This window comes from Chenopodium album, chromosome 25 (assembly GCF_948465745.1).
Source record: "Chenopodium album chromosome 25, dcCheAlbu1.1, whole genome shotgun sequence".
NCBI lineage: Eukaryota > Viridiplantae > Streptophyta > Magnoliopsida > Caryophyllales > Amaranthaceae > Chenopodium > Chenopodium album.
Window position 1 is genome coordinate 7,995,968 of NC_137858.1, and position 72,089 is coordinate 8,068,056.

The 72,089-nt window shown below is 33.1% G+C and overlaps 2 protein-coding genes and 1 long non-coding RNA gene across 5 annotated transcripts in view; 1 reads left to right on the forward strand and 2 right to left on the reverse strand.

Moving 5' to 3' along the window:
- The first annotated feature begins 8,405 nt into the window (after positions 1–8,405).
- LOC145615352 (uncharacterized) lies at positions 8,406–45,867 on the forward strand. Its single transcript, XR_014107262.1, has 7 exons — positions 8,406–8,472; positions 8,575–8,640; positions 26,588–26,655; positions 34,333–34,398; positions 37,397–37,723; positions 43,041–43,084; positions 45,617–45,867. It is a non-coding gene; the product is annotated as an uncharacterized LOC145615352 (long non-coding RNA).
- On the reverse strand, positions 32,264–52,401 carry LOC145615351 (MADS-box transcription factor 23-like). Of its 3 annotated transcripts, none has more exons than XM_081670423.1 (10): positions 52,190–52,401; positions 51,857–52,066; positions 41,538–41,616; positions 35,803–35,864; positions 34,420–34,519; positions 34,297–34,338; positions 34,107–34,190; positions 33,863–34,011; positions 33,700–33,764; positions 32,264–32,550 (listed from the first exon to the last, which is right to left on the reverse strand). In XM_081670423.1, the coding sequence occupies exons 2-9, from the start codon at positions 52,036–52,038 to the stop codon at positions 33,749–33,751; spliced, it is 714 nt and encodes a 237-aa protein (XP_081526549.1). In that variant the 5' UTR covers positions 52,039–52,066; positions 52,190–52,401; the 3' UTR covers positions 32,264–32,550; positions 33,700–33,748. The 3 variants fall into 3 exon arrangements, with proteins under 3 accessions (XP_081526549.1, XP_081526546.1, XP_081526548.1); XM_081670420.1 differs by having other exon boundaries at positions 33,700–33,767; XM_081670422.1 differs by having other exon boundaries at positions 33,700–33,767; positions 52,276–52,394.
- Positions 52,402–69,206: 16,805 nt separating this feature from the next.
- LOC145613374 (agamous-like MADS-box protein AGL16) overlaps positions 69,207–72,089 on the reverse strand; it is a 10,097-nt gene continuing 7,214 nt past the window's right edge. Inside the window, exons 3-6 of the mRNA XM_081668473.1 lie at positions 70,101–70,200; positions 69,977–70,018; positions 69,806–69,889; positions 69,207–69,689 (exon numbers count right to left, since the gene is read on the reverse strand). Coding sequence (XP_081524599.1) covers positions 69,510–69,689; positions 69,806–69,889; positions 69,977–70,018; positions 70,101–70,200 — 406 coding nt within the window. The 3' untranslated portion in view covers positions 69,207–69,509. The remainder of the gene's footprint in view (positions 69,690–69,805; positions 69,890–69,976; positions 70,019–70,100; positions 70,201–72,089) is intronic.

Here is a 72,089-nt window from a genome sequence, read left to right on the forward strand (position 1 = left end):
TTTTTCGAATAGCCTAGGATGTTTCGAAAAAACTAGGCGTTTCAGCCTAGGGTATTCTAAAAAACTAGGCATTTCCTGGGTTTCAAATTTTTTTAAAAAAAAATTATAGCAACGTATCGATTCAGTACGGTTTGACGAGCCTTCACGAACGTCTAAGGTTGTGATTCTGGTATTTCGTCGTCGTCCATAAGATATAACGAATTTGTTTTTGAAAAAATTAAAAAATTTGTTTGATTTTGAAACTTGGGGTGGTTGTTCGATGAGCGTTGGCGGCCGTTGACCACCAGAGAGAACGGTAAAAAGTTTTGTGTACAATTAACTTGTGAAATTGAGGTAAAATTAATTATTTTTTATAATCGTTATTTTAAGGATAAATACGTAATTTAATTTTATTTTGCGGGCGTAAGTTATGTATTCGAGGACGATATTTAACAACCCTTTTTGTATGAAATTTCTAGATTGGGTGAGAAATTTTGAAAATTAGAATTAAAACTATTCTCTTGAAATAATGTATGAAATTAATGCTCCCTCCGTATTTTATTACTTGCTCCGTATTTTATTGGAATCTTTTTAATCAATAGATTTTTAATTATTATAAATTATACTTATTGATAAGTAAATATATTACCAATTAAAAATTTGCATCGATATATGTACTCAGGAGAGCAAGCAATAAAATACGGAGTGAATATCATGATATGAAAAATTATTATACACATATCCATGTATAACTAGATGAGATAATCATCAAATTGAGTAAACAATACATCAATACAGTGCACTGTGCACCTGGTCTATATATATATATATATATATTGGAATGATATTATCACAGTTTTGATCCAATTTGGCATGAGTGAGGTGGGATGTGAAGGCTTTAAGATGTGTGTGTGTTACTTTTACAAGGGTTTTTTTTTTTTTGAAATAAAGATTGATTAATAAATAAAAAGTCATAAGAGATCTGCATATAGATTTAAATCTAATAAAAACGTGAAAATTGAATCAAATAAAAACACCATTTCAATAAAGCTTATATCGCTTTGATTTACACTATTCTTCGACAAGTGGGTCTATCGATATGTTGTAGTCGTGAAGAATATTTTCATCTAATTCATTTGATTGTGAAACAACTTGTATCATACTAAATTAAACTTTTTTTTTAAAAAAAAAAAAACACACACACACACACAAACACACAAATAAAGTTATAAAACTGAAACAAAGCCCACCATATGGGCACTTACTACACTCAAACCCACTATAGGGGTACTTACAACCTTCAAAGGGCACCTTTATTGAATTCAATAACAAAAACATAAAGACACTAGAAGGAAAAGGGTCGGAAATAGCCAAATTTTCCGAAAATTTAGCTATTTTCGGCCTATTAAACACTTACTTTGAAGTACCTTAGAGAGAAAAAATAGAGAAGAGACAGCTAGGGTGTTTGAAGAATCCTCAAGTATTTTTGTTTTTTTTTTTCATTACAAGGTGATCACTCTTAAAATTGGAGTTAACTGTAATTATTTACTGAACAAGTGAGGTTATTTGGAAAATAATAACTATATGCTTCCTTTTTAAAAAAAAAAAATGAAAAAAAAAACTTGCAGCATTGCTACAATGTATGATATCCATGTTTCAAAAAAAAAAAAAAAACAATGTACGATATCCAATAATTCAATTATTCACATAAGATTACACTTCAATTACATCTTGTGATTCGGTAAGAGAGGAAGTCAGTCACTTATAAATATACTTCGTAATAACAATGTAGGAATCTAAAAAACGGGGTACGACTTACAAAGTTTTTTTTTTCGGCAATGGGGTACTAACAAAGTTATAAGAATGTAATTACTCCCTCAATCTCTATTTCCTGGTTTGATAAATTTTCAGTTCTTTTTATATGAGATAAATAACCATTTAAAAATGGTTTAAAGACAAATATACTATGTATTATTTTGTGTATAGTTCAATTTAAAAGACAGTTCTAGAAGGGTTTTTTTTTTCCTTTGTTTCTTTTTTAAAGTGAATTAAAATTCATTCTAATACGGCTCCTTGAAATACCATAGGCGGAACCAGAAACAGTTTAGCACACAATGACACAATTTCAAAAAAATAAAAATAAAAAATGAAATGGTAGAACACTACCTGTCTACCTCGAAAACGATTCTCAATGAAAAAGAGAATAAAAAGAGATTAGCAATCCACTTGACAAGCTTAAATATTCTACCACACGTCGGCAGTAGAGCTAATTGGCTAAACTAATTGTTGAATCTTGGGTTAACCAATATCTAATTAGTCAATCATAGGTTTCTTCCCCCACTTTTTTCTTCTGCACCATTCCATAATTATTATTAGTGTCACACACTTGATAAACGACCTCCCAAAAAGAAGCATCTTGCTATTACCCTATTATAAAATTCTATAATCAACCAAAAATATCTTCTTAATGAATCATATAAATATCTACTACTATAGATTACTAGATTAGTGATTATATTAGTATAGTTGTCGTACTTAATTCACTGAACGAGAACACGTGCCGCTTTAGACGTCGGCAAGTGTACAAATTGCAATGTATGCTACTTCGTATTAATAAAATAGAGATCTTAGTACGGAGTTTAAGAATGGTTTTCAGTAAAAATTTCTCTGTCTCTTAAAATTTGTCCTATAGGTTTTTTAGATCGTTTTACATAGTAGTAATTGATTGTCCCGTTTTCATTTTAACTAGCACGATTATACAATTTATCTCTACTTTATCTACTATGCTTATTAAAGCGAAAATAGGAGACAAACAATCTTTATGAGACGGAGGGAGTAATAAGGTTTGATTACTTCAATTGATTAGGTATTAATCATAGGTAATAGATCTAATTACGTGTTCAATCCTGGTTAGCTAATTTGCTTTGGCTTTATAATATGATTTATTAAGTCAAAAAGCCAAATTAAATCATAGTTAGAAGGGAATTCATTAACGTTGTCTAGCTGATCTGGTTGTACGGTTCAAGAAGATGTTTGGTTTGTTTGACATATGGTTTATTTTAGAGTTGCCACTTGTATCCAGCTATGTTCATCATTGTTTGCTTACCAAAGTGGATCATGCAGTATTCTAACACTCATCAATAACTATATAATAAAAGACACACCAGCAATGACACGTGTCATCTCCTGGTGTGTCTTTAGCTTTTTTTTTTTTTTTTTTTTGAAAAAAATTATTTAAGAATCAAATCCTTTACATATATAAAGTATAATATAAGATTTGATGCGTCTTTCCAAAAAAAAAATATTAACAACTATGAACTTAAATTAAGCAAATAATAAAATAAAAAAAATAATATTCTTATCATATTTGTGACATATGGAGTATTTTTTTTAGGAAATACATACATTATATATGTAGGTATTATATATGTCGTACGTAGTACGTACTGCGTTTATTACAATATAAGATTATATATTTTCTTAATAGAAGCTAAACTAATCAATTAATACTATACTATTTTTTTTTTTTTTGAAACCGAATTAATACTATACTATAATCAACTATGGATACTTCAATAAACTTGCCAAAACTGGCACATGTTGATTATTATTAGTGTGATTTTTTCTTGCCAAATTTTGTTGTTCCATTCAATTGATATGAATATAACATACAAAAGTATTTTTTTTTTATAATATAGTGTTAATTTTAATAATAGTTATTGGAAATTACAATATAGTGTTAATTTTAAATATTATTTATTGGAAATTACCGTGCAGGGGCACGGGAGCTAACCTAGTAAAATAAAATTTATGAGTGCTCAAAAGAGCATATATACATATATATCGTAACATCCGAATATTTTATTATTTTATAAAATATAGTTTATTTTTTTTTATTATATAACTTTTCTAATCTCATATATTTATTTAATTTAGAGTTAGTAAAGTTTTAAAACCCTAGCCTATTTAAATAGCTCTTATATAAACTATTTTAAACCCTAAAATATTCTTAACTCTCAAAAGATATTTTATTAAAGGAGAAAAAAAAAAAAAAAAACTTGTCGTACGAATCTCTTTTGTGCGTGACTTCCATGATCCAACCCCAAAACTTGATTTTTCATTTAAGTTTTTTCTTTCATTATTATTCTCCAATCTCCATTCCATATTTAACTAGTGTGTGTCCCGAGCGATGCCCCGGATTGCTAGTTTGTACTTCTTTAATTTGATATTAATGTTCAAGTGTTATATATAGCTAGTGTGTGATTTGGGCGTTGTCTCGGATGTTACGGTTTTTTTTTACTACATATGTATTTATTTTCTAATCTTGTGAAAAATAAATAAATTAAATAACCTTAAAGGAATATATAATGTTAAATATGTGAAATTTAAAACACTAATAAAAGTTAGTTGAGATGGTAAGTATGTATAGTAGCATTTATTTGTTTGAGGTTGAGGGTTCGAATCATGTGGCATTATGACATGTTATCATATACGTTGAAGAGTGTCATGTGGCACCGTTCTTTTAAAAGGAACGCTTTTTAATATATAGATTCTCCAAACTCCAGTGGATTTGTAAAATCAAGCCCACAAATTGCAACGTCAGTGCACATTACTTTGTCTTGAATGTTTCGGTCAGTTTGTAACTAGTCGGAAGGTAATCACACGATCTTTGGAATTGTTTGTATAATTGTTTTATATAATTATTGTATGATTTGCTATTCATATGTATGATTCATGTATATAATTATATGATTTGATCAAATTTGATGTCTTGTTACTATATATTGTTGTATATTATTGATTGTGTTACTATGTTAGGGTTTTAAATGTTGTTGCTTTAGGGAGTATTATTATTGAGGTTTTAGGGTTACTAATATTATTATTTTGGGTTGAGATTTAATAAATTTTGGGTGCTAGTATTATTACCCTAAGAGTTGAGATGTTTATATATGAATCAAATTGTTATGTTATTTGGGAATCTGTAATTTGAAATATAATCAGTTAGTTTGTGAATGATTATTTGATCGATGTATGAGATCAAAAATTTGAGAATTATTATTTTATCCTTGGTTTGAGGCTCGGCGTTATATACCTTAGTCCTTGGCATGTTGTTAAGAGGATGATAATCATGAGTTAAGAATAAGGTACAATCTTTATTGTATATTTTTTTTTATAGTCCCCAACAGTGGGAATTGGCCCGTATGTGGTCTGGTTTAAGGTGTTTTCTTGTTATTAAGAGTATTCAAGTTTTTATACTTGTTGGTTTGTTATTCGAATTATTCATGTCTGATGCTAGGTATAAAACAAAGAGCATGGCACACTTATTGGTTATGCGTTAATTGAGTGAAGGATTGTATTATCATTCGGGGTTGAGTTGACAAAGGTTATTTTTCGGAGTACAATGTGTAATGTAGTTTTAAACTACATTATTTAATTGAACTAGTAATGTTGAATATTCTATTATTCTTTGTATTCTGATAAGTGGTGATTACTCATCTTTTTGCTAACGTGTGTGTGTTTGTTTGTTGTGCTACTTGTGTTTGCGGCCATGTCTTTTTCTTATGGTAGCTCTGCGACGATCTATTTTGGAATTTGTCCTTAATGGTGAGCAGTCAATTTAAGTTTGTCTAAGCAGGTTAATCAAGTGATCGTAGCTAAAGAAGCTCAAGTGTTTCGATTAGTCTGTTATAACAAGTTTGTAAAGCTGTATAAATAGCTCACTTAGATTTATTGGGTTGTAATTATTGGAATTTTGTAAGCCTTAATACTTGACAGGTTGTCGAGTGTGGCGGTAATACCTCCGATTAGGTGTATGCTTCCGCAATTTTATTTAAAGTCCGTTATTTTATTTAAAATTTTCCTTTATTTATTATTTTTTATTGGTTAGTAAATCGGGGGTGTTACATATATACTATACTAAACTACTAAAGTCCGTTAAAAAAAAAACTATTAAATTACTAGTTTAAAATCTTTGCATTATACTCCGTATGATGAATTACAAAAGTGTTTGGCTCACTTGGTATGGTTTATACCTTAGATCTGAGAAGTTTGGGGTTCGAATCCTATCAAGTGAACGTTCAGGCCCATTCCTAGCTTTTCAGTGGCCTAGGGGCGAAATGACAAATTGGGCCCTAATTATCGAGTTAAGTAAAAAATGTAAAATAAAATTTGATTTTTTTTTTTTTTTTTTTTTTTTTTGGCTTTCAAATGATCAAAGTATAAAATACCAATTTACTATAAAATAATAAACTTAAAATTAAGCAACAACACGTAAAAAAAAAATATTAACAAAATCATCATATCATACGGAGTACAAAACATTATACCCATATAAAATCAAAAAATTATTGATTTACATAATTACGTTATACCCAAGACAAAAAAAAAAAAAAAAAAAAAATTCTTATTTCTTAAGATTGAAAAAAATTTGTTGAGATGTAGAAGAGATGGAGGAATATTAATTGGTGAATACTATGAACCTAATCCCATTGAAAATCAAAGAATAAAAAGAAGAAGACCATTGGAGTTAAAGCTATTTTAGAAGATTAATGAGGTTGGAAAATTGTAAAAATAAGTTAATGGAAGAAGATAGCCAGTTAATTGCAATTGAGAAGATATTAAGACCATAACAAGGATTATTTTGGAAGGGAAATTAATTGACTATGACAATTAATAATATTAGCGTTGATTATGCTTGGAAGTTGAAATTTGGGGAAAATAATACTCATGTGATATGGAAAGTTGCTATTAATACCCATAATTAGGATAAGATAATTAGAATATTTTTCTTTTCTTTATTTTTATTTTTTATTTTTTATTTTATTTTTTGTAAAAATCTAAAGTTTTAAATAATTTGGGTCTCTTTCCCTTGGGCTCGGGGCAACGGCACCTGATGCCCTGCCTCAGCCCTCAAGGACGAGCCTGTGAAGGGTACTTGGGGTTAGGGATTCTCTTACCCTCCTCTCTACCTCCAAGTGCTTGACTTGTAATACGAAACTAAAAAAACCGTCAGGAAAGTGTGCGAACAAATCGAAAAAGTTCCTTGAACATTCCTAGCTAAGTAGCTATGGTGCGCACATTGGCCGCCCAAAACAAAATAAATATGGACTATGGCCCTGTTCACTTCACCTTATTTTTGCTGAACTGAAATTATTTTTACTGAACTGAAATTACTTTTGTTGAACTTAAATTAATTTACTAAACTAAAATTAATTTTACTGAACTTAAATTATTTTTACTAAAATAAAACTATATTTTACTGATTCCATGTTATATTTTCTTTTTAAAGGTACTAATTTTTACTGGATTAAAATTATACTCCCTCTGTTCTACAATGATGTTCCTGTTTAGAATCTTTGACTTTTTTTAAAAAAGAGAGAATTTTCTAAATTTCTTTTAATCTATACGAGCAAATATAGTCACGTGGGATCTAGTTTGATTCGTCTTGGTGAGTGGATTATTAATATCTAACTTTTATAATTTTTGCTAGTGTGAGATTAAAAATATTTGCGGTCAAAGATGGGTAAAATTTTGCATCGATTTGCGAAACAGGAACATCATTATAATACGGAGGGAGTAATTGCTGAACTGAAATTATTATTTTTGAATATTATTTTTTTTAAAGTAAAGTGAACGAGGCCTATATGTAACAAACATTAAAGGACGAATGGAGTACGATATGTGGGTAGTCGCTAGTCGGTAATCATGGATGGAGTACCAAATCACGTAATTAGGCGATAATCAAATCACCACACTACGTAAGCAGTTGAAGTATAAACGGGTCCCCAACTCCCCATATAAAAAGTTAATCACACTATGCCAGATATTTTTTCTCGCTCCTTCTTACACTTTCTCGAACCCAAGGTACGTTTCTCTCTCTATGCAGATTATGCCTCACTCAAGGAGACACATTGTTCTTTCTCTCTCTTCGTTTCAATTTTGATTCCTGCAATTTCAGTTCCATGATCGCATTTCATAGCTGTAATCTACTGTGCATTTGATCAAACATCGCTTGAATTTTTCTCAAAATTCGATTCATTTCTCAAAGAATTTTTATAATTCTTATGGTTTCAATTTTACTTGCGATTTAATCGTCAAATTAGGGCAACGATTTTGATGATCAAAGTTTTATGGTGAGATGTTAACCTAATTTTTGTAATTTCTTCAATCGCTGTTTTATCGTTGCTGAGAATTTGCATTTGTTCGTACTAATTTTGTTTATTGCAATTTGCATGTGTTCTTTTGGATTTGATTTCTGATGTTACTTCTTTTGTTAATCTGTTTTCAGCTTCTTTAATCGTTTTTTTTCCTAATTTTTCAGCAAATTGTGCTAGATTTTGCATTTAGGTGTTATTTTACCTCATAATTTTTGAAACGAGAGTTGAATGTGCGAGAATAATGAATTATGGATGTATTGTTGTGGAAACAGGACTTGTGCCGATGGATTGTATCATCTTAATTTGTCGCCGAGCTCGAAAAATCGAGTCCTTAATTGTAAGTAATGCAGCACATTGAGATTTTGTTTGTTTTTTGTGTTTATGATGTTAATTATTTATTGTCATTGTTGATTCTAATTTGTGAAATTTTTGATTGAAGGTGAATGAGAAGAATTATGAGGAATGCAATTTGAAACACACGTTGCTGTTTATTTGATGGTTACAGGTAAGTATTATTTATTTTTAAACTGTCCTTCGCTTTTTGTTCAGTAACTCAGTAAGTATATAATATGAATTACTGTAGTTCAACTTGTATATACCTTTATCGTAAAATGAAAGTTTTGACATATTAAACTCTATTAATATCTTTAATGGTTTAGATTCCATGTACTATGTGAAGAAGTTGAAATTGCTAATTGTATGTTTTGGGTGGCTACCTAGTTAAGAATTTGACGAAAACTACATAAAATATTGTTTATAACAAATGCTTTTTAGATTTTAGCATAGACGTTAATACATTTTTCACTTGATGTAGATTTGGTATGGTTTTAGCCTTGTTGTTTTACTGCCTTTTGTGAGTTTATTGGAAATTTGATCAATTACAGTTTTATTCTCCTCCAAATTCCAGACCAAAGATTATGTCTAGGCTTCCTAATTTTCTGGTTCCGTCTCTAAAGATCCTTGCGATGCTTAGCATAAAGAACATTAGAGCTTGTTTGTGATTATAGATTTATCATATGGTTTTTTGACGAGTTACTTCTCCATTTTGGTGGAGAGCATGTGGTGAGATATGGAGAAGAACGAAAAAAGTAAAGGAGCCTTTGTTAGTAAGAGGACGATGTATGTCTTTGACGAAGAGAGTTGGGGATTTCTTGGTTTTTATATAGCAATGTGACAATGAGTTCAAAGGGATGGAGCTCATAATAATGCTGCTTTCTCTGTCTATATTGGACTGTCTAACTTTTCATCATAGGATGCTTTACATTAATTGTCCTATATTTTTATGATTTTCAAATTTCTTATGCTAAATTAGTCACTTACACTCCTTAGGTTTTTATCACGGTGAAATGGACGGAGTACTTCATAGATAATTCTATTTATGTATTTATATAAAGTGGTCTTAATATTCGTAGATATTTTGATTTTTATGTGTGCATTATCAATTGAGCTTTATCTCAAAATAGGGATGTGAGCATCCACATTTAGGCATACAAATGTTACTACAATCATTGATACATGCTTACTAGTTTCCTTTAGTTTGAGAGGTCTTTCTATGAATTATATTTTATTGTTCTAAGTATTACTTGTCTAGCTAGGTTTTGGTCACTGTTAAGCTTATTATTCATCCTATCTTTAGATAATTTTCTCTTCACCATAACACCATGGGTGTGTAACATAAGTAGCATCCTTTCTTTTTATACGACTTCCCCGTTTCCAACTTATAGTCCTATGTAGAATCATTTTTTGATTCTTGTGAAATAAAACCTTATACATACGAAATTTGTAAGAAGAAACGTAATCATGTGTGATCTTATTTGAATTTGTTTTGCGTGTTTAACTAAAAACTGTGTAAATAATGAAACAAGATTTGTTTTTAGATACAAATTGTGTAATAATTGGTTATAAATTTAACGTGAAGGATAAAACTTTGTGCTTTTATTGGTTTAAAAATACCCTACATATTTTATTATCATTTCGATCTTCTAGAAACTAGTTTAGATAAATGTTAAAATGGGAATGTCTAATGTTGTCCCAAGGTTATCCAATCATCCGACTCATAACCTCATAAAGATCCTACAAACCTCTATGAGTGATAGGTTTGTTGATTCCTATGATATTCTGTGGAAACTAGGCTTTGGGAGACTTGGTGAAGTGATGAGCCTTTGTGTTTTTTCCTAAATAAGAATGTGTGAAGTTTTGAAGTTATGTGTAGTTGAACTATAATGCTCTAAAGAATTTAAAGAGCATGACCTAAAAATTGCTAAAATAACCCGTGGAAGGTGTGAAAGAGGATGGTGTTATTATGATTACCTTAACTTAGGCTGCATATGTTTCATGCTAGTTAATCGTTTTCGTTTGAATGCCTAGTGTTATAAAGAATGTCATTTAATGGGTTTATTAAAGTTTAGGCAAATGGTGTTAAGAGGCATCGTGAACTTGTGACAATAGATTAAGCGACTCATTTGCTACATGGCACTCTACCTTTTTTGACACCTCTTTACTTCTAATGAATACGTTATGTGATACATATTTCTTATAACTTAGAAATAGGGTGAAGTGTGTTAATGCTAGATGTTAATACTTCTTGGATATAAGTTGAGTTATTACAATCAACTACTACCTCCGTTTTTGTAAGTTACTTCGTGGGGCCCAATTTTATTTGATAAGGCCTATTCACTTCACCTCACCTTATTTTTACTAAACTGAAAATATTTTACTAAACGGAAATATTTTTATTGAACTGATATTATTTTTGCTAAATTTAAATTATTTTACTGAATTAAAATTAATAAATATTACTGATATTAATTCTGCTAAAGTGAAATTATTTTTACCGATTCAATATTATATTTTTTTCTGTAGACTTACTAAATTTTACTGAACATTAATTTTTTTAATGAATTGAAATTAATTTTACCGACTTGAACTTGTTTTTACGGAATTGAAATTATTTTTGCTGAACTGAAATTATTTTTGCTGAACTGAAATTATTTTTTAAGATGAAGCAGCTTAATTTCAGGTGAGCTCTTAATTTCCTTCTCTCATAAACAATTTATTTCGGCTCTATTCAATTCAGTTTAGCTCCAATCATTTCAGTTTAGCTCACCTCAGTATAGCTCCAAGTATAGCTCCAATCAGAATAGGCCCTAAACCTCTTAATCTCTATATATGGTACTCATTTTTATTTTCCCTTCATTTACATAGCTAGACTCAAACTCACAGGTAGTAGTATTTATTTGTTTTTTTTTTAAATTTTTTTAATTTAAAATTTTTTTTTTTTATTTTTTTTTATTTGGTAAAACATTATATAAGTATACACTTTGTTTTCTTTCAAATTTATATTTCTAAAATGATTATTAAGCTTTATGACAATATTTTTTTATGTAAGTTAGTGAATTTTTTTTTTTTTTGTAAATCTTGTTCATTTTATTTAAATAATATTTAAAACGTATATGAAGCAAATCCAACCGATAGTGATTTGAAGGGTAAAAGGAATAGTACAAAAAAGGGGTTAGTACAATTTCATGAAAGAAATGTAGTGAATTTGTTAAACTTGAAATAATGGAAAGACACAATGGTTTAAAAATAATTCAAGAGTGGAAAAATGTTTGTTAGTTTAATTTTTATTTTTAAAAGTAAAAAAATACATGGAAATTTAAAAGGTGTGAGGGACATGGACACCTATCATCTTTAGGAAATTTTTTTCTTATAAATATTAGTATAGAATATAGATGGAGGTTAAATTTCAAAAAGAAATTATTTATAAAGAAGACACATGATAAAGTAATGTATCGATTTTCTACCTTTTTTATATTATTTTTTAATTTTTGAAATTGACAAGTTATTCTTATATACTTGGCCCATATATATTCAATGCTAGTTCCATTCCACTTTTGTTTGCACGTTATCTTTCTAACCCTTTCATTTCTTTTTTATTCTTCCCACCTTTTGTTTTAGCGTACTTTTTTTTTTTTTTTTTTCCTTCTATTCACTATTACAATTTTTATGCTCTATTAAAATTTTGGTAAACATATTTACCATCTTACCCAACTATTTATCCATCTTGTACTCCTTTTTCCTTACATTTTCCACCGTTTGCTCCTTTTTATTTTTTATTTAAATTCAATTTAATTTCTACTTATTCACGCGCCCATTTTTTTTTTTTTAGCCTATTTATACAGCTTATTATTACATCTACCCTCTTTTATCTTACTTTCTTGGTTTTCAAATCTACGCGAGTGAGTTAAAAAAATTATGGAAGTAGCTGAATCTTTGATTTTCTTGTATTATATGTTACATCAAATCCTGTATCCAGTTAGTATGTCTTATTATACTTCTAGGGATAAATATTCTTTAAATAGTCAAATCATCTCCAATAACTATATCATCATTCTTAGGACTAAGAGTCGGATTAATACTCTTATTATCTCTCTCTCTCTCTCTTATTTTTATTGTCATTTTATTTTATTTTTAATGTTTTTCAAAAAAATATTTTTTAAAGGTTTGGAAGGAATAAATTTGGTAATGAAGTAAATTTATTTTTCGCCAATGATCATGCTTCAGAATTTTTTCTTTAAACAAAGTACAAATAACATCTAATCAATAAATCATTATTTTATGTGTAAAATGTGCTTTTGTGTATCATTAAAATGGTCGGTACATCCACTCGTTTAATTTATAGTGATAATTGAAACTTAACAATTAACAAACTTAAGAAAATCAGTCCAGTTTAAAATTATACACTATATCTTAGGAGATAAATTGTAGAGTTTCATGGACTTTGTCAACAAAACCTTGTAAATAAAGCATAATGAGGTGTCCAAACTCCAAAGGCGTGTCCTTTCTCTTTACGAGCTTAAATTTTTTATAAACCTCATTCATTTGTGCCTGAAGTGTGTTTGGCCACACTGAAACCAACATATCTGTTTTGGCTATGAATGTGATGGAGTACTGCCGCCTTAAACCTGAATTATACCGACAAACATTTACGAAACTATTGAACATGATTTAGAACATGAAGCATAGTCCATAAACAAATGAAGAATTTATCAAATAAGCCTTTCCATTTTCCATATAAGCTGCAAACAAGCTTTTAGATTCAAATTGGATGTTTAACTTTAACATAAGAGTTTTCTTTGAATCTACCAAAGATTTTTAAAGAGAAATGAAATACAAGAAAGGGCAATGTCTAAGATACACTCTTTAAAATTTTATACAATGATATAGAAGTTACACCTTGGATCCATGTGTAAGGCATTTTTCCATTTAATTAATTGGAATTTTTTTAAATATATTGTAGTGAATCATAATTTTTTATTATATGGCGACCTCCTTTAGTGTTTTTGATGCTTTCTTAGACTTTCCTCTAAGTCTTTTAGGACTTAAATTCCATTATTAATTTATTATGTTAGTGTCAATCCAACGAATTATAGGAAAATGTAATTTTAAAACTAAGTTCGCGAGGGAGCAAAGATCGATGATTGATCCAAACATCCTACCTAAATTTGTCTTGCTTTATTATTTATGTTTTAGGCGTTGCCTTTACTGTACTTGTATTAAGCCCCCTCCCCCAATTTTTAAGTGTCCTAAAATACATAATCTTCGTTGTCATACCTGCTTGTGCCCCCTTCATTTTTTTAGCCATCTTTCTCGACACTTGTCCCTGAACAGACAAAAGGGTTAATAGTGCACATTGACAGTTGCTTGCTCATTTTTGCTCGCTAACAAGTCTAGCCACAACTCGAATTTGGTGTTTTTTGGTGTAAGGGGCTAACGGCTCTTTGTGTGCTTTTGTAAGAAAGATTGAAATGCCTTGACAAGATGGAACAATGGACACAACTTGAGTATGGTATAACCTTGCCAGCAACGAAAACCAATCAACTGGATTTAGAGATTGTGATCGATAAATTATTGAACAAAAGAGAAGCGTTGTATGAGGGGGCAAGTCGATGAGGCGGTAGACAAACGTGAAACCTTCAATTACCAAAAAAAATAAACAAAAAACAAAAAAGCATTGTTGTTGTGACAACTGTGATGTGGTTCACCTCAAATGATAAGCAGTACTCGGCTTCAGCTAGCTTAGGCTTGTGTTCGATGAGCCTTGGAAAAAAATTGAGTACTCTTAAAGGCGAGCTCGGCTCGAGGCTGAATCAAGGCTTGTCAAGCTCAAAATCAACAAGGCCCAAATGGTGCCTATAGACATTGTTTTAAAGGCAATCAAATTTTGCTTTATAACTCTTATATTCTACCTTTGCTCGTATCTTTCGATGTGGGATTTTTTATTCCTTTTTCCTTTGTTGGTTTTTCTAAAAATAAAAACAACAAATGCCATGAACGAAATCTCTTAACACTCAACGAGAACGCAAACTAGAGCTTTAACTATGAACTAAGTCTATGTTAAAGATTAATTTATTACAAAAAAAATAAATATTATACAAAGCATGTACACGAGCTTTCGAGCCAAGTCCAGGTGTGGTTCATCAAGGTTTCGAGTCGAACTCGAGTTTTAGTCTAGCCCACTTGAGTCCAACCAATACCGAGCTTTAACTAAAATGAATTTTCGTACCATGCTCTTTAGTAGTATTTACCATTGTGTAAAGCTCATTAACATCAGTATGAGTTTGGTCTCTTTGGTGACCCTTTTATTTTTGACCGTTTTACAAAAATAAAAAATTCATACAAGTATTCGTTGGCTCAAAAGATGGCTTTGGGTCGGGTCATGGGCTTGGCACACGGACTTCAAGGTTATTTTAGCAAAAAGGGCCTAGGATCAAAGAAAGTTTTCTATAATAGAAAATGTAAGTATAATGGGCAAGGATTAGGTTTTACCGGTTATTGAGCTCATGGGTCACGCTAATTTGCTCACCCACGCGCCAAAATGGAGCTCCAGAGGACCTACATCACAAAAAAACCAACATTACCGTCTTGATTCATGTGCTCCATATGATCGGTTTGATCCAATCTAATATTCAGTGATCTGATTTAGATGTTAAAATTTTCGGTTTTTGAACCCAATTTGAAATTCGGATCCAAAGTTAAACAACCCTAAGTGGCCAAATGTGGCATCACGAGAACAAGTACAGTCCAAGTGGATACAAGAAAATGTCAATCCTAAGAAAAGAGAATTTTACCGTTTATAAAATAAATAAATTATTATATAAAATTAGTTATCGAATATCATATTAGTATTATATTTAAATAAGAAAAAAGTTTTATTAATAGGACTATAGTGTGAATCATAAATCTAAAATTTTTATAATTTATTAACTATGTTAACATAAACTACTTGCACAATTTATCTCTTTTGCCTTGTCTAATTCTAGATTATCAATTTTTTTTTTCATTGAACCACACACTATTACATTAACAATATCTCAATACGCAGTATTCTTTTAGTTTAGAGTCTTTACACTTAACAATGAGTGTGGTTTGGTTTGGACCGAATAATAATATGGTGCGGTGTGGTTGGAAAAAATCCCAAACCGAATTGATATGGTTTGGTTTGGTTTAGGCTCTAAACCACACCGCAAACCAACTTTCACCACTACATATTTTATTAATTGTGACCTTCTCTCTTTTACTCTAATTTTCTAAGGCTTCGTTTGTTTAGAAAACAACTTTTTGGGAAAATGATTCTCCGTGGAAAATAATTTTCGAAGTAGTTTTCCTTTGTTTTTTCCCCTACAAAAAAGTAGAAGGGATATATTCTACTCTTAACCTTTGGGAATTTGTTTTTCCATTCCTTTACCGACTAAACAATTGAAAATGAGAAAATAAAATTTTCTATGAAATTGTCTTATTTTAAAACAAACAAAGCATTGATAAAAAACGCAAAAGATGAGATGTCGTGTCAAAGATCGAAATAGGGTTCTATCATAGTAGGATTATGGTCTAAGTTGTAGTGGTTAAATACATAAAAAAGCCACATATCGACAGTATCATCGTGTATCCAACACATGGTATTGTGTGGATATGATAGTTAGGTGAAGTGTCCATGCATTATAGTATCATCTTTGACTAATTTTAGGTATGTAATTGAAACTAGGCCTTTGTGTAACAAAATGACCATTATGTAACGTTTCCAAGACCTAGTGTGCCGCGGAATTGTTATATAACGTTTTAACTAAAATGACCATTATGCAACATTTATTTCCCCCCGTACGTTTCGTAACGGTGACTGTCATATAAGAACATTTGTTTACTTTTTTTTTAAAAAAAATTAAATTTAACAAAGATATCTTATCAATTACTCTCTTTGTTTCTTATATTTAGTTATGTTTGGAGTTATTTTACGATTTTCAAGGAGAAAATAAAGTGGATAATCATTGATTGAATTATTTTTGTAAAAAAGAAAAAAGGCCAAATGATGGAACATAGGAATCAATACAATTAATCAAAGCCTTAATCGCGGCACACGTTTAACTCTTGTTGGTTCCACTTTTCGTATCGGTGCACCCTCGGGTGTTCGCTTTATATGCCCAAACTAACGCAAACGATTTTTTCTTAGTTTGTCTCAAGGCAAACCCACTTTCTTGCAAATAACATCATTTTTTATTCTATCTCTTAAAGTGTTCCCGGACATCCCGTTCAACATGCGCATTTCGGTAATCTCACATCTTTTATATGTGCTCCTTCTTAGAAGCCCAACTTTCTCTATATAGAGCAACACTGGTCTTATGGTCGTCATGTAGAATTTTCCCTTCAACTATAAGGGAATGGTTCGGTCACATAACACTTCCGTGGCTGCGCTCCATTTAAGCCGCCCCGACTTGATCCTATGGGCCTCGTTTTGATTAATTTTACTATTTTTCTTGATGATCGACCTTAAATATTTAGAACATTTACTCATGGGTATGTCCTTTCCATCCGAATTCACCCTATCATCACTTGTCCCCCTCGGAGTACCATAGCGGAATACCAAATATTCAGTTTGTCTTACACTGACTTAGCCTAAACCTTCTAGATTCCAACATTTGCCTCTGTTGCTCCAATTTGGCATTAACCCTAAAGCCTAAACATCATACACTATGGAACCTCGTCTTGAATTGATGTGATTACTTCATCTAGAAGTGTTGCAAATAGAAAAAGGGCTTAGTGCAGATCCTTGATGCAATCCAATTGTAATAGGAAAATCTTTTGTCAACCCTCCACATGTCCTCATGTTTGTTAACATATCTCGATACATATCTTTAACCAAGTCCATGTACCTTCATGGGATACTTGTCTTCAAAATTGCCTACCAATCTTGGCACCTTGTCTTATGCTTTCTCTAAATCAATAAAGACTATATGGCGATTCTTCCTTACCTTATAAAACTCTATCGTTTGTCTTATCTTATGGATTGCTTCCATAGTAGATGTCGTGGGCATAAAATTAAATTGGTTATCCGAAATGTTTGTGCATGCCTTAAGGCCTCAACACGAGCGTCCCTTTTGTTTTTATAGACTAGAACAAAGGGTGCTATTCCTCCAATCTTGCGGGATCCTGTAGCCGTCCATATCTTTCTAAAGAGGTCGGTTAACCAATTAATACCAATCTTACCCAAACACCACCTTACCTCTATCAATATACCATCAAAGACAACCGCCTTCTTAGGCTTCATCTTTTGCTGAGCAATCTCCACCTCAACTCTCCTAATCCTTCGCACATACTCTACGTTGATTACTTCATCACTCACAGAGGTATCTCTTATCACTAACTTTGACTTCAATTAACCAATTCATCAAATTACCCCTTCTAGTTCTCCTTAGATGTCCTCATCTTGTACTAAAACAATTTGGTTCTTATCTTAGACACACATTACCATGCCAATATCTTTCCTTGCCTCTCGTCTTCTCTTTACTATCTTATAAATGATCTTTTCTCCCTTCTTTGAGTCAAGCTTTTCATAAACCTCCTAATAAGCCTTTTTCTTTCATTTGGCGAACAACCTTTGCCTTACTCTTAGCCTCCTTATACGCCACAAAGGTTTCATCGCTCCTACATTTTTCCCATGGCTTCACAGCATTCTCTTTTTTGATTAATTATTGCTTTCACTTCTTCATTCCACCATTTAGTATCTCTCTGCATGTAGGTTTCCCCCTTGATTCCCCGAAGACCTCTTTGGCCACTCCATGTCTAGATCAATCTCTCCATTCCAATCCGCCTTCTTGATTTTTATGTAAAAACCTTAACATTTGCATCCCTTAGAGTCTACCATCTTATCTTTGGCTCCTATTCCCTTCCTTTCTTCTTTGCTTTCTTTTTCAAACGAATAATCACAACCAAAGGACCACACTTTCTCACGGGACGACCTTACAGCTTAATCAATTTTGTAAGGAGCACGAAGTCTATTTGTGTTGCTTCTACTCCACTTCAGAAAGTAATTAAGTGGGAATCCCGCTTCTTGAACCAAGTATTAGCCAAAATTAAGTCATATAATGGCCTCACTACCTAAGTCAAAGCCTCCATGGACAATTAAAGCCCAACTGCTAATAACAGTGATTATTTTTTGATTAATATTTTTGTAAACCGCCTAATTTAACTACTTAGCTTAGACATCAAGCCACCAAAGTTTCGTTACAACAGTGCTCTATATATATAACACGCCTGCCTTATACATGGTAAAGCGAGCTTACGAACAATCAATACAAACGAAACCAAAAAAAAAAAAATAAAAATAAAAATTGACATGTTACCCTAATAATGAAAATGTTGCCAAATGAGAATACTTTAGAAAAAAATCACCAAAAAAATTTAATTTAAAACATGCCCATTTAAATCACCTCCACTATATAATTTCTGTGTGGTGGAAACCCTTTACCACCTCATCTAAATACTCCCAAAATTGTCGTTTCTCTTTTACATGTAAACCAACTTGGGGAGCATAAGCACTAATAACATTTACAATCCTCTTGCTACATAGCAACTTCACCCTTATGAACCTATCATTCTTGTGATGGACATCTCCTTCGACAACCTCTTATTAAGAATTACATCAACTGCATTTCTATCTCCACAAATCCTAGTCATGTGGCTTATTTCTTGTCCTTCTCAATCACACATCTTCTATTCATCATTTCTACCACTTCCACCAATTACCCGTAAGAGACCCTACATTCCAAGCACAAATCCGCAAACGGGAGTCCTTCCTCACACGCTTCCTCGTACCACGTTCCCTCATGCCCCTAATTCCAAGCCCTTGATTATTTGACACTAGACTTGCCAATGTGGCGTGTCGCTTACGGTTGACGACCTAGCAACCCTTGCATACTTATCATTGCACGTGGGCTTGGGAAGGAACGCTCCAATGGCACGCTCTTGCTCATTTAACACCACACTCGGGCAATGTGGCGCGTTGCTTTGGTGCGACGACCTAGCAACCCTTTCATACTTATCATTACACCCGGGAAGTGGAGCGCGTCGCTAGAGTCCCCACGAAAATATTAGTTTGACTTATGTCATTGGTTATGATAAAGTTTTACACTATTGGCATATTGAAACCCTCCTCCTTTATCCAGGCTTGGGACTGGCAGCGGGAAACCCACCGGCGGAGTTAGTATAAGAATCAAATTTTTTATTTTTTTATTTTTTTATTACTATTTTTAAGAGTACACCTTTTTTGTGTTTTTGGTACCCGTGTGATTGTGCCGATGTGTTTGGAAGCGAATAAGTAAAATTATTAAGGAACATTTGTGTTAATTTATGTGTGAAAAAGTGGGAATATAAATTGTAAATAAGGGCAAAAAGGTCAAAGAAGTATAACACAAATAGTAAAATTCTAAATGTAACTAATAAAAGGGTGCGCTGGATATAGGAATCATAACTAATAAAAAGAAGTGGAGGGATTAGTACTTGGTTTATAAACATAATAACTAAGTAGTTTCTTATATTCACTAAATATGCTTCCCAAAACCATTTTGTGATTAATTGGTTATAATTTGGCTAAATAATATTTTGTATTTCCCTCTTTACTTGTACTATTTCGATTTTTGTTGTCCCATAATGTGCTTCTTATTTCTTTTAATAGCCTTACATTATTCCTATCATGCTCTCATTTGAAAATTTAAGGCACAAATATCCTTAATATTTCCTTTAAATGTGCCCACTAGGGGTGCTAAACCTTTGAGTTGAGCCCGAATAGTGGGAGGCTCGGCTCGAGCTCGTTTCTTAGAAAGAGAAAGAGGGCTCGACTCGAGCTTGAGTGAAACTTAAGTTGAGCTGTAGAATCCAAACCCAAAAGTTCGGCTCGGCTTGAGGCTCCGCTCGTGATCATAATTTTTTAGTTCATTTATGCTTGGCTTAAGCTTGACTAGTGGACGACCGTGGGTAATCGACGGTGGAGCACTCACAGCAGGAGCACAGATAGCGGGGGAGCACTAATCGATGGACCCATGAACGACGGCAATCTTGAGTTTGCAATGAGTGAAGTTGTGCTTGTTTGGGGTGTTATGAAGGAATGATGGCTATGTGTGAGAATGTGAAATTGTCGAGGAGCTTTAATTAGGGTTAATGGGAGAGCTGTAAACCACTAAAGAGTACTAGTCTAAACTAAAGCCCACTAATAACAATCTAAAGGTTTTTGTTATTTATTTTTATTATATATGAATAATAAAACTTTAAAAAATATGGCATTTAAAATAAATCATAATTCCATATAAATAGTTTTTTAAATTAATAAATTCATATTTTTAAACTATATATTTTTTGAATATGTATATTAATCGAGCCTGTTCACGAGCTTTTGGAGCCGTGCTTTTTGGCTCGTTAAGCTTTCGAGCTGAACTCGAACTTGAGTCAAGCCTCGTCAAACCGAGCAATCCAAGAAGTCTCATTATCACCCCTAGTGCCCACCACGGGGACCATTAATATCCATTAAGTTCCAAAATAACTTAATCAATCTCTCTTTTTTGTCATAAATGAAAAAGGAAAAAAAAATGTTAACATCTACTTTATAGTTATATCATGCTACAAATTTTTTTTTATTTGCATGAAAAAACCCAATCTAGAAAAGTAATGTGGGATGGAATGAGTACGTATAAACTTTAAATAATGTCAAACAAGTCTTAAACCTGTTAATGTGAATAATTTGAAAAAAAAATTACACAATGTTAGCCATGTTCCGTTTTATACGTCCATAACAAACCATTTCGGCAATTAACGCAACCATAACCGCGATTGTAGGAGTACTATTTTTTTTTCATCCCAATGTTTCTAGGCATGGCTTACCTTATAATTTACATAAAATTGGGAGAGATTTGCTTACCTTTAATCATAATGTGTAAAGTAAAAGTGGAGTTGGTCCCCAAAAATATAAGGGCAATGTAGGTAGGTGCGAAGCCAAGATTTTCAAGTCAAGTCCTTGGTGCCGGACTTGTTAAATAATTATAATTGAATAAATTAAAATGTACTAATATTTTATTATTATAAAAAAAAGGAAAAAGTTAAATTTTACTCTACGGTTTTTCATATTGGCAAAATCATCAATCAAAGATTCAACACTAAAAATTTACAGCAATCTCTTATCTTATGTGTATTACCAAAACATCTCTAAGAAAATTATCCTTGTGTTGCTCCTTAATTGAGTTATCTATGTATACTACCAAACCCTTTTGGGGTTATCAGTTTCGGGAATTAAAATAGTAGATTTTTTTTGCTCCTCAAAATTTGTGTTTTGCTCATTATCATCACTAAAATTACTCTTGGGATTTAAATTTGCCTTTAAAGTGAAGCCGTCTTGTTGTTGATTATTAACTTTTGTATAAAAAAAATCTTTTGTATGTTATTTCATGATATCAATACAAAAACAAAAATTATCAATTAATTAAATAGCATATAACCCTAAAAGTTTAATATTTCATATTAAATGTACGCAATTAGTCTAAAGGTCCATTCAATTTAAAAAAAAATTAGCTAAAATTATTAAATAAAATGCTCCATCCGTCCCAAATTACTCGCAACTTTTTGACTTTTGCACTATTCACACATCTCACTTTGACCATCTTTTTTAGCTATTATATGAAAGTCAATGTCATCATGTAAGATCTTGTTGGGTTTGTTTTAATGTATAATTTCTTAATATAAACTTTTTATAGCTTATATAAATATATAATAAAAGATATAGACGGCTAAACATGTTCATTGACATGCGTGTCCAGCTAAAATGTTGGTATGAAGCTTTATTTTAAAAACCCCAAGCCTACGTTGATTCGTTGAATAAGCAAAGCCTTATTAAAATATTATGTAAGGGTAAGGATTCGTATCTAGCACCCTCACGAAAAAACATCATTCCTCAACCAACATGTATATTAGCAAAAATTATAAAAATTTAATTATCAAAAACATGGATATTTAGACGAATCTAACAATATCCTACATCGCTATTTTTTTTCTCAACTTGAAATCACAAAACAAATTCAAAGCAAGTAACCACAAAACAATGTCAAAGCAAGTTATGTAAATAGTGCATAAAGTTAAATTGTATCATCTTATTTGGAAAAGGGGGAAGTATAACCTATAAGCCATATTAAAAATTTATTGAATATTTATTAAAACTTATATGAATTTATATGGTAAGAAGTTTAGTCCATTCTTGACCCCTTGAATGTGTGTATTGTTTAATAAGAGCCATATAAATTCTATATAAACCTATAATAAAGGTAAAGATCTATATCTTTAAAATTGACACCACCATCACCAAAATATTGTTCCATCAGGATTTGTTTTGTAAACTCCTAGAAAAAGAGCTTGGAATGGTAAAGCCCTAACCTCGTTACCATTCATGCCAACCAACTCTCCCACCACAGCAATTGCTTTATGAATAATCTCCTCATTCTCTTCTTTCCTTCAAAAACCCAAGCGCTAAACTCTAATCACACTGTTATAACAAACTGCAAAATAAGTCCTACCATTGTGGTCCTTTAATTTTCTTTCTCAAAGTCCATGCACCAAAGTATCATTTTTAAAGGTTTCAATCTCTAATTGCAGGAGAAAGATACCAAAGCAAGTTCGATACATGACAATTTACCATCATATTGTCCCCCTCACCACACACACACAATGAGCACTTTGGGTCCACGCTTATCCTTCATGTCATCAATGTAGCTTTGGTTGGAACTTGGAAGGGTGTCTCTAACTGTTTTCCACTAACTAGGTTTAATTTTTGGAGGCATCTTCACTTTCCAAACTACTTTCCAATAAAAAGAAACTAAAGTTTGAACTAGTCGTCTTTGCATAATTCGTCTTTGATAGAAGCATACTATAGGCAATCTTTGACGGTGTAATTTTCACCCTTTGAACGATGCCAAACTCCATCCATCCTTGTCGTGAATGCTTGGAAGGGAGATACAACTACTATTTGCTACTTCTATTAGCGTTAATACTTAGAAGCATTCCCTTTTCACATTCTCTCTTCGATTTTTATCTCATCCTCCCTAAACTTTTCTCTCTCTGATTTTTATCTCCTCCTCCCTAAATTCTTCTCTCTTCACCTAAAACCTCTCAAAATGAGAAATCAATGACTATTACGAATCATTCTAAAAAAAAAACATCCGCTTGTAAAAATCTTGTATTCTATTCTTGAAATTTTAGGTTTGCATTCTACATTTACACATTAACTCTTAATTAAGAAGATTGTTTTAATTATGCAACATATAGATTGATTTCATCTATGTTCAATAATAATAACTGAGTACCATATATTACTATATTATCCTAAGGAGAGCCATTACGATTGAAATATCATTAGTTGCTTAACACCAATACATTTGATTTCAGTCAAAGATGACATTTGATTTCATTTCCGAAGGAGAAAGAAAAAGCAACGATAAGTCTGCTAAAATTGTTAATTGATTTATTTTAGTCGCGGCTGCTCCATCTCCGCGTTCTCCGGCATGTTAAACCTCCTTAAGAGATTCCACCTCACTATTATTTACTCTCTCCTCCAATCTCCAATTCCCCGCCCGAACCCCAAGTCCTAAACTACAAATTCCTCTATAGCCCTAAGTCGGTATTCTTCACTTCTTCACTCCCTTCACCTGAATGGATTGAAGCCTTCACCGATATCTCCAATGTCGTTTTGCAACCTCACTAAAATTTCAAACCCTACATATGGGTCTCTCAGGCCAATATGGCTTATTATTGCATTTATTTTCGATTAGATTGATGTCTAATTTTGTTGCTTTTGTGTTGGGATTAACCTAGGCGGTTGGTGTGGTGGCAGGTTGTTTTTAAGGGAAGGAATTTATGGATGGTGACATCGAATAATCATGGCCATTGGTGATAAATCTATAAAGTGAAAAGAAAAATTCCAAAATTACCTATTTTTTTTTTTTTTTTTTTTTTTTTTTGGTTTGCAATCACATGGAACCAATAAAAGTGAATTACCCTTAAAGGTTGGATTATTAAAACAAATCAAAAGGTTGGATTAGAGAACTAGTAAACGGATGAGTTATTAGTGTCAATTTTTGCTTCTCGAAATAAGAGATTCCTAATATGACCTTACATGAGCATGCAAGGCATGGTGTTGTTAACTTGCAAGGGAATAGTGAGAAGTAGTGAAATAGACAAATTTTGCGAAACAATGCTTTTGCCACAAAGAGTGGGCTAGCTGATTCGATTTAATTTGCGAATTTGCATCATCTTTTGTAATTTTAGTTTACAAAGAGTTCTAGTACCACAAAAGCACATGACAAGTGCAACTACAATCATCTCTACATATTTATAATTTTGTAACATCAACATAACTATCTTTTCTAATTTACAAACAATAAACATAATTTGATGTTTAAGCATCATTAGTCTAGGGGGTCCTTACATTTGGTATTGGGAATATGAAATTGAACTTTGACTTGATATTGCAATCTTCAACCCTGCAACACAAAATACTCTCACATGTGGAGAGATAGTTTTCTACCAAATTGTAATTATCTCTTTTTATGGGAGAGACTAACTTGTACATTCCACTTAAACAAAAGAGATCAACAACACAACATTAAAAGATTAATTTTAGGTTTGGGATGTGCATACAATGTTCACAACCAACGCATAAGACCTTTAAAGACGGAGTATTAACCTTTGTGAGAAACAATGGGAAAAGAAGACATTTTAAATGTCAGACATTTTATGATGAAAATATGTTTTATGACTACATTTTGTCACATTTAAATATAGTGATATAGTGATATAGTGATGAGTACCTAATTTCTTTTTTAAACGTTGTTTTGCATAAATAAACATTAATGTTGGATATAAAATCTAGACCCTATTCCTTGCCTTCGTTTATTATGATTTTAAATTCACTATTCTTTTGGTCAAAGTATGAAAACCATTATTATGTAGGATCTTGTTGGATTTTTTCTCAAAATTAAAACTCATATCATCAATTTTTCATACTTTTCTTGTTCAAATTTGAAGATATTAATAGTTAAAAGATGTGCATGAGACAATGTATAAAGAAATGTAAAGAACATTATGAAAGGATGGTAGTATGTAATTTTTATTGGCGTTTAGACTTTGGTTTGCATTTTTGTGTTATTAAGCCAAAGTATGTAATTTGTGGAAGGATAAGGTTAAAAAGGTGTTTTTTGGATGAATGATATACAATTAGTAAGTAAATATTCACGAGTAGCTTGAATAAGTAAGATTTGTGAACGTTTAAGTGGCACGAATTAGTCAATTGTAGTTTAGTTTATCAAGTCTAAAGAAATCATAGTTACATCAACTTAATTCATATGGAAGCCCATCTCCAATTCTTTTTTAATTTTAATTGATTTATAACTTATAAGAGCCGCCGATGGGCACTATCCAAACTAAGAAGCACTTACAAGCATTTACTTGAGAAGTTTTAAGCATGGTAACCTTTCAATACCATGTCAGCTTTTATATCTTGTTGTAGGGCCGATGGATTTGCATATTTCAAGTTGAGTTTTTCTCATTAAATATCCTACTTCCCCTGTTTCATCAAAATTGCTACACTTTAACTTATGCACTAATCACATACTCTAATTTGATTAACATGTATGATTTAGGACAAATATAGTCGCATGGGTTCTTATTAGGTTCGCCTCAATTTATACTTCATAACATCTACTTTTTATTATTTTTACTTTTTGATAATTTGATATATTAGTGATTGAATAATTTATTAATAGTTGCAGACATGGGCTCCTAGAACCTATGTTTTTTATTTGAGAATTCTAAACTGTTATCTTACTCATTACGGAGCCTATTGCATATGATGTTGTATTGGCATAAAGAGGGAATATATCTCTACTTTCCTGCAACATTTTTTTTTAATCCTTTTTGTGCTTGGTAAATATCTTACAATCAAGCTCGAATGAGCTAGTCGCAGACCTGGTATCTAATCTTATGATTTAATAATAATGCAATTTCAGATTATTTATCATATTCTTCATGAATTCAATATAGTTGTACGTTTGTTCAAATTTTCAGTTTCTTTATTTTATCTATGACAGGTGGTAGGTGGTTGGTAGTTCGATGGTTAACAAATTATTGAGAATTAATCTAAGAATCGAAGATTGAGGTATACTATGCTGCTACTAGGTCTTGCTATGCATACTATGTGCGATATATCTATATGGAAAAAAAGTTTATGATATGCTTGGCAAAAGTGACTGAATGTGTCAAAGATGCCTCATTACATGGATTTTTTTTAGAATGACACTCTCTTTGCTGCTATCCTCTTTTGTGTGCTACCAAATCTTTAGTATTATGTGCGTTGCTATGGTCATTTGATGGCGTACATAGGGTTGGGAAGAAGATTTTCTTTTCGGAGGATGATACGTTGAACAAATATCTTCTTTTGTTATATTCCCTGTCTTTATGCCTTTCTACTCATATGATAATCTTTATTTATGCCCTCCCTTTGTTGATATGTGACACTCCCATGGTTTCTTGTGTGTTGCTTTTGGTACGTGTCCAATTTTTCGACTCCACTATTTATGAAAACTATTCATGAAGTTTGTCCAAAATAGAAGGTTCGAATATTCTTACCCTTGTACTGAGGATCATGGGTTACCCATATCTTTGGATATTTTTGTCTTTCTGGCTTAAATTAACTACCTTTCAAGACAATTTGTTGAAATAAACTACAATTTGGTGGGGTTATTTAGTTTCTGACATTTGGAATGATTCACAATTGGAGGTCAATTATCATAGATCCAAGGATGTATAAGAGATGGACTGGTTTTTGTTGGGCGTTCTTTATGGTTGGAGCTCATGATAATCGTCCTCTGGTTGTGTTTATTTATCACATTTTCTTAAGAGGTAGGTATTTTATTGCCCTATAGGGTAGTTGTTTGTTGAAAGTGGTTCATTATAGGTTTTTTATGGTAATTTTTTCTGAAGTATATTTATGTAATTTATCCCAGTAGAATAAAATCACCTTACACTTTTCAGGATGTCCCATATTTACATATATGCTTGGATTGCTTCAGGCTTCTTGTCTTTTTGATTCATATTTCTACCTAAGCAATGCTCTAAAGCGTTTCCTCAATAAGGAGGAGGAACGGAGGAATTTGATGTGCATAGTCTCTGCCCCAATGATATGGATGTGTTTTTGTAGATTAATACTTGGTCCTATATGCATCGTGGATAAATGTGAACTTTTGGCCTAATTTATGAAGTTGAGAGATGCCATGTTTTAGATTTTTTGGAATAAAAATATGAACAGAAACAAATCTTGATAAGTTTTTTGCCCCCATAGCCTACTTGACTCCAGCTACATAAGTATATAAAATAAAAAAATAACTAGAGGTCTTGATGTGGAGAGCTGCACAATCGTTATTTTTTGAAATCGGCAATGTGATGTGCATTATGTTTCTTGTTCGTGGTTTTTGAGCATATTGTCAATTTTTGGGATGATTAATTAAAAATTGGAATTTTTGTGATACACTCAGTTGAATGTAGACAAATTCAAACCTCAATGTTATAGTTTGTTAAAGTAAGATGTTTTTTTTTTTGGGCCAAGCTATACAAAAGTATAACCATGTTGATTTGTCTGCTACAAAGATTTTCTTCTTTTTTTCCTACATTATGTACGGTAGTTTTCATAGTTGGTCTTCTTAATTTTTAATAAATTTTGTTGCTCATTAAATTTAATTTGTTGATAACTACTTTTAAAATACATTTAAAATAATGTTTTCAAGTGTTTTAACTGTATTTGGGAGCATGATGTGCATTAAGCAAACGGGTGTGTAAATTTATTCACTGAACTACCCTATATTCCACTTGGTTGTTTTTCCTTTCCAATGTATCTCCTAGTTACCAACAGAAGCGGCTTCCACACTTCAAGAAGCCAACCTTTATTTATTTATCTTCAAATTTAAAGAATTTCTTTCGCAGAACAAGGGTGCAAAAAAATTATTTCAAATAAGGCTAATGATAAAATCCAAAGAGAAAGAACCTAAGGATAGTATAGTAAGCCTTTAAGAATTGTGCCATTTTACTCTACTTATGATGTGGCGCAACCAGGCATGATTCTTATATTGGTTATTGGGTTTTTGAAGTGTTAGAAAATAATTTTTAATTTGTAACAATTGAAATTACACAAATGCGACGAATGATGAGGGCCATGGTTTGTAGATTGAGGGAAGTTACTTTATTAGGGAGCTGAAGGTTTGGATTTGATCTCATCAATGTTTAAGTTTTGTGAAAAGCTTCATATGGCTAGTGAAGAGAGAGCACGGGAGAGTTTGAATTTGGTTTGAGGTAGTTGAATGTCTAGACCAAATAAAAGTGGGTTACAACAAAGTTACAAGTCCAACCTTTTCATCTCTTGAACTTTCGATTTTTTTTTTTTTTTATTTATTTATTTTTTGTCGAAAATGCAACAGATTTTGTGTTACTCATGGCTCCCATTCTGGCTTGTTCTGGAAGCAATAGAATTGAGTGTTTTTTTTGGGGCTGTATTGCTGTTGCTGGCATAATCAGACCACAAAATTACAGTGTTTTAGGCAAGGTAGTGTTAGTGGGATAGTTGTTCAAAGGTGACAGTGAAGAGGAGTTGAAGGGCCCTTGAAAGGAAGAATTTTGAGTCCATTAAAGAAAACATTAAAGTGGTGCACCCTTGTAGGTGCAATCAATCAGATTTTTTGTACATTTTTACTGCTATCATAAATGAGTCATTAGGTCATAGTTTTAAAAGCCACTCCATTCATAAAGTTGAGTATGACACATAAGGAAAAATTAGTTACAACTATTACTCACCTTCTCATTTTATTCTAACTCCGGGATTACTTTCTTAGATTAGAGTATCTACCGGTGACTTTTAAAATTGGTAAAAATATGTTTTTCCTTTAATTTTAAAGTTTTGTCTCCCATTTCTCCACTACCCCTCTTTCTAATTGTATCACCTAATAAGTCATTGGAGAAATGGATAGGACATCTCCACCATAATCACCAACACTTCCAACCCCAATCGATTCATCTACCGAACACAATAGTTTCTTTCTCTTCTTTAATTAGATTTTCATGATTTTACTTCAATTTTACTCTTATCATGGTTTTTTGTTCGAATTGTATTTATTCTTAAATTTGTTTACACAAAGGATGTTCACTGAGTTGTAATTTGATGTTGGTTGTATTAATGATTTAATTTCTCTTGAGCAAGTAATTTGGCTACCACTACATGGCTTCTATAAAACATAATTATTACTAAAAAAAAATTTCTGGCTTTTTTTGTCTTGCTGGATGATTTCTGTTTATCCCTTAAGTTTGCTATATATATGGTAGTTCATAGTGAAAGGTTGCTTCTATATATGGTAACTTAAATCAGGGTAGTTCATAGTGAAAGGTTGCTTCTATATATGGTAACTTAAATCAGGGTGAATTTTAAATAAATTTTGAGGCGAATGTTTGGGTGGTTATGTGATAGGCTTAAGCATCGTGGGTTTGGGAGGGATGGAGATATGTGGTTGGGTAGGGAACAAAGTGGGAGAGGAAAGGGAGGAAGGGTGAATAATTCAAAAAAGTTTAATACAAAAAATTAAAATGGCTAACTAGACGAATTTATATAATTTTGTTTACCTACTTAACGGTTCAACATAACTCCAAGACTATTTTAGGATAGATATGACAAGAGTTGGGGTTATTTTGAGTTAACCATTACTTTTAGATTAAATCGAGTATACAATCTATAGTTGGGATTAATTGTGTTAATTTTTGTCACAAAATCAAATTAGGTAAAAATTTGTGTATGTTCATTAAGCAAAGAACATAATCTTGATGATTCTAAAAGCTATTATTAAATTGAAATGCATAAGATCATGCACATCACATTTTTGAAGGTAAAAAAAAAACAATTAATATCTTTCCAATTTAGTATGGAGACACACATTTGTTTGGGTTGAAGGAAATGGAGGGAAAAGAAGGGAAGGGAAATGATGGGATGCACTATCTTTTGTTTGGATAACAATTGAAGAAGGAAGGGAATTGAAAGGGGGAGAAATGGAGGGATTAAATTGTAAGAAATTGATCTCTTCAACAATGGAGAGAGATCTGGAAGGAAAAACTCATTATTCTATCTTCCCCTCCCTCCCTTTTTTTTCCTTCTCCCTTCTCTATCCAAACACACTATGAAGCAATCCATCACTAGCCCTCTCAGCATTTTTTACACGTGTTTGTGTTATTACATGTGCGCTGAGTTTCTTCTGTACATGGCTACTAAGTGTCCGGCCAAAGAAGTTTATATCTTGCATGTGTTTGACACTTATATTTGTTGTGTGGTTTGTGTCTTAGAGGGAGTAGAAATTTTAAATGAGTTAAAGGACATGTTAAAACAAAAAGACACGATTAAGCGTCGAAAAAAGGGATTCGAGTAACATGGCAAAGAAGCTTATATCTTGCGCTTTTTATCAAGCTTTCCTCGTCGGCAATAATATTATCGAACACTTAATAATTTAATCTCTTTATTCCTACTATGTCTCATTAAACAAAATTGTATAATGCTGTACACAAATATTCACTTTGTTATCCTTAGTTCTACTTAGTTAGCGTAGTAACAGAGGGTGATCTCATGTGTGGTTGCTTTTACTTCGAGGACAAGAGAGATAGAGATTGAGGGTTTCATATAAGTATTAGGGTCCCACATTGTGTGATAGCTGATTTTGTAAATTGAACTAAAGTTTGACATAAATAGAACAAAGTACGAGAAGTCGAGAACTCATATAAATGGTTGATAATACAAAGTGAGTTAATTCTAAAAAACGGAGGTAGGCAGTTGGACTCTCTAGGAATATATAACAATGGATAAATCACATAGATGTCAATAGAAATGTACTTGGTTGTTCTTTTTATGCACAAGAAGTTCAATTTTTTTTCCTACCCTAAAGTATAGCCCTATGAAAATTGCATATTTTGTACTTTCTGTGACACACTAGCTTCCTTGTGGAGTATTAACGGTTGTGAGAAAGTTGATAGTGGGTTTAATAGTTTATTATTACATCCATCCTTAATTATTGTGCATGTATTCTATTTTGGGTGTCCTTAAATTTTGTACCTGTCTCTAATGTTACTATTTTTATTTTACACAATTTACTGTAACACATCATTTTTACTTACCTTTCCCCATAATAAAATACCCAACATTTCTCCGAATATTTGTGCCATTATTTACTTTTTAACCTTTCCCTTATAAATTTTTCATGTGTACAAACATTCATTGAATGCGTGTTTAGTTTATTTTTTATTTTTAACAAAGATGATTGTACATTTAACTAGAATTTTATTCTATTAAATAATTTTAATAATATTTCTGTGAATATATAAATATGGGCTTTTATTATGGGATGTAGGGAGTAAAATAAAGGTTTTTAGAGGGGAGAAGTAATAAAGAATGTAGTAGTGGGGACAGTTGGTACAAAGTTTCAAAATTTGGGATGTTTGGGGCTTCAAATAAACGGCTGTTTTTGGAAAGTTTGACACTTGAAAAAGATAAAATCGATTGTGGGAGTATTTATTAGTGGCACATTAGTGTTTATGGTCTTTTCAAGGAGTGAGTTTGTGTACATTTTAGACTGGAATTCTAGTGGGCTGTGGTGGTTGATGAACTGATGTATTCTAAAGATTCTTATTATTGGGAACCAACTAAAAGTAATAACAAAACATATTTGAAACAAAAAGAGAAGAGAAGATTGAATACAACTTCAGTGAGATTATCTTGCTTGGTTCATATCTTAGGAAAGTTTGTACAATCATTACTTGACAGACAGTATTGAAAATGTAGACTATTCTAAATATTAGTTCTCTCCCTGACAACTTATCAACATTCTAGATACAAATCTCAGTATTGCCACACTGTCTTACCTCTTATGCAATAATGACTTTCTTCTTGCAGTTTCTTTATTAATTTCAGGATCATTTTTTGTCTATCTTCATCCATAGTCTGTTTAGTGCACATTTGAGCTGATAGACCATGTACCTGTAAAATTGACATTTATATTAGTGTTTTTATATAAGTCTCTTGAAACACATAGACAATATCTACTAGTATGAAAGTTGATCTTTCTTTCTGATCTAGTTACCCCATATTGCCTAGTAGCAGTGAAGCATTGACTGTTCCAAGAGCCTTCAATTTGCTCATTTTATTTCTGCGTTGTAGCTGTCTCATTTTGTATTCACATAAAAGTAGTAGAATCCATTGTTTTTGTTTCTACTGTTTTGGAGCCTCACGATTTTTGTTGTAGTATGTCTAGTTTTCGTTGTGCTAACAATAAATTACATTTTGCTCATTTGTGGCATTCCTGTTCTTGTATGACTGCTTAACCTATCCATCTTATATGAAATCATAGACACATGAATCATCTTGGGATTATGATTATGCTCGAGTCTGTGTCCTTTGCATTAATTTCTGCATGCTTTTAAAGTTTTTACCCCAGCTATTTTTTTTTTTAATTTATATTTTGTACTTTTAATTATGGTGCAGTCATCTATACCGTGTCTATGGATGTAGCTATTCAATGCATGTATATTATAATGTTTGGCTCTATGATGATGGGGAATCTGATTTCTTTTATGTGTAGTGTATGCTATTTTATTTGCTACACTCTCTCACTGATGCTAATACTTCCTCCGTTTTTTAGCTGCATCGCTTTAGTTTTCACGGACTCGTAGGCAATTTTGGAGTAGAGAGAGGTAGAGATAAAAAATAATAGGGCCCATGTGATAGGAGAGAGAGAGAGAGAATTTTTCAGTTAAAAAGGAAAGTGATGCAACTAAAAAAAAATGGAGGAAGTATATTAATATAATGAAACATGGTTTAGGGAGTATTGGAACACTGTGCGATCCCATAAAGCTGTATTTTCTTTGTGTTGAATTTCTTGCATAAGAGATCTAAAGATATTAACAGAACACTCAAATATAAAACACATTGTCTTATTTGTTCTCAATTACATGACATGATGAAACAATAGATTTTTTTAATGCTTTTTTTTTTTTTTTGTTGGTTTCTTTTTGTCTAAATTTCATTCCAACAGATGCAAACTTCTCTTTCTTCATGACCATTCAATTGTGTTATTGATAGTCTGTGGTTCTATGCCACTATCTAGTAATAAGAGCAGAACATTAAGACCTTGGGAATTGTGACCAGGATAAGTGTATTTGCAACTAAGCCGTCTTGTCTAGTACAGTTGTAGTCTGCTGCAGCAAAACAAAAAGAACAAAAGAATTATGGATCAAACTTTCTGTTAGAGGAATAAGCATTGTAGGTTAGTAGTTTCTAGTAGGTCATGTACCCCAACTTGATAGCCCCTGGTGATGCATGGGTTTGCTGCTGTGGTTGACTAAGCTGTAGATGGACAGGTCCATTTGAATCCTCTTCCATGTCTTCACCATCAATGAGCATGGCACCATTGGCTCCACTTGTATCTCCATTTCCATATACCTGAAAAGAGTCTCATAGTGCCAATATTTCATCTGTTGACACAATTACATGAATTTGATTCAAAAATCTGTGCATTTGTCTGATCAAATAATTACCTTTCTGTACAGCTCTATATTTTCTTGACGAATGGTGTTTGCTTTCTTGTATAGCTCCACATTTTCTTGGCGAATGAGCTCCCTCTGTAACAATGCTACTGAGCTTTAGCTGTTTGTCATTTATGATGTGCATTCATTGAAACAAATCATTAAAACAAGAAATTTGCATAGTAAATGTTAGAAGTTTGACCTTTTGATTTAGTTCTTGTATGTCGTTTATCAACAGTTGATCCTGCAAAAGATAGACTATGAGTCAGCTCCTGCTACACACGGAGGAACAGTTTATAATAAGGTATTGAACTTGCATTAGTACCTTTTTGTTACGGACTCCTCGTAAACTCATTTCGAGTTGGTTTTCAAGATTCTGTAGATCTTTGATTGTCAGACCAGAGAGCTCTTCCCCCATAATTTGCCTACATCAACAAATGGTTAATGTGTCATGCTTCCTTATATTTCTGATTAATACTATTTTGGTCCTTTTTTTGGAAGACTATGAAGGTACACATATGCCCTACTTGGTTGACCTTGCTTCACTTTTCTAAATTATTTTAAGAGGGTTGAAGCACTTTTAATTTCACCTCAGAGTTAAATTTATCCAAAGTTGTGTTTTGTCATTTTGAACGAATGTATTCAGGTGCATGCTTAGAGGCATACTCTGTAGTAAGCAGCGTGTCCACTGTTCAGTGGTCATGATTGGGGAGATCTGTCCATCAAACCTCTCTACATCCTTTCAACAAAATAAAACCCAACTTTTTCTAGACTGCTTGGCTCATTTTATCATATTTTTCCTAAAAATACCTTGATCTGACATTTGGGCAAGGACAAAGACTAGCAAAGAGCATCCCTTTGAGGCGCTATTCAGAAGACATTAACCTATTGTATTTTATATTTTTCTAAGTACCGATGGGTTGGAATTCTTTATCTTAGCATTTTGGGGTACCTTTGCTGTTTATGTTTCTTGAGTTGTGGGGGAAAGTGGGTGAGCTAGGTTACTGCATTTCTGCAGTACCTCTTATGTTATCGCTTATCGTTGAATTATGGTTACGAAGTTTTTTGGGCTTTCTCTATTTTGACTGTTTTGTGGTTCAAATTTCAGATTATCTTGATGACAATTTCTCAATTGCTTTAATTGGTCAAGTGAGAGTTGATGTGCTTGGTTGTAGTAGACTGAGAGAATGTGTTACTATGATCCGTCGAGTAGCCTGGCTCCCTAAGGATTTTGAACAGAATCAAACATCCATGATTTTGCCTTATTAAATTTGCATATTCATGATAACGTTTTTGAGCAACAAATGTCATGTTTGTTTTTACTTTAAATATTCTTGTTATGTGCTTGTGATCGTATGTGTCTTTAAAGTGTGTCCAACAAATTGGGCAACGTAGGGTAAAAAGGGATATAATTTGCCAAATAAGGAGGTTGAGTTGGAAGAATTTCATGGATTAGAAGGAGTTAATGCTACATCTTTTTTCTATTGAACAATTAGTTCAATTGAAAACTGATTCTCGTAAGTTTTGACTACCAGAAAATCATAAATTTTGGATGCAAGTATATTGAATACGGAATAAACAGTCTAGAAGACGAGAGCACTCTTATGTTGAAATTAGCTGAACTGAACTATGAAAGCATGATCATGTTATAGATGTGGGTTTTTTTTGTTCATATAGTCAAGATGTCATATCGGGAGAGAAATCATACCGGTGGCTTTCTTGTAAAATCTGCAGTTGCTGCCTTAGCATTGCCACTTCCTTTTGCCAGAACTACCAAATACAGTTATGCATTAGATTATGGTAAGAAATGTTGGTGTAATTGGCATATTCAGGTAATTATTACTCCTATCTAGTATACCCTGTTCAATAATATTATAAGAGCATTTCTCCTGTTACTTTTGGGATTTATATTACAATGGATCAAACACAAAGCTTCCTCCATCCCAAAATGTTAACCCGCTTTATAATCTGTAACTTACAAAACAGAGTAATTAAAAGAAAGAGTAGGAAATGTGGCAGAAGAATTAGCAGATGGGGAGCTTATATGTTAATTAGAAATGGGGAGCATTTGAGAGGCTTAGATTCTTTAAAAAAAAAATAAAAATAAAAATAAAAATAAAAAAATAAAAAAACAAAAAGGTTAAAAAAAAGAAAAGAAGATGCATCACATAATATTTATGATTCCCCTTTTACCCTTCTCCCTTTTTATTACCTATCAAAGTTTTCCAGTCTTTTTTAACAAACTTCTTGTGATCCATTATTCCTCCTAACAGCACTGTTGCAACCTATGTTACTCGGACACGCCATTTTTGGCCTCATACCCGGGTCAGTACGACCCGACACGGACCCGGGTATGAAATCCGTTCCGGACACTCCGTTTGGCTCTCGGGTATGGCATAGTTGTCTTGGAGCTTCAAAAATAGCAGGGAAGAGCTTCAAAAATAGCAGGGAAGAGCTTCAAAAATGGCGAACAGTAACACTCAACAGAGGAGAGAGGAGAGAGGAGAGAGGAGAGAGAAATAAAAAATGAATGGTTGAGTCTTTTATTGGACCCACACTCCACTCTCTTTTTACAGAAATTTCAACATATGCTTTTAAAATTTGGCAGTATCAATAAGAGTTTTGGCAGTATTAGACTATTATATTAGGTACTTAGGTAGTAGACTAGTAGTAGTACTACTTTTCGTTAAAAAAAAAATAGTATTACTATACAGAGTATATTATACAGTCTAATTTAAAATAAAAATTGCAAATTTTTTTATGGGGACTTGCTATGATTATCCTATTTTTTTTTTCTTTTATTGTCGTATCCGTACCCGAGTCCAAAGTAAAGACGGTGTCCCCGTGTCCTAAATTTTTGAAAATGACGTATCGGACACTCGGATCCGTACCAATATCGGATACCCGTACCCGTGTCAATGTAACATAGGTTGCAACTTTCCTGCATTATAGTGACTTGCTTGAATTATGTTGACTTTCCTAGTTTACCCTTGTCCCTATGTCTTCCATACTTCAGCAATAGGAGTCCTTGATGTAGTCATAGCACAGGTCCCTTGTTATAATCATAGCTATTTTCAATTGTTTCCACAGTGAAGTACTCTCACCTCAAGATTTCTGAATCTAAGATTAATAATTAGTAATGAAAACACCAGCTTTTTTCTTTTTTTTTTTTGTTTATTTTGGTGATGATTCTTGGTATATTACTGATTCAAGCTGCATGCTCAGTCCTTGTTTTCAAAGTTTTTGTGCTTGTTTTCTGTACAACCTAAGCATCTTATTAAAAAGAGTTTTATGTTTTACAGGTTGTTTATTCCTTTCTGAGGGATTGAAATAGAAGTTTGCTATTTCTTGGAGCTGTTGTCTTAGATAGGGGGTAGGTAGGTCCGTAGACCGTAGGTATGCCCCTGCAATCATTTTTCACTGACAGATGTAGCAATGATGTGGGATCCACTTTCTGTTTTGAAGGGATGTTTACATTTCTGTTCTGCTATTTAAAGATGTCTGTAATACACCTAATACCATCTTCATGTCTGTAATTCCAGAAAGGAGATTTTGTCAACTAGTTCATTCGAAATGTGTCGTCTTTCACACAACTTTTATTGTGGGGCTCGGTGAACAAAATCACAGTGGTAAGATCTCTCTCTCTCTCTCTTTTTTTTCTTTTTTTTTTTTTTTTTTTTTTTTTTTTTGTGTATGTGTATTTTTTTATTTATGTTGGACCAACAGAGGTTTCTTCTCTCTGGATGGCTAGTATTTATTTACATTATTTGGTGCCTGACTGTCTTACCAACCAAATCACAGGAACAGTGTTTTTCTCATACACATGAATACGTTGCACCAAGAGTGAGGGGTAGCTCAAGTGGTTAGAGCTACCCTCCCGGTTCTACTTGAGCTACCCCTCCCGGTTCCAGGTGATCCTGGGATTGATTCTCATCACTTGCCCTTGTGGCTCTCTAAACACCAAAAAAAAAAAAAAATGAATACGTTACACCCATTAGTTTTTTTTTCCTCAATTTGTCCTTGGTGTTTTGTGATGGTGATTGCCTTCTAAGTAGAGGCACTAAATGTAATACCTTGAAATTTCAAGTATTTTTTTAATAAACAATTTTTGTAAATTGATTTGCTTTTAATATTAAATTTAATGATTATTTTGTTGTTTTTGAAAAAAAAAGATAACAAACTGATTGTTATTAAAGATACCAAAGTAATTTTTATAATAATATAAGTTTTTGATTTAGAATTTTAAATAGGTTTAAATACCTCCATCTGCCCCAATTATACTACCCTTTTTTTATTCCAATCATTTGGTCTTCATTTTCTCTTCAATGTTATACTCATAGTTTTGTTTTGCTTCCATGATTAACTTTTTCGAGGTACTCTAATGTAAGGATCTATTCCCATTGTAGGAGTACAATCTGTTCTTGGTTTCCCATTGATGAATATATCACTATATTTTTTAAGTTATGAGAATAGTTCTCTCTCCCAAAGAGTATATAAGAGTATGTGTTCGTCAAAATTTAAGAGTATTTATGTACTTTATTTTTAAGTTATGATGAACACATACTCTTATACACTCTTCGGAAGAAAGGACTGTTCTCAAAAGTCAAAACTGTAAAGAAAAAAAAAAAAAAAACTTACAATGATGTATTAATCAATGGGAAACTAAATACGCAAAGTACTCCTACAAGGGGAATGGATTCCTTACTTTAGACTACCTTGAAATGCTAATGATGGGAGCAAAACAAAATTACAAGTATAAGATGGAAGTTAAGAAGACCAAAAGAAATGAATAATAGGGGGTTGTATAGTTGAGGCATAAAGAGGTATTTACACCTTAAAGTCAATAATAGGGTTTGATAATCTAGAAATTTCAGAGAGTCAATAATAGGGTTGATCATCTAGAAATTTTAGATTTTATATTTCAAAATAATTATTTTTTTGATGATACAAATCAGTTTTTATCTTTTATGAAAATCAATTTATTTTTTATCGCTTTTTAATTTTAAAACTATGAATAATCTTTTATGTAATGTCGAAGAAAATTTAAATCAAATAAGTGTATTACACTAATAATTGTGGTATCTTTGATGAAGAATTTAGGGTTGATGAACAGATGAAGTTAATTAGGCTGTCTTTAGTGTTGGTACAGGTAAGCTACTAGATGTAATTTTTGTTTGTGAGGTAAAATTAAATAATAAGTTTATGAAAGACATCTATTGATGATATGTTTCATGAATAAGATTGGGTTTGGCTATATGTCATTATTTGTTTGGTATGTGAATTCAATTCAAATCATGATGTCTTGCCTTTCTTTGTTGTTACCTGACATGTCATTATGCTTGAGAGGAATAAATTTTTGTGATGTATGGGGAGTCTAATGTTTGTTATTTTTTTGGAGTGGCGTTTATGATGTGCTTTGTAGGTTTTTTTGGGGCCTAATGAGTTATTCCTATGGCACAATACTTTTATGGTAACATTGTTGTGCGTTTGGTTGAAATATATATTCTCAAACTCCTTTTTTCCCTACCATCTTATATGGTTAGTTAGACATTTAGAAGTAGCAACTCATTTAAAAATGTGTATTATATGTTATGTGGGGAACATGGGGAGGGAGTAAAGGAATGTTCAATATTTGATAAGGGAGAGTCGATTACAATGTTTTGGGCATTTGAGATGTTGACCGGAAGATGCAGTGGTAATGAAGGTGAAGGGTTGGAATAAAGAAATCCGAAGTTTGGTTGAGGAAAACCAAGGATGTGTTTGGTGGACAGGATTTTAAAAGGGCATGGAGAAAGTGGGCTTATTAGGTGATGTAGCAGTAGAAAATAGAGATTGGAGACGGATGATGTTTGGGTTGATCATATGAGACAGACTCTTGGTTCATGTGGCTGACCCCATATCTTTGGGAATAAGTCTACTATTTGTGGGCTAGAATAACTTAAGCAACTTCCTACTGTGATTGGACGACAAAGGCTTATAAGAGCTATATGATTTTGGAGATCTATTAATTTTTTTTCCCCCGTTTATATTTGTTTGATCTTGGAGAACTAGTTCTTTTGTTGCATTTTGGTTATATATGCTTTATTTGCCTCTCTAAATAGAAAAGAAGTGAAATTTGTATTTGAGAATTTTCAAGATTCCTCTAGAACAACCAATATGATATGGTTTTAATTTGTGTTAGAAGATCCTTATAAGGTCTTATCATGACCTCTTCATTGAATGTAAGAAAGCTTAGCAATTGTTGACATGATTGGTTGAAATCAAACCATAATTCAATCCTATATGATATGAAGTATGGTAATAATCTAGGATTTCATACTATTCCTGTGTCTTAATCCATGCCTAGGCTCAGGTTTGCTTACTTGAAACATACTTTGCTCCTATTGAGTCGCATGTGGTCCATGCACCGTTTTACGTTGCTAAACTCTGGTTGTTATCCCTTGTTTGAGCTCTAATTACATCCCTTGATGGGCCCAGAGAGAAGCATCATGTATCTTTTGTTTGAACAACTTGTTCAGTGCTGAACTGAATAAAAAACATTTTGATGAAAGTTGCTCACTTTAGATCATATGTCAGGATTAAGTAGTACTATGTGTCAAACAATTCATAGCACCCAATTTTCAGCATAAGACATGGAATATTATTTGGATAGTGACTTGGGTCATTAGACTGCTGTGGTGATATAACTATAGGGTAATAGGGAGTTGGTGATGAATGAAATGAGGGCCCATACAATGATGACAGAGAGGGATGCAGGTTGTTATTGCTTTAATGCATCCATTGCTGGCTAGGTAGCAGTTGCATTTTTTGTATTTACCTGTATTATTTATTTTTTTGGTGCTGTTACTGCAATAGTTTTAAATTGTTTTTAGCCGATTACCTGAAGTAGTTTGTAAATAACCCTGTCGGATTGTTAGAGGTGACATTGTGTATATCTTGAGTCCTGACCTTTCAAAATTCTATTTTTCAGTAGTTGTTACTGTAATCTTCTGGTGGTTATTGTTTTATGTTTTTGTTGCTTCTGCTTTCTACTTTATAAGAATTCTTATTGCTTTCCATTGAGAGTAGTAGCAAAGGTTTAATTGTTTTTATTTGCATTTTGTTATGATCAACTATTATATTATATGATTTCTAAGTTTATCTTGCTTGAAACTTTTATTTATGGTCGTGAAATATGATATTGCACTCGGACTAGCGACTTGCATATTTCTGATACTTAAGTAAGTTTTAATCTTTCCTCAAAAATAAAAAGAGAAGAAGAGCAAATTTTTTATCATCCCAGTCAGCAAATTTTTGCCTGTGAATATGAGGAAGTGGTTTTCTGTTAAATTCCAAACAAAAAGAAGATTTTCCTGTTTTCATTTTTATTTGTCTTGGAAGGGTCCACTAATATTCTGGTAACAATTATAGTATTGTACAATCAAAGTAAGAACTCAATCGTACCTTTAGCTCACAATTTGGATTCACCAGTTGATTTTCTTCCTCTTTCGCCTTATTATAGCGGTCAATTATGGATGTCATGCTGGCAAAGTATAAATCAACCATCAGCAATATTTATATTTGAATTCAAAATCCAATACTGAAAATACTGCCCTGTTAATAAAGTAACTATTTTGTTGTTTGATAAGATCTTTTTCTTAAAACTGCACAAGCTATACTAATTTAAAGTACATTAAGAGAACAAATTTTCCTTGGAAAGAGACAGGAAATAACTTTAGCCCAATTTCTTTGTGTATCTCGATGGAGTAAATTGGGAACGTCCTGGCTGCTTTAGTCCATAGTATGTTAATAAAGGTATTTAAGAATTCTCAAAAAATACAACCATTCTGCTCCAACTATACATAGCAGTATAGCACCAATAACAAATATTGCATTTTGGAGTAATTTATTCTCTTTCCTTGTACAAAATCTTGCAAAGAGAATTTGTGAGCACTCTTGTATGCACCTAGTTTCCAAGGTAAAGACCTTTAAAAGGTAATCTATGAAAGAGCAACTTATTCTCCTTCCTTATACCAAATCTTGCAAAGAGAATTATCAATAAGATAAATAAATTTAAAAGTTTATCTACGAAAGATATAAATTTACTCAATTTCAATGAGAACTGGATCTAACCAGGCCCCATATATACATACACACACACAAATTCTTATATGGGCAACCATCATGGGGTTACTTCATTATTGTTATAGGGGTTTTTGGTTGGTGTAACAAGGTTTATATTACTTCGTTAGTGTAATAGGGTTACTCAGTAAATGTTATAGGGGTTACTTTGTTATAATATTATAAGCAGCCACACGGTGTGGCTATCCGCGCACTAGATGGGTTGAAAAGAATAATGCTTGTAAGAAGCTTGTTCTTTTTATTCTTGGATTATGGAAAGACCAAGACCCTAGTATTGCAGTTCATACTCCGTAGTCTATTAATTGTCTGAAACAGAATAGGATATAAGGATAAATTATATTATCCATGTTTTCTTTTAAATGCAACACACCTTTTTGGTACGCTTTTTTAGGAGTTGACTAGTGTAGATAAACAGCGACTTTATCAAAATAATTTGAACATCAAAGGGTTAGGTACTACGTGTATAACTATTTTGAATAAATTTTTTCGTTTACATTGCTTAATCTCTTCGTCGAAGTGTGTGCCAAGAAAGTGTGTTGCATTTAAAAGAAAACGAAAGAAGTATCATTTTTCGTACATGTGAGTTTTATCTTGTTTCCCCATCTATTATTTAGTCTCAACAATAGTCTTACTGAATTACGTGAAATGTGTTGTCTCTTGTAACCTAATGTATTTTCTATCAATAATGTGTGGTTATTGTTAACATCCCTAAAGCAAAAATGTTTTCTACCTATTTTAATTGAGTTGGTGTTTCATCCAAGTACACAAGCTTAGTGGTTTAAGATTTATTGGTTATCGTTCTCACATTTCTCGGTGATATTGCAGTTCTTGGCCAACACTAGACAATCTTAATATGCTGGGCATCTTAGGTATGTTTTTATGTTCCCCTAACCAGCAGTATATGCTTTTTGGTTGTTGCACCTTAATGAATCTCAGGTTAAGATGCATTTTATGTTAGTTATTCCATCTTTAACTTTGTGACCTTGTCATAAAACAACGAATCTTCTTCATTCATCTGCTTAAAGATTTTGGTGGTTAAGATCCCAACAAATCTCAATTAATCTAGATATCTAAAGAGTAATGGGATTTGCAGTTTGTGATTATACAATATGATGGTGGTGGTGAAATTTGTGATAGTGGTGGATATGTGGAGTGATGCTTTGATTACATTTACGGGGATTGTAGGTTAGGTTTGTTACTTTGTTGGAGGTGATGGCAATTCTAAGGTAATTTTAGGAGTAGAGCAGTTGGCAATGGAGTTAGTTGATTTCCGTAATTTTGTGGTGCAATCGTGGTGGAGAAGTTTTGTAACCCAAACTTGTACATGATCATTGACAAGGATATACCCCACCTTTACTTGTCCTTTTCTACTTGGAGGCTCTCTATATAATTCATATAAATGGAGATAACTTATTTCAGTAGAAGGTGATGAATAACCACTTATCTCCTTGTTATTTGCAGCTAAAGTGTGTTTGGATAAAGAAAGAGAAGGGATGAGATAGGATGGGGATGGGAAGGAGAGGGGAGAGAAGAATGATGAGTTTTTCTTCCAAATCTCTCCATTGTTGGAGAGATCATTTTCTTCGATTTAATCCCTCCATTTCTCTCCCCCTCTAACTCTCTTCTTCCCTCGTTTGTTATTCAAGTGAAAAATAATTTATCCCTCCATTTCCTTTAATCCAAACAAATTGTTAGAGGGTTGTTAATATTAGTAAAACTTTCATAATATTTACCCTTAACATTGATCATTCCTTAAAAGTGGATAACACTTTTATAGTGCAACTTGATATAGGACTCATAATTTATGAAGTTATTAACTCTTATATAGGAATAGCAAATTACTAGAGTATCTTCTTATGAATTTATAACAATAATATGTGCCTTACACTATGTTTGGATAACAATAGTGAAGGAAAAAAGAGGGAAAGGAAAATGAGGGAAGGGAAAGGGAGATGAGAGGAGGGAAAAGGTGAACTTTCATTTTCCTTCCATTTCTCTCCATCTCTCCAACAATGGAGAGATTTTGTTTATTAAAAGGGGAAGGAAAATGGATCTTTCAAATTCCCTCCTTACATTATATATCCTAATGAAGGATGACTCATCCATCATTTTCTCTTCTCTTCCCTTCCCTCCATTTCTCTATATCTAACCATAATGTTAATGCGAGAAATATAAATTATATCAAAAAAAAAAAAAAAAAAAACCAAATTCCTTAATGGCCTTTTTGGAAATGATCATTACATTTCATATGTTAGATTCTTGCCAATGCAAATAATTTAGAAAGAATTTAGCTCCAGTCCACCCACAAGTGCTTAACAATGTATAAAAAGCTTAGTGCGTTGAAGTGATGAAGGTCCTGCTGTGGCTAACTCTTTGAAGTGAGGAGCACAACCTAATTTGCTTATGTGCGCCTTGGCGTGCCTTGTGTGCCTCATGCTTCTTATGTGTGTCTCTGCCTTTGCATAGAGCAAGAAGCACTTTACCTAGTTGCCTAGTGCCTTAATGTGCCTTTTATATCACTTAAACTAGATTTTGGCTTAAATTAACATCATTCCCAAAGTCCATCTACTAGCATTGTTAATAAGTGACTGATGGATTAATTGAGACCCTTCAACTAAGGTATTATCACTATTTATTGTTTTTTTAAAACTATAATCATTTTTATTGTAAGTTAGGCATAAATCCCTTCTTTTTTTTTACATCAAGCTTAGGTCCCAAGGGTTTACTACGCAGGATTTTATTTTCAGAGTTTTGATTCAAATGTTTTGGTCTTGAATGTATTGATGCACGAAAGGTGTTGACAAGGAGATTGACTTGGAGTTGCAATATTCATAATTAGGCCTTGGGAGTTCAAGTTTATAGATGAGGGAGGTGGTATTGTAGTGGTCTAAGTATAGGCAAAGTGTAAGAATGAGGAGTTGTTATTCAGCTAGAGGAGCTGATGGGTTTCTTATGTTCTTGGTCTTCCATTTTTAACATAGGAGTTGATGTTTTTTCTTGCCCAATTTCTTTGTATTTATTTTGATCAATGGTGACATCAATATATAACCATCTACAACAGGTTGTTTTAGTGTGTGCACCTAAGCATAGTTGGTGCTGTTGTAGCACAATTTTTCGTTGACTTAAATATCTTTTAAATATGAATAATTGTGTGTGATTATTTTGGTTTTTTAGCACAACGAAAATGGTTGGATTTGTTGCATTTCATCAACTATTGGCTACTATGTCGTTGATAAATTATTAAGAGTCTGTGAGATTCTCCCTTATAGATTGGTATAAATATCACCTCATATGTTTCTTGACACCTGTGCCAATTATTTTATTTACGTTGAACATTTTTATTTACAATATCTATAAATTTTAAAGTTTGAATTAAAAGAAAATGTTTTGAAAATATACAGCAAAGCAATTCTACGCCAGATGCAAAACAAGTCCCAGGAATGCTCAAGTTGGTTATGGTTTTGGTTAGGCCATTTTTTGGATCAATTTAGATGGCGTAGACCATGGAAGGGATTTCAGGTATGCATGCTTGCACATAAGTATGTAACATCACTCTTAGTCAGCCGCTTGTAATGGATGATATGTGGGCTATACTTGGCCAGCTTGTCAAAATTAAATAAACATATTGTGTCTCATAGCTATATATGTTGGTATGGATTAGGCCCTTGAAGGGGGAGACATGATGCGAGTTTCGTGACCTATGCATGGTGAACTCTGGTACTAAAATAGGTCATAACATGGCTCATTGCTTTATTGCCTTGCCTAACTAGGTAAACTCTCAATCAAAGTTACTCTAAGAAATACATATTAGCATGTATTACCTATTCCCAGGGGCCAGCAATAGATTTTCCATTTCTATTAGGGATTAAATTTAAGGAGTATTGGTTTTATCAATGTTGGGAGAAAAGGTGGGAAGCGTAATATAGGGGTGGGACAAATATTCAGATGCACTAGCGTAGTTGGGATGCACTATGTAAACCAAAGGCGATGGGGGGCATGGGTTTTAATTATGGATTTCAGGTCTTTAATCAGGCACTTTTGGCTAAGCGAATCTTGCGCCTAAACACAAACCAAGATTCACTACTACATGTTAGAAGGCTTGTTACTTCAAAACATGGTTTGGTGTATGATACACCTAAAGGATACCATCCGACTCTTGGAGGAGTCTATGGGGCTCGAAATCTTTTATGTTGAAGGGGTTAAAATGGAGAGTGGGTAGTCGTGAGGATATTAAGGTTTCGACTGTTGGATGGCTCCTTGGTGTTCCAAATCATGCAACTCCCGCATGGAGCATTCACTTTTTAAGCTTGATTAATAATACATGTGGTGAATGGGACATGTCGAAACTATATGTCTATTTACTAGCGTAGGTGAGCTCTTTGATTTGCAATTACCTCTAGTTGTTGCACATTTGAAATACATGTGCTTCTAGTGGCCCATTACATATGGTGAGTTTAGTGCAAGTCTGCTTATTGTTTGGGGAAGATGTGGTGGGAGTATATGGGTAATGCTTGCCATAAAGAAGATGATATGAGAATGTGGAAGCTAGTTTGGGGACTAAGAGACCTCCTAAAGGCCAAAGCTATCTAACTTTGTATGTAGAGCATGTAAAGGAAGCCTCGATGTGTGTCAAGGACGTGACATTTGCGTCTTTGGAAATGTGCAACTCGTGAAGTGGAAATTAAGTCATTATATCATGTACCTTCCATAGTGCCAATGCACAACTTATATAGGATGCTATTGACTTAGCTCTTATGGTGTACTAGAACCCCCCAACAAATGCCATTATTTGGAAGTTGCGGCTCGCACGCAGAGTGGATAAGATTGAGTTTCGAACCATATTGGCTTGGTCTATATGGTTTTCAAGAACAAACGTCTACGCCTATTTTGGTGTATCCTTCCCGTTGAAAGCCATAATGTCTCCTAAGCTCGTTGTGAGGCAACAAACAACGACATCGTGGGTTTGCTCTCCTGTAGGAACCGTGAAGATTATTGTTAACGCCCACATTAACTACAATGCTTTGGGGCTGTGGCAAGGAACGATAGGGGCAATGTTTTGTGGGCTAGTTGGAAAGGTGAACTAGTCGAAGTACAATTTTGAGGTTTGGCTGTCAAGGTGTGAATGGGTTTGGCCAAACAACGCTAAATGTTATCATTGTGCCCTGAATCCCATGGTTGGTCTTTGATAAGGCTAGCTAGTTTTGATGACTTTAGATTGCTAGCTAAGTCATTTATTGATTGTAAGTTTTGTCATGTGAAAAAAATAGGGAATACCATTGCCCACTTGGTGGCAAGGTGGGATACAAGTAATCGTAATGAACAAATTTGTATGGGCTTCTTTCGCCATAAAAAATAAAAGTTAACCTAATAATTCCCACCTATTTCACCCGCCAAAGAAATTAATCTTTTCCCCCTCAATCTCTCCTTCTCTCTATCTCCTCCAACCACCATATAACACCATTGATCTTCAATTTCTACCACCACATAACACCATTTATCTTCAATTTCTATTTTAATCAACTCATAAATTACATCTCTCTCTCTCTCTCTCTCTCTCTCTCTCTCTCTCTCTTTCTTCCTTTGAATTTCGATTTCCACCTTCAGTGGAAACCATCAACCATCGCATTCTTTGCTAGAAGTCGTCGTTGTCCCTTCTCTCTTCTCTTTCTTTTCAATTAATTACCACCATTAAAGCTAAGGTTTTATGGTCAATTTGACCATGATACTCTAAATCTAGAGTTTTCATGGTCTTGACTAATTGAAGCCCTAATTGATTTGGTTTTGGGTAGTTGGGATGGTGTTTACGAGGTTATATAAATGGTTTCAAGGTGAGTGGAGGTAAGATATGGGTGTTTTGGTGAAAAAGTACTTGCAATTTAATTAGTTATGTATCCACCGTAAGAGGAATTTTGGCGGAGCAGAATTGCTTCTCTACAGATTCCGCCAAAGGAATGGTATAGCAAATGAAGTTTTGTGTGTGTTAAAGGTGGGTCTCGTGATCTTGGTGGGGGTCAGGTGGGTGGGTAAGTTTATTTGGGTGTGGTATGAAATTATGAATGGGTGAGTTGTGGTTGTTGCTTACTATTGTGGCTGGTTGTGCGTGTTGGTGGCTACTGTGTATTGGCTTGGATGCAATTTTATTAGTTATGTTTTCCATGTAAGAGGATTTTTGGCGGAGGAGAACTTCTCTATAGACCTACCCGAATATTAGTCACCTTTATTATTATGAGGCGGCCCAGGTTAATATCCGTGCTAAACTTGGGTTGTTTATAACAGGGCATTTTCGTCCTTTCATGTTCAAAAGTAAGGGTTAAAAAGTCTAAGGCAAAATTGATACTTAACTACTGTTATGTTTGTCGTTACCTTGCTTTGCTTAACCATGATTACTTGCTGTCACACCTACCCAAACACATCACGTGTCTTCTTCTTCTTCAACTTTCCATTGAATTTCTCTCTCCTCCCTCACAATAAGTACCCACCATTGCACCATGAAACACGAGCAACTTTAACAACAAGGAGGCAAACCTTAAAGCAAGCACCACAACCAGCACCTCCTTTGAAAAGGGAAGGAAGGCCAGAAGCAAGTAGTCCGTCATTAAAATTCCAAGCTAAAGGTGCATAACCACAACGAACATACACCAACCTTAACCCATCTTTTCCGGCGGCTAAATTTAACGAAAACCCTAAGAATACGGGAGAAATTAAGGGTATGGTTAACCCTAAAGGATAGGCGTTTTTTCGTTTTCTTGTGCTTTCCCTCCTCCATTGAAGTTGCTAGATTGAGAAATTTAAATTCTATGATCATCGACTAATACTAAATTGTGAAACTGAAATTCGATAATTAATGATGGTGGAGAGGAAACTCAAAGGCCGCTTCAATGGGGTACTATGGCGGGGAGAGAGAGAAAACTCAAGGCTGCTTCAATGGAGTACTATGGCAGCTGCAAGGAGAGAGAAATAGTAATTCTAGAGGTAGTAAAGGCTTAACTCAAGTATAATTACCGTGGTTGGGAGTGAGATTAACTGTGGTTAGGAGTGTGAGTTACCCCGGTACTACATTAACGGACGCTTGTAATATGTCGTTAGATTGTTTGTTTGTGCACATGGCAAATGTCAGATACTTTAGTGTACTTTATTATTGTTTATTGGCTACACACAGATTCCAATGCAATTTAATTACAACAATGCCATGTGCTAAACTTGGTTAATTTAGCACAGTTATAAACTTGTATTTCCTCTATTATTATCATCCTTAATTCTTATGATTAAATGCTATGTGTGATAATTAGGAGCGAGTATTTAGGGTTACCTGATAAAAGTTTTAGGATCCAAATTGAGAATAGTGTGTTTTTTTTATTTGTTTTAATTTTGGTGCTTAGAGAGCCACAATCAGAATGAAGTGTTGAATGAAATAAATTATGATACAAGCGGGTTAAGTTCCAGGTATATTTTTAACAATTACCTTTCTTTTCACACTTTTTTTTTTTGTCTCGTTAAAGTGTTTTTATAGAGCTTGTAGCTAATTGATGCGTATTTGAGATCTGAACATTATGAAAAAGCAAATTTGAGAATTTGGTAAACAGCTTATCAACAAATGCTCTTTTGAAATTATGTTCATATTAAGAGCTATTTAAAATTAGCTTATTGAACATTTAATACAATTAATATAAACTGTTATTTACCTAACACTTTTACATAAATAGTTCATTGCAACCAATTAGACAGACTTGTTTATATATCACCTGCTAGTCAATTCAAACTGGTTGATACGACTGACTAGTTAGTATATATACTTCCTCCGTTTCTATATAGTTGCAAAGCTTCCTTAAACTGGAAATGTCACAATAGTTGCAACACAGTATAAATGGAAGGCTTTTATAGTGAAAATTGTACTATTGCCTTTACTAAAACTCATGGCCTTCATAACAACCTACGAACCCCATTTTAAGTGTTTTATATCATGTGAGGTCCACTTTTCTTAACTACTGTGATAAAGTGTGTTGCAACTATAAAAAAAATAGAGGAAGTATTATTGAACAAGGCATTTTATCCTACTCCTACTATGTACTCCCTCCGTCCCAAAAAGAACGACCCATTTGGCCAAAACTTTGTCCTAAAAAGAATGACCCATTTGCATTAAAACACCCACCAATTTGCTACAATATTTGTGCAAAATTAGCTTCCCCGTATAAAAAATTTGATTTTCCATATTATTTTATTACTTTCTCTCTCTATTTTGTTACAAACCCCATGTAAATTTATCTTTCCAATATACTTTTATTTCTTTTTACTTAACTTCCTTAATACCCGCGTAATCAATCCAAATGGGTCGTTCTTTTTGGGACGGAGGGAGTATTAGATAAGCAAGATTATCTAATTTACAAAATTAGTAATTGAATAAATAAAAAAAACAAAAAAAAAATGTAATAAGTGAAACGAATGTTTTATTTATTTATTTATTTATTTTTGTAAAATCTGAATTACAAAAGTTTTAAATATGACAACAGCACATTTAGCTAATTAAAATGGAAGAGCCAGCGAAGGTAATAGCATCAGCAATAACAATCTTAGTCAACCGATTAGCTTGTTGAGGAAAAAGCCTTTTATTATTTAAAGACAACTTGACCAAACTGCACTTTCCAAATATAGAACTTAGTGCTCAAATCTCACGTCTGAAGCCTAGTATTTTTCCTCTAGAACTAATCTGAGGAAGAATCTTACTAATTTTAGCTCTTATAATGAGCACCTGAGGAATTAGTATAGCATCTTTTCCAAGATGTGACAGTGTCTGGGCCCTATAAAATCAAATCGAAAGCTAAATAAAAGAGTTATATGAACCGCATATCTTTTATCTATTTTTGGGTGGTAATTGTTGAGAGCATGTGGCAATGTACTTAACCTAGATAAGGTAACCAATTGCCAGAGATATACCAGTGATATCCATCATCTATGGTACTAATTCCTGTTTAGTGGTATTAATCTAGTTTATCTCTTCGTAATTATCAATTAATTGTCTGTTGAATGGAATATCGTACTAATCCCACATTAAGCGCAATTAGTAGTTTTCTATTACCCGTCTTTTACTTTGTGGTTATTTTTATTGATCTTTCATCTTTTGCTTTATTCCTTATGTGATCAAAAAATAAAGGAAATAAAGGGAAAAAAAAAAAAAAACACCCATTTTTGTTATTCTCTTGAAAGCACTCCTATTTTCTTGCTACATCCTTAATAGTATCACATTATCACATCTTGTCTATATTCCATTTTTAATGCTAAACTTTGAGTTTAATCTTTAAGGAGAGAAATTTAACTTTTATTTGTTAAAAAAATGTGAACAACTCGCGTTTCTATTAACTTTTTTTACTTAATTGGTGACATTTTTTTTGGGGATACTAAGGTGTTTTATTCTTTTCGAACTCATCGATCTATGCATAAAATTGATAAATTAACTTATATTCATCATAAATGTTTTTAAGTTGATCTGTATTCAAGACAACCAATTTTAAATCAAGCATATGAGATTAATATCATTAGAATTCATTGTTATAAAAAGAGGTGTTCAATAGAATCTAGAAAAGAAAATATTGCAAGACCCAATAACACGGAAATACTCAAATATAGCTTTAGGGGTTTCCACTAACCTGTTGCTAGCATATTCATAGAGCTTCCCTGTACTGGAAAAAATTATGACCCCAACTTCAGCATCACAAAGAACGCCCAATTCCTCAGACTTCTTCAACAATCCTTTCCTTCGCTTCGAAAATGTTACTTGCCTGCTTGTTGTATTGTCGATCCTTCTAATTACAATCTTCCCTCTTCCCATGTTGTTGACCAATTGCTCGAAAATCCACCTAATGTCAAAAATCACAAGAAATTTGAGTTGGGGAATGTTTCGATCAATTTGGGGAAAGAAAACATTGCAAAAAAGTGAAACATAGAAAGAAGAATTCACTCAATTCAGTAAGTAATCTTACCACAAAAGGAAGAAAAATGATTGGAATTTTTGGAATAGTTGAAGAAGTTTTGGGGGAAAAAAAAAATAAATACAAGTTGTGCTTACTTGTAAAAAGGCAGCCAAAAGAAGAAAGAAGAAATGCAAGTTGGTTGTGGTATATAGTACTTGTTGAGGTTTGCAATAATCTGGAAATTGATTTACCTTTCCTTTGAGCTTGATTTTGATTTCAAATCGTGGTTAGTAACTATAAAAGGAAAGTATTTAGTTTTTATACGTAAATGGAAATTAAAAGGGGGACAAAAAACACTTATTTTTGGGGGTTTGTGCTCAATCACCTATAAGAATCGATTTCTATTTCATGTCATTGGCTACTGGAAGTAAAAGGGTTGTCTAGCTAATAGATCACCGACGTGTGGCATTTCCTAGGTTGCTATTTTTAGATATCTAATTATTTTGGAATTCAGACCAACTAATGACGTACAACTGCTTTTTTATTTTAATACAAACGACGACTGCCCCTTCTTGGTGTCTTGTTAATGCCTTAGATGGGGTATTTTTCATTTCATTTTTTATTGATAGTGGGGGTGCTCTACTTTTCTTGTACACGGAATTTACACTCTACAACTATACTCTCACAAATTCTCGGATTGGGTACTATGTTGTGAGATCATCCAAGTTTTAAATAAAATTTCATACTCCCTTCGTTTTCTTGAGTTCTAATTAATTGCTATTGCAATAAAAACCAAGGAAACTGGGGATTATATACATGACTACTTTTGTTTTAAGACCATCATCACTCATGGTATATAAATTTATACTATCCCTCTCTCTACCACTTTCTCACTCCTCCAAATCATCTATACCTCAATTCAATATATACTTTCTCCAAAAATCATCCCACTTATGGTATAAAAAAAGTTTACCACCACACTTTCTCTCTCCTATTTGTATTAATAATACACTTAATTTAATTATAATTATATTTGATTTTATTATTGGAAATAACTAATTAATGTTTGTAAAGTTAATTAAATAAAATAAGCAATTCACGTAGTAAAAAGCGAATTCGAAAAAATATATAAAACTATATAAATATGGGTGTCTATGTGTATGTCTTGAAAAATTATGAACAATGGTAATTTTTTCATAATTTTTAACTTTATAATTTTTTCTTAAAATGCAATTGAAAAAAAAAATAAAAGATACATGATAACCAGGCCATATGGCGTGACCTGATTTGTTCATGTTTCACGGGGATCGAAGCAAATGTTTACCATGAGATGGTATATACTATCAAATGATATACTTTTATACCAGCAATGTAGTGAAAAATTGTAAGATTTTGATGAGTTTTTACAGCGTGGTATAAAATTATACCACGAGTGTTGATGCTCTAATAGAACAAATAGATATAGTACGAGATTTACCTAGTATAATTAGGTCTTACAATGGATTGATAAAAAAAAAATGAATAAAAGATTGTCATAAAAGGAATATAAGTATAGGTGAGTAGACCTATAAAAACGAATAAAAGCGAAAGAGAGTGTCAAAGGATTTGGGTGTTGTGTCGTTTAGAAGTGTCAAAGGATCTAACATGTAATACTCGACATACAATAGCGTGTTGAAGTAACATAAAACACTTTTTTGATTCGATAAATCAAGCTTATTAGACCTTCCTTCTATGCATTTTAGTCTTAAAAAGGATGGTAAAAGTTAGTGTATAAGTAGGGAAAATTTTTTAAACTTGTCAATTATAATCTAGAAATGGAGAAATATTGAGAAGACTCAAAACGGAGTAAGGGCCTGTTGTTTTCAGATTATTTTCAGTTTAGTTCCCAATATCCTCTTCTCATAAAATATTCAGTTCAGCTGAGAAGAAGCCCTAATAATCAATCAGAACAGGCCCTAATAGATTACACTGGAATCTTCTCTTTTTGTTTGCATGGGATCCTTTTGTATTTGTGGAAAAATATTTTCTTTTTTCTCTATTTTCCTTTGTTTTGTTAAACGGTGAAAAGCAATTTTCTCATAAGTAGAAAGTTATTTTTAAGAACAAGAAAATCTTTTTTTTTTTTTTTTTTTTTTTTTTTTTGTGTATGGAATGTATTTCACATTTTCCTCTTTACTCTTCACTTGATTTTTATTCCTCTATCCTTCCTCTTCCATTTTACTTACATTTTTCTTTTTGTCCATAATTGTTCCCATAAACAATTAAAGAAAAGAAAACCCTTTTCATAATTATATTTTTCAATGTTGATTGATTATTTAGAAAAGTGATTTTTCATAAAAGATGTTTTCCATCAAAATAAATGGACCCTCAGTGATTGTAGGTTGTAACCTTTTAGTTTGTGGTTTTATGAAGAAAAGTGAAACAATTTTGGGTGTACATAAGAGCTTTTTATTAAGAAAAGATATTTCCATATGTATATGGTTAAAAATCACTTCGGTTGTAGATGTTGTACTGTCATTAATTGGTTAATATGTTTTCATATTTCAAAATGTAATGCAAATAATCAAGGAATATATAATTGTACAACTAAAATTTGGTAAGTGCCATAAACATTTAATTATAGCGTTTTTGTATAGTTCTGTATTATTTGTTTATTGTCGATTTGAGTGCTATTAATTATGCTGTTCCATTTATGTTCTTTGAATATTAAATTGTGTAGAAACAAATTATTAATGACTTTCTTAAGGTTTATGGCAATATTCCATTTTAGCAGTATCTTAAACCATTAAGCTATGTCCCCCTAGATTGACATCTCAGCTTGATAGTAATCACCATCAAAACTGTTTTTTTTTTTTTTTTCCATTAATTGTTTTTTGTCGAAACAGATGGAGGCTTAGTGTCTTGGACAACTAATTTAGAAATTTACCCTATATTCTTATCTCTCGTGAGTCTTGATCTTATGCCCCCCTCCTTCCTTGGCTTTGACTTTCATTTGAAATTTTATCCTGCACAAGTTACTTTAGTTTACTACTCCCTCTCCTGTAGTTTTATGGTAGCAGAAGAAAACAGATCATAGGTCTGTGTAGTAGTGTGGCTGAAGACAATTTAACAGAACCAAAATATTATACAAAAGATTATTTTGATGCAAAGGCCTATTTGTCTGTGCCACTGTTGCTGTTGCTAATATACAAGTATTAGTTATTATGTTTCTTGATCATGAAAACAGAATCGTCGCTGGCTGTCCCTGCACATTATACATTAATATTTCCATGGGAGCAGTAGTAGGAAAATTATCTGTTGTGGTGTATTACTACTATCTGTTGCCGTATAATTTTTGGTACATTTCCTACCACATTTCCAACCAAATAAGATGCCTAGAAATTTAGCAGCTGTTACATAGTAGTCGATTGATTTGGAAGCCAGCAGCACTTCTTCTGCAATTCTGTAAGCCCTGCACTTAATAGAGTGGCAAAAAAGGAAGCCTCCACAGTATCGTGAATTCCCTAGGGAATTCAGAACTGCTTAGTTTTGGGTTGGTGTTAAGGGTTAGGTTTAGAGAAAGTTTCAGTGAGACTACAGGGCATATGTGTCAAAGTTTTTGGGATCAAGAGATCCGAGCTTCACCCATATGTCTTTTCTCTTCCAGAGGTGCCACCATACAGAGATGGCGAAGGTGATATTGCAGGAGAGGGGGAATTGAATTCTGTCCTGCATGCTGGTGATACGGGTTGAAGTTAGAAGAGGGGGTTAAACTAATTCTAGTCATCCTCAGCTCTAGGACAATCTAAGGATATGTTAGGATATTCCTAGGGAGTATATTACTTATATTCCACTAATAGCATGCCTATAGTCGTCTTGCTTCCAATAATTAGAATCATTCCCAAGGGAAAAACAAGTCCTATTTCGTAGCTCCCATTAATCTATTATAGTGCTTAAGACTGATAGATCTATTTCCTGTATTTACATAATTACACCTATGGCTAATTATAACCTCTGCATTTGGTTGTTTTGGTAGTAAAAAATCTATATGCAATTATGTGAAAAAAGAACCATGACAAAGTCCATGGTTATAAATAAGTAGTGTCGTTTATTTTACAAAACTACATGTAGTTTTTATTGTTATCATCATTATTTGCCACACAAATTGTGATCATAGTTGTTTACTAGCTTTTTTTTTTTTTTGCATATCGGATTTTTTAGCTCTTCCACTTCTTTATCACGCAATATATTGTCAATATGGATTCAGAATTAGATGTGGCTCAAGATATCTCTTTGTTGTGTCTTGTGTCAAGCCAATGTGTCTTAACTTATTTATAGGCAACATAGCACTTTCCAAGTCCGCGTATTTCACTTATCTTATTGCAATTTTATTTTTTTAACACAATGTGCGCTAAATATAACACTCGTTGTTGCACACATTTTAGTGTCATACTGTCATGTCCTACCTTTCATTTTTTTTTAATCAAGAGGATTATTTAAAACACAATCAACTTTGAATTGTACCTGTAATTTTATTATAAGCTGATCAAATAGTCCTAGTACTATTTGGCAGTTGGACTTGTTATTGGTAGTCGAGAAACCTTCCTCTTTTAGTCTATAAGGAACAGATGGTCTTCAAATATGGAAATTGTAGCCAGGGCCCTAATTCTTATGCTAAATATGGGAACTTTCCCTTTGTGTTAGTATCTTTTTCAAGAACAAAAAGGTCCAACTTGCATGTTGCAACTTGCAAGTGGGTAGAATTAGCTGCTTAGGCCCAATTATTCAACACTTATTAAAATGTAGATTAGGACTCCACTAATTATGGGTTATCCAATCTTTCAAAAAAAATAAATAAAAAAAATAAATAAAATTATGGGTTATACAACATTAAAATTGTTGTTTATACTGTCTTTCCAAGTGAAACTACAATTAAAAAGAACAAGTTGCAATATAGTATAAGTTTCCTGATTTTGAATAAGATCTAGATTCTTTGACATCATGGTAGGTTACTTAACTTTCTTGGTTTTTTTTTTTACCAATAATTTGATGTTTTAGATTAGCAACTCTACTTGAGAATACAAGTAATATCATTTGATAAATCAAAGAAGTATTTATCAACCAATTTTAATGGGCTGATCCTGGTCCATTTCTTCACCATTCAACCCGTTGAGACGATCCATATGGAGCATCTTGCTCATTGGGTGTCTCAACCCTCTCAATAAAGATTCAAAGACAAATGTTGTGAGAATGGAGTTTATGTTTTTGGTGGAGCACAAAATATGTATGCAAATAGAATGTGTGAAATTTTGTAGGTTATCTCTATAGTTTTACAAACTTTCTGTATAAACCTTATTTTATTTGCAATAATACATCAAATTATATTAATGTGAGAAAACGTTAATACATAGTAGTTATCTGATACATTTACCCTTAATTGTAGAGTGTGGTTTAGTTCTTTTTTTTTTTTAAATGGATTGTCATTGTCCGAGTGAACTTCTTATGATCACATCAACGTTATATTTAATGTCATCAGGGTCATCACCATTCTAAACTCAACATTCATACCACCATATTATACTTAATACACAAAACTTGTGTTTGTGTCTTAATGATACTTAATTCCCTATTAAATACTCTTGCGATTTCATTATAATACACCAAACATTGTAGGAAATAAAACACCACAAAGGGTAATGTATGTTGAATTGTTGACCATAAGGCTGATAACAATCGTGAAATAACCACTGCCTTGAAGAAAAATCTCGGTGCGACACTGCGACGAGTATCTGGCGATTGCCCTCCAAGGATAAGCATAACAAAACTCTGAATTGTGCAAATGAATAAGGAGAGATTGGAACTCACACTTGCTCAAATCAGTGGAGGGAAGATTTTTCTATTGAGGAGAGAATTGAAACAATTTGAATGAAAATTAAATCTAGATGCCACTACCAAGTTAGAGATTGAAAAGGAGCTAGAATTGCCTGGCTGGTTGTGGAGCAAAATAGGAACAATTTGCAACTTAAAATTTAGTTGGCCTTCCGATAAATCGATAATTGAGATGATTTATAAACTAGACTCTAGGGTCTGTTTTCTTCGACTTAATTTCAGTTTGGTTCAGTTCAGCTCAACTCCAATCAGTTCAGTTCAATTCAACTCAGTTCAGTAAATCAGAACATGCCTTAAGTTACATCTTAAGCCAAAAAATAAAATAAAATAAAAGGTACGTATCACACTCGCAAATCGATGATACAAAATATAAAATTCACACATACTTGTATAAATCACCAATATAAAAGGTTTTTAGGATGAAAATGTGTTACCTTTAAATAAATAAATTTTTTTTTAAAAAAAAATAAAACTCTAACAATATTTGTGGTTCTTTGAAATGAATATAGTAAGAGGGTTTTCTTTTTGAGAAATGAACTTGCAATCAGGAAAAAATATATATATAACGGTTTCACAGAAGGAAAAATTTTGTATACACCCGGTTTTCAGTAATTTACTATACATCGTGTACACTTTTGTCAGATTTAGTGTCACTTTTGTCAAATTTAGTGTCACTTTTGTCAAATTTATCAATAAAGCATAAATAGCTCTTATATATATCACGGTAACTTTTGTGTGTTTTAGTGTAACTTTTGCACATTTTATTATTACTTTATAACGGATGCTCAGTAATTTACTGAACATTCGTTTTATTTAAAAGTTTGTGTTCACAGAATAAGTTTATGTTCATAAATAATTTAAGACAAGTGTTATTAACATAAGAATTATTATGCTCAACGCAAAAGCTAATGAGCGATTCCGAGGCGTTAGATAAGAGAATTAAAAGTGAAAATACAGAGTATTAGAGTAAAACTAACATTAATTGCACTGAACGAAGCGTGATTTTGTCATGTATTCCTAACTTAATACTATTTCAACCAATATAATTATTTCTTATCTAACGCCCCGGGTTAGCAAGATCCCATGCTCAATAAGTCAATAGTCAATATTGCATTTTTTTTAAGTACATAAGATTATTTTTATTAAGATGCATATTCATTTTATTATATGCATGTATACCTAATTTATTCTTCCACGCCTAATTTTCTTATTGAAACACATGCACGTTCTTTTTTTTTTTTTTTTTTTTTTTGGGTTTTTCTATACAGTGCCCCTGAGGTATTGACTTTTCCAAGCTGTGCCCACCCATTTTTAAAATTCCACACTGTACCCCTAAGGTTCCTTTAGTGTCTACGATGTAACCCTACCCTAATCCATCCGTTAACTTAAGTTAACTTTTTCGTTAATTTCAAAATAAAGAAATTAAAAAAAAAAAAAAAAAACCAGACACCTCTCTCTCCTCCCTCACAACCACCCACCACTACAACTCCAACTGCACCACCGCTTCACTTCCAGCCTTCCCTTCCCCCATTGATTCCGGTAGTCCCCATTTCCGGCCACTCCCTCCCCCTTCGTCGTGAGCGCCCTTTTCAGGCCACTCCTTCCCCTCTCTTTCAGCCGTTCCGGCCAGCCCTTCCCCCAGCCACGCCTCATCCTACAAAAATTCCATTCTTGATCTTGCAAAACCTTAATCAAATTAGGGGTAAATTCTAGGGTTTTGAAGATCGAAGGTTTCTTGCAAATGGAGGGAAATTGCAACAGAGAGAGAAAGAGGGAAGAGGGTTGGGTTTTCGATGGTTTTGGGCGAAATCCGTCCCAAATTCGAGATGATTTCATGAAATTCGAGCTTAAGAAAACCGATTCCAACCGCATTATGATCGCCGAAGTTCTCACCGTCTTCGTCGATCTCGTCGAAATCGAAGTTATTTCCATTGTTCTCAACGACGAGTTCATTGCTCACCGAATCGGTCTCATAGGTGGTGGGTCGAGGAAAGAGGAGCGCGGCTCGGTGGTGCGGCTGGAGGTGGGGCGATGGTGCGGCTGGAGGTGTAGTGGTGGGTGGTTGTGTGGGAGGAGAAAGAGAGGTGTTTGAATTGGGTTTTTTGTTTTTTTTTTAATTTCTTTATTTTGAAGTTAATGGAAAGTTAACTTAAGTTAACGGAGAGATTAGGGTAGGGTTACATCGTAGACACTAAAGGGACCTTTGGGGTACAGTGTGGAATTTTGAAAGTGGGTGGGCACAGCTTGGAAAAGTCGATACCTCAGGGGTACTGTATAGAAAAACCTTTTTTTTTTTTTTTTTTTTTTAATATCAATGTTACATGTTGGACCAATTACAATACGTTGGACTATATATTGGGTCGAAAATAATGAATAAATTTAAAATGATATAAGTCGGCAAAGCAATACTCCGTAGTAATTAGCAATTGGCAATTCTACACTTTCCTGGCCAAAGCCTTCAACTTTCTGGTGTTGACCAAAAGTATAAATTGTGCTTTTTGTTAATTATTTTAATGTGTAATTAGGTTTAAATAAAAAAGGCAATAACAATGTGTTGGAACTTTATTTGCTTATTAGATTGCCAGCAAAATCCTTAAAGCTCACTACCTCTTGTAGCATCGGCGTGTCATACTTTTGAAATGACACGTGCTAGACTGCTAAGCTTTGTGGTGCATGACTGCATGCATGGTATGAATCAAGTTTAAAATAATGTAAGTGTCTTTTTGTGTTCGAGTAATTAGATATGTCTCAACAATAAGAAGCATTATAATTTTTAATTCTAAAGTGGTAAGGAGTGCCTTATCTTAACCAGACTCTCAATCCTTAAGGAATTCTTGGTCCAATATATACGAGCCAGGTGCTTGGGAGTAGAGAAGATGATAAAGGAATTCTTACCTTCAAATAACCTTAAATCCTTAATTGGTAAGATTTCAACCCTAATAAATCTCTAGAATCTGGTGTAAGAACTTAGTCAACTTATAAAGTGAGCCAACATTTTGTTAGTAAGTTTTCTTATCTATAATGTCATAAGTTAGATTGTACAATCTCCTTTATAAGATTAACTGAAAATTTTATTGTCCTCATATGGAGTACTTGGAAAGAGACCTTTGACATTTTTAGAATCTACTATCGGGCGCAATTTGTGTTCAATGAGTGGCACCAAATATGCCTAATACCAAATATGCACCAAAGCTCGTGGCAATTCATCAGCAGCAGGATTCATCATCAAATATAGCAGTGGAGCACTCAACAAGACATCTACCTTCAACCTCAGCAACACCAAAGCTTTCAAAGCTGAAGCTATCACGAACTCTTCATAAAGGAGTACGACTAGCTTTTTAATGTGGCATTCAAAACATTTAAATTGTAGGTGATAATTTGCTATTCATCAACGCTATAAAATGCATTTGGTAAGTCCCCTGGTAGATCGAGCATGTGATCAAAGACACCATTCTCTTCTCACTCGGTTTCAAAGTTGGAGTATCCAACACATCCATCGACAGGCAAATCACACAACGTATTGGATTGCTAATGTGGGTCATTTAATTTCTAATAGTATGAATATTGATGTTTATTGTAATTATTCTACTAGTTTGTTTTCTATTTTTTCGACTGATACATTTGAAATATCGAATCTTAATAACTTTTATTATCATACCACTTTAAAAAAAAAATATTAATAATAATAAATAAATACGGAGTAAATAAAATTGCACCTACTACGAAGCTACCGAATCACGTACATTTTTCACCCCTAACACACTATATAATGCCATAACCCATTACCTGACCAGATATTGTCTCATTTCTCCTCTCTCTTTCTCTCTCTGAAGTCGGCAATGTCTCCTTGGAGGAGGCAGATCCGCCATTTTTATCAATTCATCAACCATTCTCATTTCTTTTACTCTCCTTTTTCTCTCCCTACTTTTTGCCGTGTTCAAATTCTCCACTATCACTCGTTTTTCCAAGAATCTTCATCTCTCACATCCATGGTATTGTGAATTTATGATAGTACTATGTACTTGTATATAATTTTCATTTGTATAATTTGTTTTATCACTTATATTTCTTACTTATTTTTGCGTAGAATTGTTATTTATCTAACTACAATCATGATTGTTGTATATTTTCGCACTTTTTGTTTGTTTAATGCTCTTATTTTATGTTTGATTTCTTAATTTTTGATTTTATCCGCACTCGAATTGTTCAATTATGTTGTTATCAACAAAGCAATCTGTGAAATATTGTAATTTAGGTGATTTAGTTTTCGAATAATTTATTGAGACAATTGTGTGTTTTTATATTTTTTTATATATTTTTTTCTCAGCTAAATTTGGTGTTTTCATCTTAATTTCTCAATCAAATGTTTAATGAAACAGTTTTTATGGACGAAAAATGATTCTTCTTTCAATGACTCATGTAATCATATGATTATGTTTGTATGATATGAATAATTTTGTTGAATAAAGAACTATATATTTTTTGCCCTAATTTAATTTGATGTGAAATTTGATCCAATTTATGCAGGAAACAATCAAAACATCCTGATTGTAATTTAAATCAAGATTGTTAACAGAATGTCAAACGAACTTTTGAGGTACAAAAATCTTTGTATTTTCATAATATGATTTTGCTCTCAATCATAAAAATTGCAATGATAAAATATTATTTGATTTGAGCTCAGTAAGAAATTTGCTTGATTTTATTTTCTAATTTAATTACGTTGTTAATACAGTGAATTACTGCAACATTCTGATCAATGACACGCTAGTTTTCTGTGACAAAATTCCTTTTGCAAGTTGGCACTGAGGTAAATGCAGCATTTGCTAGTAATTTATTTGTGTACAGTTTTCACCTGTACTTGATGGTTTATTTGCATTAAAAATATTACAACTTGCTGCTTTTGCTTTGTTCTATGAAGTTATAATCCAATAGTATGTCTGGAATTATTTCTAGATTGTGCTTGCTTGTGTGTGTGTGTGTGTGTTTTTTTTTTTTTGCTTACATTTCATGATTTGAATGGGTGTACTGATATTCTACCTCGGTCATATGTAAAGATTCAGTATCTCTATGTGATGGTATCATTAAGCAATTCTGTGATGATGAATTATTGGTGCTTTTTTGAAAGAAATTGCATTGAAGTACACATAAAATATTTTCATTTCTTAAAGTCATTAATTTTTTGGGTGAAAATTTTATAATCAGTGTATAATACCTTCTTTATTGTATACTTATAGAACATTTGATTTGATTTTCTGCGAGTTATTAATTTCTTGTTAAACTTAAAGAACAAATATAGATAGTTTTAGAAGGTCAATCAATCAATCAAAGCCGTAATCCCATAAGTGGGGTCTGCTACATGAACTAGCAGGTTTTTGGATTGTAGGAATTCTTAAATATTTTATTCGAACATTAGGCCATTATATTGAATAACTTTAAGTTATTATAGGGAAAATAAAGATGTTTCATGTAAGTGTACTATTAAGATAATTCATTTGCTATAAAAGGTGGTGGTGTTTACATATCTGAAGTAAAGTAAAGAGATTTATTGAGGTAACAAAGGTAAGAGACACTCATACAAGTCAAGATCGTACTAAGCTGTCAAACAAGAACTCGTTCATCAAACTTGGACTCCACATGTTTTTGAGATGAAATGTGCAAATATCAAACAAGATCTTCGTGATGATGTTTCTTTTAGCGGTTTAGTAATTTTGTTTCTAGAAGGAATGCCAAACATATGAATTTTAAGTATGCCTTGTAGTTTACAAATAAAGTGCAAAAAAGGAGATGTGTGTGTGTATGTGTGTGAGTGCGACGCGCGTGCGTATTGAGAAGAAGTTTCTTCGCATATGACAAAATTTTCCAAATAGGTCTCAAGTATTGTAGGTCTCAAGTACGACATTTGTAATGAGTTAGCCTCAAGTATTGTTCCTTATAAGGAGTATGGTTCCCATTATATTATGAATAGAAGGTAAAGGCTTTCCATTTACCAAATATGGGGTTCTCTAGCTTGATGTCTTTTAATCACATCAAGGATGGAGCTAAAGGATTGAGTTACCTTCGATTTTGTGAATTCAATTTAAGGTTTAAGCAAATTGGTGATTGTCTGATGGATCAATCAAGTTTTATGGAATAAAGAAATTGGACGAAAGTTCACAAAATTAGAGAGATGGTAAGACAAACCTAAATTCACCCTGTGTCGTATTATTTTATATATTTATGAAATTTAAGGATTGTGTTGCAAAATTAGTTAGGTTGTTGTAAATTGTCAAATGTTCTTTTGTGGTAATAGTAATGATTGGTTGCTTGAGTAATGGTTTACTAGGTTAATTTTAGCTTTTATTAAATGGTTACAGAATGGATGTGTGTCCGAATTGCAAAAATGATAGGTATTACAATGATTCGTTATTTACAAAGTAGGAGTTAGAACCTGTAAAGATGAAAGAGGCCTAATAGCAAGTAATAATGTATGAACTTCTGGGACATTTGAAAGCTTAGAAAATACTTTTTTCGAGGAAATGGTAGTGGTAATACTTATTAGTTCTAGCAAAGTTTCTTTCCATTGTGCCAGTGTACATGTCCTCCATTAGTCCTTGGTAGGCTGGTAATGAAACTTTATCCCATGTCCTGTGTAATTCATAAACTTTCATTACCACTCATTATAATGCTTATACTTTGCAAAACTACTTGCAGTCTAATTACTATCATCTCTTGTTTAATACCTAATAATAAAGCCATACTCCTTGTCATCACTCCCAACTTAGAGTATGTTTTGTACTGAATTAGACAGGAAATTAAGGATCATATCCACGAGAGATGGTTGTCTTGCAACTATGAAAAAATAAACTATGAATTATGAAAAAATGTGCCTTGTCTTGAATGTCTATAAATCTATAATACTATTGTGAAATAATAATAAAGATTCAAATTAATGTTTAAAAGCCTAGGGGAGCTCTCGCTTTCAAAAGAGCAATTAATATCAACAATAAGAGAAATCCAAAACTAAACAATTTATTAGTTTAATCACTAATTTTCATTATAGATCATTAGAATATCCCTAAACCCTAGTATGAAAATACTCACTCATATTTGAATTCTCACCAACAATAACAGATATTTAAGACATAATTGTAAATCTTGATGATAGCAATAAGGAATGGAGAAGAACAATAAGAAACATACCTATGAAATTATGTTGAAATCCCTCTCGAGAGTGCTAATGGAAAACTAAGAATTTTTAAGAGAAAACCTAGGTAAAGTATGTTGGAGAATTATAACAAATAGCATAAGCCAAATTCGGGCTTTACATCAAGTATTTTCAGCTGAAAGATAGAAATTTTCTGTATAGACTACAAATCATCTTCGTGAGAATCTGCCCAGTTGGACACTTGGACCGGGCACTTGATTGGGCCCACATAAAAAATCTTCAAATTCTTCAAATAGCTCTGATGAGTTAGTCTCAACTCTCAAAAAATGCAAGGGGCATACATAAATTGCACACATCAGTACCATTATTCTAAAAATATTTTAAACCATTATCAGGCTTTTTAACAATTTTTTTTATGGACCTTTTCTGTAAAAACTTCAATTGGCCACTATTACTGAAGTCAGAATCTTTTCAGAATTTGTATATGTTGTGGTTATTGTGTTGAGTACTGTGCATTACAACAGTTTCTTTATGCATATGCAACTTTTATACATTATTTTGTGCATGGTTGAAGCATCCATCCTTAAGCAAGGCTATTTTTATTTTTTTGGTCTTTGACGATAATTTTTAAAGTGGACATCTGTTAGTTGGTCTGTCAGAAGCTTACAGTTTTTCAATCAATTTGTAATGTAAAATTTTTCATTCTTATGGTACTATACTACTATGCCTAGTTTTAATTTAGTTGCTATGTGGCAAGGAGATTGTGAATGTTATCAGTGCTTATGCTCCCCAAGTGGGTTTAGATGCAGAAGAGAAACGACAATTTTGGGAGGACCTAGACGAGGTGGTGCAGGGTGTCCACCACTCAGAGAAGTTATATATTGGAGGGGATCTAAATGGGCACGTTGGGGCGAGCCGAGATGGCTATGAGAGTGTCCATGGAGGCTTTGGGTATGGGCAGAGGGACGCCGGTGGTGAAGCTATTATGGATTTTGCCCAATCATATGATTTAATTTTGGCTAATACTTGGTTTAAGAAGAGGGATTCACACTTGATAACTTTTCGGAATGGAGCAAATGCAACTCAAATAGACTTCCTGCTCACAAGGAGCATAGATAGACAAAGTTGCATAAACTGTAAGGTTATCCCAGGGGAGAGTGTGGTCACCCAACACCGGCTATTGGTAATGACTATTCGTCTGAAAGAGAAGGCGAAGAAAAAAGTTAGACAAGAAGAACCAAGGATAAGATGGTGGACCCTAAGGGATGCAAAAGCTAAGGTTTTTACAGAAAAGGTAATTGAAGAAGCGGATTGGGATGGAGAGGTGGATCCGGACATGACCTGGTTACGAATGAAGAACTGTTTCCTAAGAGTGGCCAAAGAGGTCTTAGGGGAAGTAAGGGGAAGAACTTCGGTACAGAGAGATACTTCGTGGTGGAATGAAGAGGTGAAAGCAGTAATTAAGCAAAAAAGGGAATGCTATCAAGCCTTAGGAAAATGTAGGAGTGATGAAACCTTTGCAGCGTATAAGGAGGCTAAGAGTAAGGCAAAGGCAGCTGTTCGCCAAGCAAAAGAAAAGGCATATCAGGAGGTTTATGAAAAGCTTGATTCCAAGGAGGGAGAAAGGATCATTTATAAGATGGCAAAGAGAAGACAAGAGGCAAGGAAGGATATTGGCATGGTGAAGTGTGTCAAAGATAAGAACCAAATGGTCCTAGTGCAAGAGGAGGGCATCAAGGACAGGTGGAAGGGGTACTTCGATGAATTATTTAATGGAAGTAATGGAGTTGTGATAGGAGATACCTCTATGAGTGATGAAGAAATCAACATGGAGTATGTGCGAAGGATTAGGAGAGTAGAGGTGGAGATTGCACTGAGGAAGATGAAACCTAAGAAGGCGGTTGGCCCTGATGGGGTACCGATAGAGGTGTGGAGGTGTTTGGGTAAGATTGGTATTGATTGGTTAACAAACCTTTTCAACAAGATATGGACGGCTACAAGGATCCCACAAGATTGGAGGAAGAGCACCTTGGTCCCGGTTTATAAAAACAAAGGAGACGCTCAAGATTGTTCTAACTATCGAGGAATTAAGCTTATGAGCCATACTATGAAGTTGTGGGAAAGGGTGATTGAACAAAGGTTGAGGGCATGCACAAGCATTTCAGATAACCAATTTGGTTTTATGCCTGGGAGATCTACTATGGAGGCAATCCATTTGATAAGACAAATGATGGAGTTTTATAGGGTAAAGAAGAAAGATCTTCATATGGTCTTTATTGATTTAGAGAAGGCATATGACAAGGTGCCAAGAGAGATACTTTGGTGGGCAATGTTGAAGAAAGGTATCCCACGAAGGTATGTAGACCTAGTTAAGGATATGTATCGGGATGTGTCAACAAATGTGAGGACATGCGGAGGGTTGACAAAAGATTTCCCTATTACAATCGGATTGCATCAAGGGTCTGCATTAAGCCCTTTTCTTTTTGCAACGGTTCTAGACGAATTAACTAGACCAATTCAAGATGAGGTTCCATGGTGTATGCTGTTCGCAGATGATATCGTTTTGGTGGATGAGACTAAGGATGGGGTTAATGTCAAGTTGGAGCAATGGAGGCAAAGGTTGGAATCTAGAGGGTTTAAGCTAAGTCGAAGTAAGACTGAATATTTGGTATGTCGTTTTGGCACTCAGAGGGGGACAAGCAATGAAGTGGTGAGTTTGGATGGAAAGGATTTGACCATGAGTGAATGTTTTAAGTACCTAGGGTCGATCATCCAGAAGAATGGTGACATTGATCAAGACGTGACCCACAGGATTAAGTCAGGGTGGCTTAAATGGAGAGCGGCCACGGGAGTGCTATGCGACCGCAGCATTCCCTTAAAGTTGAAGGGAAAATTCTACAGGACTGCCATAAGACCAGTGTTGCTCTATGGTACAGAATGTTGGGCTTCTAAGAAAGAGCATATTAAAAAGATGGAGGTTACGGAAATGCGCATGTTAAGGTGGATGTGTGGAAACACTTTAAGAGATAGAATCAGAAATGAGGTTATTCGCAAGAAAGTAGGTGTGGCGGGCATTGTAGATAAATTAAGGGAAAATCGTCTGCGTTGGTTTGGACATGTAAGACGGAGACCCGAGGGTGCACCGGTGCGAAGAGTGGAAGAGTGGGACCATGGAGGGATTAAACGAGGAAGAGGGAGACCAAAGATGACTTGGTTGGAAGGAGTGAGGAAGGATATGAAGTGCATGGATTTACGTGAGGATGAAGTTTTGGATCGTAAGGGATGGAGGAGAAAGATTTATGTTGATGACTACACGGAATAATCAAATTTGGTTCATGTTAGCCGACCCCACTTTTGGGATTAAGGCTTTGATTGATTGATTGATTGATTGATTGCTTAGTGATCAAAACATGGGAATTCCCGTGCTGTTTTGGTATCCACTCATGGGTTAGTATTGTGTAATAAGATACTATAGAACCTGATGTTGGTATTACACAGCTAACAACTTTCATATTTCATTTGCATTATTTACTCGATTTTAAAAGTGCACCCCATTGATTTTTTTTAATCTTAACATGATTATGCAAGTCCTACTCAAGTATAAACATAATGTTCCTTTGGATTTTAAGTGTGGAGAAGCATAGCGTAAGCTCAGTGTTGATTATTATGTATTCTACATCTTTCAATAGCCAAGTATTCGAACATTTCTGTGCAATTATATAGGCACCGACTTTTAGTGCTAGAACCTGGTTGCTGTAAAGGATAGACTCTTTCAACTGAAAATGTATGGAAATCCAATTATCCTATACCCATTTCCTCACTGTCTACATACCTTTTTGTTAGTGTTTAAGATCTTCTGTCGTATACTAGTTACAATTACTATTACAGTGTTAAAACCATGGGACATGTTTAGTCAGACAGCAGTTTTTGCAAAGTGGCAGTCCCTAACTTTTCCCAAAATTTCGACAATGGTGCTGAACAAGGACAAATTTTCAAATAAAAATATGAAAGATAATGAATAGGTGCTAATACAATTTGCACTTAAACAGGACATTTGCATCTTTATTACATTTCATCCAGGTTTGGCATTGCTAGCTAATTTCTTAATCACTGTGAACAATGTTAAAGGTTGTTCTATTGATTATCTTGAACTTGTTTCTTGAATAATCTTTGATTTGCATTGACTTTTGAACAAACTGCATGGACTTGGGAAACTATGTTGACAGTGAGTCAACCTGGCAGACTGGTCTTCTTTGCTAGGCAAGTTCTAGTCTGCTGCAGTTAAAAAAATATTAAAACTTAAAAAAATAAAATAAAATAAAATTAGAGAGAAGATATGTTAATATGTTATTGATAGTTTGCGTGAAAAAAGGCTTAGCTGCAAGATTCTTGCCTAAATTTTGCTGCTCTTGCTGCTCTTTCACCATCTTGTTGCTGTGGTTGGCAAAGCTGTAGGCAAATAGGCTCATTTGAATCTTCTTCCATGTTCAGACTATTTCCATTTGTGCGAAAAGAACTTTTGTTTGTACCATTTACTTCCCTTGATCCGTAGAGCTGAGATGAGAAACATGGTTTTGCTGCTAAGATACTTTTAATTTTGGCTCAAAGACCCCAAAAAATGAAGCGTATCTCCTAGAAGTATATGTTAAACCAATTGATTATCCAGTTACCTTCTTTTGAAGCTCCAAGTTTTCTTGACGAATCAGATTTACCTTCTTGTGTAGTTCTAGATTTTCTTGTTGAATGAGATTACCCTGTGATGGTATAATGATCAGCTAATTGGCAAGAAAGCTAGTGAAATGAAAATGAGGAGAAGAAAGCTAGGAAGTGCATGAACCTACCGTTCGATTTAGCTCTTGTATTTCACCAAGTAGAAGTTCATCCTACAAAATTTATGTTTGTGTCAGCAAAACAAGGACCAATGTGGATCAGAATTAGTTTTTGCACTAGAGCATTGTTTCTTACCTTTTTGGTACGGACCCCTCGAAGACTTATCTCCAACTGGCTCTCCAAATTCTGCAAGTCCTTAACACTTAAACCAGAGAGTTCTTCACCCATCATTTTTCTGCAAATTCAAACAAAACTAGATAATGTAAAACATTGCTTGTTTCTTAGGTTTACTTGGTATAATCCTGTACGTTTTTTTAAAATTTTTTTTTTTAATTTTTCTTTTCCTGTTGTCTTGTGGCTGATAAAATATTCTTATTCCTTTATAATAGCCCCATTCATTTGGGCACAATTTTTTGTAGTATTGTTTTAAATTTGTTGATGAAAGTTGCTTAATAAAAATAGTGCAGTGTACATAGCTTAGTATTGTTATAAGAAGTGAGAATATTACATTGGAGTTTGTTGATGGATCCTACGCTAGAGTGAAGAATTTTGGGAGAATGGGCTTTTATATAGGGATGGAGAGAGTAAAAAAAACTACTTCGACTTTGTCTTTGATTTGACTTTTCAGTCATGTCATGTTATGGCTAAAGTTAGTCATGCTATATCCTTCTATTTCACTGTGATTTACTAGATGACAAAATTGATACATAGTGTTACAATTAATAATAATTTCATACATAAATGTTTTGTATTGATTACGTAGAATAATTTTGACCATTTTGGATAGTACCTTTCATAACATAGTCATCTGATTGTCTAACTTATTTTTGGAGAAAGTTACCTGCTATCTGAAAATATGTGCTGTAATGCTACATTTTCTATGATAAATTCAGTTTATATGTAAACTTATATAGTGGAAATTGCAACCAGGTGAAGGATTTGGCTATCTACTATATTAATTCAACAATTATTGAGGTGCACAAGTGGAAAGGAAGTTTTGGAAAAAAAAAAATAATAATAAAAATATTTCCTTTTATTGTGTGCTTATTAGATCATATTGCTCTGTAGCTGTAATGAGGCTGTATGGATTATTAGATATATAAAAAAATATTGGGGAATAGTTGATGCCAGCCTTTGTAGTACTTGTGTTTGTGTGTGTGTGTGTGTGTGTGTTTTAATTTTTTTTAAATACAGGAAAGAACTTATGTGTTTGAACTAATTGTTACTTGGATCAATATGTTGCATCTTTAGGATTTTGGAATTGAATTGACATTGCTTAGATTTATTGCATTATTTGACTGCAAGACCTTGTTTCGTGTACAATCATAAAGTTGGCAAAATGTCACTTTATTGAGCTAGGTGCTGAGCTATGGCATTGTTGTCACCAATTTTTCCCTTGTGTTTTATCCTCAAATTAAAATGGTGTTAAGTTGCTGAAATGTCTGTGTTTGCTTCTTGCGGACTAACTGTTATGTCTTATGTAGCACTTTGTGCATTTCTGCCCTTTCCAACTGACCTTTATCATTGATTTGTCAGGGCAAGCATGCATTTGAAGGTATAAAGAGACCCTTCCGTCTGTTTTTGATGGAAATGGTACAAGATTCTAAAGCTTTTTAATTTGGATGTATTTTTCTATGAAGGAAAAGCTCTATAAGTATGAGACTATGAGGTATTTGAATTACAGCTGTCTATTCATGCTTGATATCTTTAAGATAGACTCTGTGAACAATACCAAATGCAGGTCTTAGCATAATAATTAGATACATCCCTCCTCCAAAGAAATTTAATTATTACTTGGTCCTTGAAAAGCATTGCACTATAACAATCCATTACTTGCATGATGTTTCTTAAACCTTGAACTTTTACTAAAAGCTTTTTGAACATGAACAAAGCCAATAGACGTAGTAGAAGAGATTAGCACTAGAAGAGAACCTTTTAGGTTCTTAAGCACAAAATAAAAATATACCACACCTTAGCAATGAAATTACTAGAATGTATTAAAACCTACGTGTACACTGAAATAGCTAACAATAAGTTTTTGCGAAAAATTGATGCTTCCAAACCATGTTTGTATGATTGTGATTTCTTATTACTTGTAATTTTTGATTAGTTTTGAAAAGCAAG

Excerpts from the sequence above, each read along its gene's own strand:
- LOC145615351 (XM_081670420.1), bottom strand. The coding sequence starts at position 52,038 with ATGGGAAGAGGGAAGATTGTAATTAGAAGGATCGACAATACAACAAGC. Across the intron at positions 41,617-51,856 it reads TATGAATATGCTAGCAACAG|CATGACATCCATAATTGACC; the intron begins GTTAGTGGAAAC and ends ATACTTTGCCAG. Across the intron at positions 34,191-34,296 it reads TACAAGAACTAAATCAAAAG|AGGGAGCTCATTCGCCAAGA; the intron begins GTCAAACTTCTA and ends GCATTGTTACAG.